Here is a 72,089-nt window from a genome sequence, read left to right on the forward strand (position 1 = left end):
TCAAGCTAAACTTGCAATGAATGGCTACAAACAGAATCTATACATTAACACTAGCTGAAGTACAAGTTGTTGAGTGATGTTCCATTCCACTTTCCCAAGCACAAGACAATGGCAAAGTGTTGATATCCTGATCCTCTACTTCTGCTGGAAAGCCTTGGTTCTTGATTTGTTGCATGCATTGCCATGCTGGCCCAGACATCACATAATAGATAGTGGGTCTCTGGAATCCATTGAAAGTAGAAGCAGCAGCAACAGTATAAGCGCCCATGTTTTCAAACAGCATCCAATCTCCCACATGCATTTCTGGTAAATCACAGCGTTCGACAATTCGATCGAGGCCATCACATGTTGGTCCCCATATGCTAGAAGAGTAATACTTCTCATCTGGTTTGGGCCGCTTCTGTAGAAGAGGTTTAACATGTGCATGATCAAATAGGATACAATTAAATGATCCATATACTCCATCATTTACATAGTACATAAAGGTCTGGTCATTTGCCTCATCTTCATCATCAGAGCCTGTCTGTTCTTTTAATACAAGTTTTTTGGCAATGATGTTAACTGCAAGCATGAAAGCTGATGCAACATAGTATCTGCCAGGTTCAGCTATGATTCGCACTCCAGAGTCAGGAGGAAAATACTTGTCCAATGCTGGATTGATTACACTTGAGATCTCTTCAAATTTAAGCTTTACATCTTCAGAACCAGGAAAGCCACCACCAATATCAAGAAGATACATGTTGAAACCAAACTCTGCCCCCATGTCAAAGACACATCGAGCATCAGAGACTGCTTGGACAAATGTTTCTGGATCAGTACAACCACTTCCCACATGGAAACTGACTCCAATAACATCAATATTCAGTTCCTTTGCCCGCTCAAGGAGTAGCCTACTAGTTTTGAGAGTGGCACCAAATTTAACACTTAGACGACAGACAGCTTTGGAGTCATCAGTGGCAATCCTTAAAACAAGCTTTGCCTTTGGATGAGCTCTGGCAACTTTCATTAACTCTACTTCACTATCAAAAGTCATCATTTGTACTCCATTGTTGGCAGCATACTTAATTTGTGACACTTGTTTGCATGGATTTGCATAGATTATCCTCTCTGGTGGCACCCCAAGACTCTGTACTAATTGTATTTCAGTCTTGCTAGCACAATCAAATCCTGCTCCTACTGCAGCAAGTGTCTTCAATATAGCTCTGCTGTCATTACATTTAACAGCATAAAAAGGAGTTACTCGAGGAAGAGCTTTGTACCATCTCAGATGTTTCTTTAGGATGTCACCGAGGTCAGCAACATAGAAGGCATCTTTATCATCAGAAGAAGAAACTTCATTAATTTTCTGGTCCAAAATATCCTTAGCAGTAAAGCCTTCATCAAGGAAATTGAAGTCAAATTCATCATTGCTAAAGCTGTTCATGGTTTCTTGATGTTCCTCTAAAGTGCAACAAAAGGGAAAATTAAGAGATGGAATTTAAAGGCAAGCTATTTCCAGCTTTACACCGAAGATGGTTTTCCAGAAAGAGAAAATCCTGTTAAATACAAGGCTTTGATTGTGCCTTTGGTGTAGCTGTTGCACTGGAAAGGTTCTTAAAGGACATGGACGGAGTGGGCAGACCCCATGGAGATGCTCAAGATGGACGGAATTCGACCGCTACGACGCCTTTCCCCCCAACCTCCGCCCCCGTTCAGCCGCCTCCTGCCCAGCTGGAGGAGCCGCGCCGAGCCGCTGGCCCGAGGTGGCACAAGAGCTGGTGGCAGAGGAGCTACCGGCGGCGGAGGCTGAAGGGGTCTGACCCTGGTGGCAGTTTCTAAGAAAGTGAATTTACTCTTTTTCCCTTGTTGTTCATCCATCATTTCAAACATGGTGGTGTTTTTTCTCTTACATAAATTGGATTTAAGTAAGACAGAGTATCCCCAAGTTATCAGTTTCCCTCTCTCTTGCAGGTATCAAAATCTAGTGACAAAATAAAAGTCAGGATGATTGGTAATGGTTTAGGATGTGGTAGATGACTTTGGCATCTTCAGTGTCTGACCAAGCTCTTAGCACTACACAGTGCCTGCTTCAGCTGCCCTCATGATAATTAGAATAAATTATTTACATCCACTTTTTACACCAGAAGAAGTCTTCACATGATTGGAGTAAATATTGCCCTAACACATTAATGGGTTTGAGGCCTACCTTCATCTTGGTTTAGTTCATCTGCTGAGATATCTCTTTTCCTCTCTTCAGTACTTTAAAAACCTTTGTCATCATACCTAATTCTTTGCCTTTTTATTCCTATCTCTTTAAAGAGATTGATCCAAGATCAAGTTCAATTTTTTCCCATCCTTCTTCCCTTCTCATTTTCAACAAAAAATTGTTTTGTCCACTATCTCACATCATTTTCTAATCTTCAATCTTTCCTTTTCAACTGATACTTCTCATGGTGCCTACACACTTAAGCATCTATCATCCTTAAGAAATACCTCCTTGACTCTCTTCTTTTGTTGCTGTTTTTTTAGTCACTTGTTTGAATCCTTATGACCCCTTTTGGAGTATTTTTTGTTTGTTTGTTTTGTTTTGTAAAGAGTTTTACCATTTCCTTCTCCAGCTCATTTTATGGATGAGGAAACTGAGGCCAACAGGTTAAGTGTCTTGCCAATAAGTGCCTGAGGCTACATTTGAACTTGGGTCTTCCTGACTCCATCCCTGGCAGTCTATCCACTGTGCCACCTACTTGCCCTAATATTTCTTATTATCTTATATATCCTATTCCTTCATGTTTTTAACTCAGAAAAAGCTCCTAGAAATTTTTGCTTCTACTTCCTTTACTTGCACACCTTTCTTATCTCTTTGCAATCTGGTTTCCAATTTTATCACTTCACTGAATCTCCTCCAAAGTTACAAATCATTTCTTCTTTGCTAAATTTAATGATCTTCAGTGCTTAACCTTCTTGATTTCTCTGTAGCATTTGATCCTGTTAGCTATTTTCTCCAGGATGCTATTTTCCCCATGGACTCTGAGAGTATTATTCTTTCTTGTTTCTCCTCTTAAACTGTCTAGTCACTCTCCAGTGTCCTTTTCTAGATCATCACCTAGATCATTATCATCCCCTAACTATACCTGTTCCTCAAAGTTCTGTACCAGGACATTTTTTCCTCTTCTAAATCCATGCTCCTTTCTCTCAGTGGTCTTATTAACCCCTAGGGGTTCAATTACAATTATTATCTCTCTACTGATGATTCCTAAATCTCTATTCATCCCTAGTCTCTCCTGAAAATGAATTTCATATTACCAATACTGGTTATTTCCAACTGGATATCATATAAGTATCTCAAATTACCATGTCCAAAGAGAAGCAATTTGCTTTATCTCCAACCTCACTCATTTCTCAACTTCCTTCTTTCTGTCAAGGATACCATCATCCTTCCAACCACCCAAGTTCCCGCAGTTTTGCAATACTCCTTCACTCACTCATATATATATATATATAATCACATAGCTAGTGTGACTAGCACATACCAATGCCCCCGAAAATTCTTGTGTATTTACCTTATATATACTCTCTACTTATTTATGCATGTATATGTCTCACCCCACCCTCCTGATAGAATGTAAACTATATGAAGGCAGGACATGTTTCATTCATATCTTGTTATCCTCAGTACATGGGACACTTATACCTATGCTAACACTATAATTAAAAATATATGTGTATATATACATACATTTATGTACATATACAATATATAATGTATATATTTATTTTTCAAAGAGGAAAATGGTCCCCTTAGGTACAAAATTATTTATAGTAACTATATATTTTAAAATGAACACTTTAAGACATTTATAAACTGATAAAGAATGAATTGAATAGAACCAGGAAAATAATTTCTGTAATAATAGTGTAAGGATCACATTGAAAATTACTGAGTGATCAATAAGATCACCATTCATGATTACAAAAGAGATGTAGTGAAACAAATTTATTCATGTACATATATCTATATATGTATATATATAGGTATTTATACATACACCCTCACATATCTATACATATATATAACATTCCTCAATTGCCCTTATATATGCATATATGGCAGTATATATATAATATATGTATACTATATATATATATATATACTCTGTATATTTAGATATATAGATAGATACCATATAGATAAATATAGATAGATGATATAAATAATAAGATAGATCTATGTCTTAGGTAGGTAGAGAAACATAGAAAGGCAGAGAAGCAAATAAGACAGAAATGGAGAGAGGGAGGGAGGTGAAGAGAGTTAAAGGGAGAGAGACATAGATAAAGACAAAAAGAGAAACAAGAGATTTAGGGTTTGGATTAGGGATTAAAGCAAAGGAGACTGTAGAGCAGGGAAAAAATCACAAATATATATAGACCATCTTTATAGAAATAAATAAACATGACAGAAAAGTTAGCTAAGGGATTGAGGAGAGAAAGAGAAATGATGAGCATCTTCCGATAAAAATGTTGCTTTATATATATATATTTTTTTTTCTGTGTTTTTCCTTAGAAGGTAGCATGTCCTAACTAATAATGCTCTGGATTTTGCATCTTCAAGACCTGACTTCAGATTTCACCTATGTCTTTTATTTCAGGTATGACCTTGATCCAGTTACTGAATTTTTCTGTCTCTTAATTTCCTCATTCATTGAAACTGGGTTGTTTCTGAGATCCCTTCCATTTATTTCTTGGATCCTATGTTTTAAAACATGTCCCTTAGTTGCTATCAGTCACTTTCTACATCTATAAAATGAGGATCAAAGATCTAGCTGGAAGGAACACTATAGACCACTTTGTACAACTCTATTATTTTATGTATCAGAATGATGGGATTAGGAGATTTATTTGATTTTTTCCAGGTCACACATAATGATAAAGACTGGATTTGAAATCATGTCTTCTGGATCTCATATACAAGGCATCATCTACTATTCTATGCTATTTTCTAAGGAGGAAAATGAAAGAAAAATGAATTTAAGTCAGGCAAGCTTATGGATAAGAAGATACCCATCATCTTTCTGTCTCCTTTCTATCTGTGAAAGTTATTCATGTCCTTCTGAAAGAAATGCTCTTAACAGTGAGATTCAAACCCAGGTCTTCTCATTTTAGAGGCAGGGCTCTTTATACTGTATCATGTACTTTGCCATCATATTAGACAATGTATCTAGAATTTCCAAACTTTATATTTACCATTAACAATATAAAATCTCACTTTGTTTTCTATAATTGTGAAGTGACAAAAGTACTCAACTATTGTATAACTCAGAACCCTTTTTCCATATTCCTGGGAGCACCTTCACAGTATATTATAGGTAAGCCAAACTAGCTGTAGTCCACTCCACCCTTATGCCAATGCCCCCTGTACTCTGTGGGAATATTAAAAATGATCTGAATTTTTCATTATAAGATAATTTAAACAATTATAAAGAGACATAGCAGAATGAAGTGAAAGTCATATTTTCAGTGCCAAAGGGAAGCTTTGACTCAAAAAGGATCAGGGGTTGACATTACAAGCAAAAAGAGAAGAGAGTTAGAGACAGTGCATCAATCACATATTCTAATGACAACTGAATTTAAAAGGCAGAGGGAGGAAAGCATTTCATTTATTTTTATTTATCCCCCGGTTTCAAGAAAAACCTTGCCAGGAATGCTCTTTGAAAAACAATGGAATCCCGTGTGTCAAGCCTTTTTGTTGGAGCCTAGAAGAAAGCTGGCACATGTAGTTTTTCTATACCACTCCTTGAGTTTAAAAGCTTTCTCCTCCAGGATTCCAGAGAACCTTAATCAATACCTCCAAATTCAGTAAACCATGTATGTACATTGTGAATCACCATTTCTATTGACATGCATAATAACTGTTATTTTAGGGAACATTTTCCTAACTGTTCATGCTGTGAAATTATGGCAAAAATAAATCAACCCCCAAATTGGTTGCATTTACAAAAGACAGTGCTGGGCTGGCATTTGTTCAAAAGTCTACTGAAGTAGATGTCCCTTCAGGCTCCATTGTACTCTTGGGTCTATCTATGAGTGACTTCAAGGAAATATTGGAAGTAAACCAAAGATTAGTTGACATAGTGAATACTTGCTTAGCATACTCAAATCATATGAAGAAAGAATATCCTGAGTTTTCATTCTCTGTTCAACTATTTCATCCTCTCTTCCATTCATCCTGCCTTTACAGGGGGGATAATCTTTTTAGAGAAAAGATGGTTGAACATGACTCTCTGGTTATTGAAATTTGAATCATCATCACTTTGGATTTTAATTTTCTATTCTCATAATAAATTTATATGAAGGTTTTTACATGAAATTTTTAGTCATTCAGCTTAATTTCATTGTCACATCTAATCTGTTTTTATATTTCTAGTACTCTCTAATATTCCCATTCATTTGCTTCCTTAGCTTATTCTAAAACTTTTTTTTTTAGGAAAATAATTATTTTGAAATAATTGCATTTCTGTACTAAGACTGACAACCAGAAAAAATAATAGCCTCCTAGGATCATAAATCCAGAGAGGAAAGGAGACTTAGATATGTCATGTTGCAGATAATGACATTAAGAGTGGCTGAGAGACTTTCCCAAGGTCAAAAAGACAGTAAGTGGAATTTGGATTTGATCCATGTTCTCTTACTACAAATCTAATATTCTTCATGTTCCAATTCTTAGAGCAGACTAGAAAATAGGGCCTCTAACTCTACAAGATATACACATCAATATATGCATATATAAGCAATTAAATGTAAATATATATATATTTTTGTATATATATGTATATATATATATATAAATAAATTAAAATTTATAAAGAAAAATATAAATATACTAATATATATGCAATTAAGATTATCTTAAAAATTAAAAATCAATTTTAAAATAATTTATTGACAGGTCAAGACATCTTAATTGTGGTCAAATGACTCTTTTGTCAATCATAGGACAAACAGAAATTTCTGATCCAGGTACATATATACATTTTTGGGAGTAATTATGCAGTCACTTCTTGAATGTCACAAGACAACTTTAATTTGGTAATAATTAATTAAGAGGTGTTTCACCAGACCTTTAGCCCTTTCCCAAACTGACGGGTGGGGTTTTGCACATCTACAGGAAAAGTATTATTATAGAACTTTTCCTGTCAGCTCAAATCTGTGAAAGAACCACATTCCTCAGGACAAAGATAGTGCAAAAATCTATGGACTGAATGGAGCCAGGTCTGAGATTTGGCTCAGGATTTCTTCCTAATGAAACCATTTTAATCCAGAACCCTGAAATAAAAATCATACAGTAACTTTTTTTGTTTACATGTTTATGTGTATTATATGTATATATGTATGTGCATTATATGTGGGCATATAGATATTCAATGCATGCACATGTGTGCAGATATATTTATAAATATATATGCATACACATGTATATATGCATGTTGTTCTCTAATTATTATGTTTCTACTAGCCATTGGCATGATCCTATTTGAAAGACTTATTTACAATCATTTTAATTTGTGATTTATTGCCCATCCTATAAGCCAATAATTTATGCAGACTTTTTTTTTTTAAATATATTTTATTTGATCATTTCCAAGCATTATTCGTTAAAGACATAGATCATTTTCTTTTCCTCCCCCCCACCCCCCATAGCCGACGCGTAAGTCCACTGGGCATTAGATGTTTTCTTGATTTGAACCCATTGCTTTGTTGATAGTATTTGCATTAGAGTGTTCATTTAAAGTCTATCCTCTGTCATGTCCCCTCAACCTCTGTATTCAGGCAGTTGCTTTTTCTCGGTGTTTCCACTCCCATAGTTTATCCTTTGCTTATGAATGGTGTTTTTTTTCTCCTGGATCCCTGAAAGTTGTTCAGGGACATTACACCGCCCCTAATGGAGAAGTCCATTACGTTCGATTATACCACAGTGTATTAGTCTCTGTGTACAATGTTCTCCTGGTTCTGCTCCTCTCGCTCTGCATCACTTCCTGGAGGTTGTTCCAGTCTCCATGGAACTTCTCCACTTTATTATTCCTTTGAGCACAATAGTATTCCATCACCAACATATACCACAGTTTGTTCAGCCATTCCCCAATTGATGGGCATCCCCTCGTTTTCCAGTTTTGGGCCACCACAAAGAGCGCAGCTATGAATATTTTTGTACAAGTCTTTGTGTCCATTATCTCTTTGGGGTACAGACCCAGCAGTGCTATGGCTGGGTCAAAGGGTAGATATTCTTTTGTCGCCCTTTGGGCATAGTTCCAAATTGCCCTCCAGAATGGTTGGATCAGTTCACAACTCCACCAGCAATGAATTAATGTCCCTACTTTGCCACATCCCCTCCAGCATTCATTACTTTCCTTTGCTGTTATGTTAGCCAATCTGCTAGGTGTGAGGTGATACCTCAGAGTTGTTTTGATTTGCATCTCTCTGATTATAAGAGATGTAGAACACTTCTTCATGTGCTTGTTAATAGTTTTGATTTCTTTATCTGAGAACTGCCTATCCATTTCCCTTGCCCATTTATCAATTGGAGAATGGCTTGATTTTTTGTACAATTGATTTAGCTCATTATAAATATGAGTAATTAAACCTTTGTCAGAGGTTTCTATGAAGATTTTTTCCCAATTTGTTGTTTCCCTTCTGATTTTAGTTATATTGGTTTTGTTTGTACAAAAGCTTTTTAGTTTGATGTAGTCAAAATTATTTATTTTACATTTTGTGATTCTTTCTATATCTTGCTTGGTTTTAAAGCCTTTCCCCTCCCAAAGGTCTGACATGTATACTATTCTGTGTTTACCCAATTTAGTTATGGTTTCCTTCTTTATGTTTAAGTCACTCACCCATTTTGAATTTATCTTGGTGTAGGGTGTGAGGTGTTGATCTATTCCTAGTCTCTCCCACACTGTCTTCCAATTTTCCCAGCAGTTTTTATCGAATAGTGGATTTTTGTCCCAAAAGCTGGGATCTTTGGGTTTATCGTATACTGTCTTGCTGAGGTCGTTTTCCCCCAGTCTATTCCACTGATCTTCCTTTCTGTTTCTTAGCCAGTACCAAATTGTTTTGATGACTGCTGCTTTGTAATATAGTTTTAGGTCAGGGACTGCAAGGCCCCCATCATATGTGTTTTTTTTCATTAATTCCCTGGATATCCTTGATTTTTGTTCTTCCAAATGAACTTTGTTATGGTTTTTTCTAAATCAGTGAAGAAGTATTTTGGTAGTTCAATGGGTATGGCACTAAATAGATAAATAAGTTTGGGTAGGATGGTCATTTTTATTATATTGGCTCGTCCTATCCATGAGCAGTTAATGTTTTTCCAATTGTTCAAGTCTAGTTTTAGTTGTGTGGCGAGTGTTTTGTAGTTGTGTTCATATAGTTCCTGTGTTTGTCTTGGGAGATAGATTCCTAGGTATTTTATTTTGTCTAAGGTGATTTTGAATGGGATTTCTCTTTCTAGTTCTTGCTGCTGAGCTGTGTTGGAGATATATAGAAAAGCTGATGATTTATGTGGGTTTATTTTGTATCCTGCAACTTTGCTAAAGTTGTTGATTATTTCAATTAGCTTTTTGGTTGAATCTCTAGGATTCTTTAAGTAGACCATCATGTCATCCGCAAAGAGTGATAACTTGGTCTCCTCCTTGCCTATTCTGATACCTTCAATTTCTTTATCTTCTCTAATTGCTACTGCTAGTGTTTCTAGTACAATGTCAAATAGTAGAGGTGATAATGGGCATCCTTGTTTCACTCCTGATCTTATTGGGAATGCCTCTAGTTTATCCCCATTGCAGATGATATTAGCTGTTGGTTTTAGATATATACTGTTTATTATTTTTAGGAATGACCCTTCTATTCCTATGCTTTCTAGTGTTTTTAATAGGAATGGGTGTTGTATTTTATCAAAGGCTTTTTCTGCATCTATTGAGATAATCATGTGGTTCTTGCTAGTTTGCTTGTTGATGTGGTCAATTATGTGGATGGTTTTCCTAATGTTGAACCAGCCCTGCATCCCTGGTATGAATCCTACTTGATCATGGTGAATGATCCTTCTGATCACTTGCTGGAGTCTTTTTGCTAGTATCCTATTTAAAATTTTTGCATCTATATTCATTAGGGAGATTGGTCTATAGTTTTCTTTCTCTGTTTTTGACCTGCCTGGTTTTGGAATCAGTACCATGTTTGTGTCGTAAAAGGAGTTTGGTAGAACTCCCTCTTTGCTTATTATGTCAAATAGTTTGTATAGTATTGGGGTCAACTGTTCTCTGAATGTTTGATAGAATTCACAGGTGAATCCATCAGGCCCTGGGGATTTTTTCTTAGGAAGTTCTTTGATGGCTTGATGGATTTCAATTTCTGATATGGGATTATTTAAGAATTCTATTTCCTCTTCTGTTAGTCTAGGCAGTTTGTATTTTTGTATATATTCATCCATTTCTCCTAAATTGGTGTATTTATTGCCATATAATTGGGCAAAGTAATTTCTAATGATTGCCTTAATTTCCTCCTCATTGGAGGTGCTGTCCCCCTTTTCATCTTTAATGCTGTGAATTTGCTTTTCTTCCTTCCTTTTTTTAATTAGATTGACCAGTACTTTGTCTATTTTGTTTGTTTTTTCAAAGTACCAGCTTCTTGTCTTATTTATTAAATCAATAGTTCTATCACTTTCGATTTTATTAATTTCTCCCTTAATTTTTAGGATTTCTAATTTGGTTTTCTGCTGGGGGTTTTTAATTTGATCGCTTTCGAGTTTTTTCAATTGCATTTCCAATTGATTGATCTCTGCTCTCCCTTGTTTGTTAATATGAGCTTTCAGGGATATGAATTTGCCTCTGATTACCGCTTTGGCTGCATCCCAAAAGGTTTGAAAGGATGTTTCGCCATTGTCATTTTCCTTGATGAAATTATTAATTGTTTCTATGATTTCTTCTTTAGCTAAACGGTTTTGGAGTATCATATTGTTTAATTTCCAATTGGTTTTAGATTTGGTTTTCCATGTACCATTACTAATCATTATTTTTATTGCCTTGTGATCTGAGAAGGCTGCATTCATTATTTCTGCTTTTTTGCATTTGTGTGCTATGTTTCTGTGACCTAATGTATGGTCAATTTTTGTGAATGTGCCATGTGGTGCTGAGAAGAAGGTGTATTCCTTTTTATCCCTATTTATTTTTCTCCATATGTCTATTAATTCTAATTTTTCTAAGATTTCATTCACTTCTTTTACCTCTTTCTTATTTATTTTTTGATTTGATTTATCTAAATTTGATAATGGTTGGTTTAAGTCTCCCACTAGTATGGTTTTATTGTCTATTTCTTCCTTCAATTCTCCTAGTTTCTCCATTAGAAATTTGGGTGCTATATTATTTGGTGCATACATGTTGATTAATGATATTTCCTCATTGTCTAGAGTCCCTTTTAACAAAATATAATTACCTTCCCTATCCCTTTTGATCAGGTCTATTTTTGCATTGGCTTTATCAGATATCATGATTACCACTCCTGCCTTCTTTCTATCAGTTGAGGCCCAGAAGGTCTTACTCCATCCTTTAATTCTGACCTTGTGGGTGTCAACCCGCCTCATGTGTGTTTCTTGAAGACAACATATGGTAGGGTTTTGGATTCTAATCCATTCTGCTATTCGTCTACGTTTTATGGGTGAGTTCATCCCATTCACGTTCAAAGTTATGATTGTCATTTGTGGACTCCCTGGCATTTTGATTGCCTTCCCTAATTCTAACCTTTTCTTCTTCGGCTCTACCTTTTAGTCCAGTGATTTACTTTGAATCAGTCCCCCTTGTCCCCTCCCTTGATGTTTCCCTTTTTAGTCCCTCCCTTTTTGTTCCCTCCCCCTCCCCCCTCTCTTTCCCTCCCTTTTTGTTCTCCCTCTCCCCCTCCCCCCCTTGGTTTTCCCTTCTCCTTACCCTTGTTGGGTAAGATAGAATTCAAGATCCCAATGGATCTGGATGTTTTTCCCTCTCAGAGTTGATTTCCCTGAGATTGAGGTTTAAGTAAACCCCCCCCCTCTCTTCCTCTCCTTCTTATAGGAGTTTTCTTCCCCTCCCCTTCCCCTGTGAATCTTTGTGTGAGAACCATTATTCTATTTGGTCTTTCTTTACCCCCTATTTATACATTACATTTTCCCCACATATTAGTATACATAGGTTGATATAAATGTAGTCCTTATAGAAGAGAGTTTGAGTAAAAGAAGATAACATTTTTCCCCTTTCCTTAATATTTACCTTTTCAGGTATTCCTTGCTCTTTGATTTTCGGTATCAAACTTTCCACAGAGCTCTGGTCTTTTCTTTGCAAAAAGTTGGAAGTCTTCTATTTTGTTGAATGCCCATACTTTCCCTTGGAAGTATATAGTCAGTTTTGCTGGGTAGCTGATTCTTGGTTGGAGACCCAGCTCTCTGGCCTTTCTGAAGATCATGTTCCATGCCTTACGATCATTCAGAGTAGAACTTGCAAGGTCTTGTGTGACCCTGATTGGCATTCCTTTATATCTAAATTGTCTTTTTCTGGCTTCCTGTAGGATTTTTTCTTTTGTTTGATAGCTTTGGAATTTGGCAATTACATTCCTGGGAGTTGTCTTTTGGGGGTTTAGTGTAGAAGGTGTTCTGTGAGCTCTGTCAGTGGATGTATTGCCCCCTTGTTCTAGAATCTCTGGGCAATTTTCTTTGATTATATCTTGTATCACCATGTCCAGTTTGGTGTTTATTTCTGGCTTATCTGGGAGTCCAATTATTCTTAAATTATCCCTTCTCCCCCTATTTTCCAGATCTATCACCTTGTCGGTGAGATATTTTATGTTCTCTTCTAATTTCTTGGTATTTTGGCTTTGCTTTATTGATTCTTGCTCTTTTACACGATCATTGTCTTCCAGCTGCCTGATTCTGGCCTTTAAAGCCTGGTTTTCTTTTACAGTTTGGTCAAACTGGTTTTGTAGATGCGTGAATTTCTTTTGCATTATTTCCAACTTTTCCTCCCAGAAGGCTTCCATCTTTTTGGTCATTTCTGATTCAAATTCTTCATAGGTTTGTGGAGAGTTTCCATTTCCTTTGGAAGGTTTTGGAGCATTTTCTTTTATATTATCTTCTGTCTGCTCTGTATTTTGTATTTTGGCTCCATAGAATGTGTCCAAAGTCGCCCCTTTCTTCTTATTTTTCTTGGTATTTTGGGGCTTCTGTGGTTCTGTGGAGTTTGCCATTTCTGAATGTGGAGGATTAGTTTTTCTTGTCTCTTTCTGGTGTTCAGGGGCTTTAGTCCTGGGCAGATAGTTCTATGAGCTTTCCCTGGGTTAAACTGAATATGCCTCACTGGAACTGGAATGGAAGGGTCGGACCACGAGGCCACACTCTCCCCCTGGCTCGATTTCCGGAAGTTGCCTTCAGAATCGCTGGCCGTGAGGCTGTTTCGTCGGCCTGCGGGGGGATGGGCTGCCGCTTCCCCAAGCTCCGAGAGCACAGACTTTCACTGAGACTTGGATAGCAGGATCCAGCCCGTGAGGCTGTCTTGCCCGCCCTGAGGGTTGCTGTTGTTTTGACCAGCTCTTTGCAGCGGAGGCCCCAGGCAGTAACTTTCACCCGGACCAACGGGCTCTCTGCAGGGGAAGCCCCAGGCAGTAACTTTCACCCGGACTGGGACTCGGGTAGAAGACCCTGAGGGTTGTTGTTCCTCAGACCCTGCTCTCTGAGCCCGGCGCGGCTGCCGCTTCCGGGAGCCTTGGACTCTGCGCTCCTACCCCTGAGGTCCGAGGGATCTCGGGTTCTGGCTTTTAAGGGGAGCCGTACCTTTTGAACCGGGTCCAGGTCCAGGAGGAGGGTTCCCAGGGTCTGTGCTGTTGATCGTTTTGAATTTCGGCGCCTTAGGAGCTTCTAGTTTGAGATCGGTCGGGAAGGGTTTTCCGGAGATCTGAACTTCAGCTTTCTCTAAGCCGCCATCTTAACCGGAAGTCAGACTTTTTTTTTAATAAGAAGAATTTTGGTTCAGAACATATATATTTTTTTCCCTTATGGATAGAATCAGCTCTTGTTGCTAAGCTACAGATTGTGATTAAGCAAATAAATGATTATTTGACATATGAACTTTAAGAATATTACATTTGCTTTTTAGATTTATAGAAATCTTTTTTCCCTGGGATAATATTTCAGCCCAAAAGGAAGAGAGGGCAGCTCAGCATTGGGGGAGTGGGGAAGATAGCGAGAGTTGCTAGGACCAGTTTAGTGTATGTGGGAGCCATCTTTTTGTCTAGGTTCCTTTATGGAATATGCTTGGCAATGGGGTCCCTGGGTAAAAGTGTAGAGATATTTTAGTCACTTTCTTACCATAATTCCAAAGGCGTTCCAAAATGGATGAATTAATTTCTTATGTTTTTAATGCTTATTAATGACATTATCACAGAATGTTATCCATTTTGGCTAGATATAGAAATTGCTTTGTGTGTATGGATCCAAGGGGAAGGATTCTGAGATAGTATCAATTGAACTTGAGAATGGTGTAATCAATGACCCTGAATGAGACACAAGTCAAGATTCTGTAGCTTCCTAGCCTTCATTTAATTTTATAATATATCCTAAGTTTATGGCTTGGAAAATTTAGTTAAAATGATGACAAAACTGCTAATATATCTATATCTATATCTATATATGTATATATTTAATATGGATATATAAACTGTAATTGTTTAGTTCAGTTCTGAAAACACTTTCAGTCACTGGAGATATTGAATGCTCTATTATTGCACTAATTAATTAGGTTTTACTTAATACCATCACTTTTTACAAAGGAGCTCACTTTATGGCAGTATCCAATTTAATTCTCATAACATTCCTGCCAGGTATGTTTTAATATCTTAATTTTCACCATGTGAAAAAAGGAGACCTCTATAATGAAAATTCCTGATTGCCTAGCAACATTAAATAATTTTTTGAAATGATATTCATAAATGCTTTAAGGTTTGCAAAGCATTTTGTATACGTGTGACCATAGAGTCATAGACTTAGTGCTAAAAGGACCATAAAGTCCAACCCCCTTGCATTAGAGATAAAAGAACTGAGAGTCAGAGGGGTTTATTGTCCAAGTTCACAAAGATAGTAAATGGCAGAGCAGGGTTCTGAAAACAGGACTGCTGATGCTGAATTCAGTTTTCTGACTACATAGTCTCTTATTTAAGTCTCAAAAGGAAAACCTATGAAGTTGCTTTCATTCATTAATTGATTTAAATATTACAAGTATGTTCATTCCTATTTTATATTTGAGAACATTAAGGATGTAATAGGAAAAATAATTTGCTCAGGATACTCAGTATCTATAGCATTATTTAAATCTACACCTTCTTGAATATAATTCCAGTGCTCTATATTATACAAACATATCTTATATAGCTATCACACTGATAGTGAAAACATGATTTGAATCTTGGACCTTAGAGTCTCAGAGCATAATTGATGCCTTACAGAAAGTCCATTAGAAAAAATAAATGAAAATTTATGACCAAATGCAAACAAGAAGGAATTGGAAGAAGAGTAGGAATAGAACAAAGGGGGGAAAAACATAAAGGATAATGAACAAAGATTAGCAAGGGAAAAGGAAAAGAAAGGGAAAAGCCTTTATAAAGCCCTTACACTATATCAGCCTCTGTAATAAATGCTTATAAATATTTTCTTATTTGTTCTTTATAATGGCCCTTCAAAGTAGGGTCTGTTATTACTCTATTTTACATTTGAGGAAATGGAGACAAGCAGATTTGAAGTGACTTGCCCAGATCTATTAAGTGCATGAGGCAAGATTTGAATGGTGGCTATCTTGACTTCAGATCTAGCACTACATCCAGTGAATCACTTAGCTGCTTCAAGAAAGGATTTTTTTACATACAATTCATATGCATACGTATAATATTATATATACATATCATTCTATATCATCACATTTGCATATACATCATATCATATATCATCATATCATCATAATCAGCTTACTTCTCCACCCTCTTTTTGAATAAATTCCTTCTATCTCCTGTCTACATAAAATCTTATTTAAGTCTCCTTACTAACCCTACTAATAAGAGTCATTTTTTAGAATTACAGAAATCCTCTTTCCATGTTTACATATAAACATTTTAGCTTAACTAGTCCATTAAATTTTCTCTTTCTTATTTACTTTTTTGTACTTCTCTTGTTTCTTGTGTTTGGACTTTAGTTTTTTTGTTTGTTTGTTTAAGTCTGGCTTATTCCTCAGAAATGCTTGGAAATTTTCTATCTTATTGATTGCCCATTTTCCCCACCCTGAAAGAATATACTCAGTTTTGCTGGATATGTGACTCTGAGTTGTAAACCCAAATCTTTTGCCTTCCTGAATATCATATTCCATACCTTTTGATCCTTTAATGTAGAAGCCACTAGGTCTGATATGATCCTGATTGCAGTTCCATGGTATGTGAATGATTTCCTTATGGCTGTTTGGAGTATTTTTTCCTTGGCTTGGTGATTCTTGAATTTAGATATTATATGCCTGGGAGTTGTCATTTGAGGATTTCTTTCTGGAGATGATCTGTGAATCCTTTCAATTTCAATTTTATTTTCTTGTTCAGGGATCTCTGGGCAGTTATCTCTGATAATTCTTTTAATATGATGTCCAAGGGCTTGTTTTTTTTTTTTTTTGATCATGGCTTTTAGGTAGTCTAGTGATTCTCAAATTGTCTTCCCTAGATCTATTTTCTATGTGAGTTATTTTTCAATAAGTTATTTTTTGTCTTCCTCTGTATTTTTCATTTCTTTGATTCTGCTTTATTGTTTCTTGATTTCTCATGAAATCATTAGTTTCCAGATGATCAATTCTAATTTTTAAGCCTGATTTTTCTGTCAGCTTTTGAATCTCTTTTTTCAATTGACCCATTTCTTCTTGCATCACTTTTATTTCTTTTTCCCACTTTTCTTCTGTCTCTCTTAATTGCTTTTTGAAGTCCTTTTTGAGTTCTTCCAGAATCTATGGCCAATCCATATTTTTCTTTTGGAAGTTGCATGTGTTTCCTTTACTTTCATTATCCCCTTCTGTGCCTTTGTCTCCATAAAGATTCTTAAGAATTAGGTGTTTTTCTTGTTGTTTGTTCATTTTCCCTATCTAAATATAGGTAGGCTTGGTGGAATGGTATGAGGGTCTGAGAGCTAAGAGCTCTGAGATCCTACTCCCCCTGCTGATTCAATTGATCATTGAGATGCTGATAGCTTAAAGACTTGCCTCAGGCTTAGGTGTAAGCTTTTGATTTTACTGGAGTCTTAATCAGGTCAGGGGCTGTGCACTTGATCCATTCAGGCACACCCTTGATTGTCCTGTCTTGGAGCTGTCTCCTTGTTTGTTCCTTTTATTCCTGTATTTGTTTTGTGGTGTTATTTTAATCTTGGTAAGGGAGTATTCTCATTGTGGCACAGAGCTACTCTGAATCACTCTATCATCTTGGCTCCAACCCTGGAAGCCAATCTTGAGAAAGGATTAAAGAGAAGTGAACAAAAGTAGATTTATACATTATTAATAACTCAGCCTTTCCCCCTCTTGTTGTTTGGTCATTTTCAGTCATGCCTATTGTCATGATCTCATTTGAGGTTTTCTTTGCAAAAATCTCCTATTTCTTTTCCTAGCTCAATTTTTTTACAGATAAGGAAATTGAGGCAAATATAGTTAAGTGACTTGCCTAGAATTACATAGCTAATAAGTGTCTGAGGCCAGGCTTGAACCAGAATTATTCCTGACTCCAAGTCCACCACTCTATCCATTGTGCTACCTAGCTCCCTCCCTTTCCCTACTACTCACCATTTAATATAGTGTTGCTCACCAAAAAGCTCATATGTGTACCACTCTTAACATTTTGCAAAAAAAAAAATATCCAGTCTCTGTGAGATAGGCATCATATGTATTATTGTCTCCATTTTACAGATGAGGAAACAAAGACTTGAGGAATTCAGTGGCTTAGTGTCATGCTGAGCTTTGAGCTCTAACCAAAGTGCTCAAGCTCTGGGTTACAGGTACTTTTGATTTCATTATAATTTCCTTCTCCTATAGGAAAAATATGGGGATATGATTTGGTATGTAATGTAAAACTGGGATGTATGAATGCTAGCCTCACTGGGAGGATTCTGCTTCATTAGTGCAGATTGTAATGCACACAGTACTTGTTCCTATCATCTTGTATCGATCATGTCAGCATCCTTCTAGACATGCATTCTGGAGGAAAATGCTGGAGGCTTTCCTTGGGGTCTTTTCATAGTTCTTGGAAATGAGTACACCACTCTAGCTATGCATATTTTTATCATTTTCTCAAACTATGTGACCACTAAGTTACAGAAGATTTGCTCATACTGATGGAAAGCACTATAAATGATAGTACAAATCTGCATTATCTCTGAAATTCCCTATCTCTGGGGTTGAAGGAAGAGAAGAACTTAGAACAAAGTATTCTTCTGTTTGTTTCTATTAAGGAATCTGAGTATTGTTGAGGTTAGAGTGAGAAAAGAGTTTAGGGTTATGGAGGCCAACTTCTTAATTTTGTAGATGAGTAAAATGAATTTTAGATATTAGAAATTACTTTCTCAACGTCCCAGAGAGAGAGAGAGAGAGAGAGAGAGAGAGAGAGAGAGAGAGAGAGATAATTGTAGAGGCAATATTTAAATTCAGGTAATTTGATTCCAAATGCATACATTCTACTATGGTAGACATTAGGTTTTCTTTGTGAGAAAATAATTTTTAATTGAGTTAATTAATAATTAATTGATATGACTTTTTTTCTTTTTGACTTCTTGGTAGTACTCAAAGAAATAAACAGAACAGATTTCTATCTTCTCTACACCATTCAGTCAATTATGTAACTTTGAAGATGAAATCTGCCCTTAGAAAATCATCTAATTATCTTGTTGTGGGGTGGCAGAGAGAAGAAGTCAATTTTCTGTCAGAGGACCTAAATTTGAAATTTAATTCTTGTACTAAGTGCTCAGTGACTCTCTAGGTCCCCCTTTCTTCTTCTGTGAAATGAGAGGGTTAAATGATATGCGCTCTAGTATTTTTTATTCTAATCCCTTTTGTTTGTTTTAAAGGAAATCCTTAATATGTGTTAAGCAGTTTGGTATAATTGGTTGTTTATCGGACCTAGTTAGAAAAATTTGATTTAGAATCCCAATTTATACACTGATCTGATATATGACCCTAAATAACTCATGTAACCTCTATGAGTTCCAGTTTGTAGGGATAATAGCATAGATAGATTGATAGATTAGATAGATAGAGAAGTAGATACCACTGAACACATTGTGATGCTTAGATTGGATGATACATGTAAATGCCATACAAAATTTAGTTACTATATCAATGTTGACTATTATTGACATTTTTGCTACTGAAAAAGTCTTTGTTCTTGTTCAGTGGTCTTCAGATAAAACAGTCCTGAGACTAGTATGCTTTTTGCATTTTTTGTTTAATGTTCTTCTGACTACTGCAATGGTGGATAGAATAGGTGCCTTGTGAAATGGAATAAATGGATATTGATATAAACTCATCTCAAACAAGTTCACCAAAAGTTTCTTTGTCCAAAAATAGGAAAGAAGAAAGGCAGGAATGCTATGGAATTCCGTCTATTCCCACATGGTTTTGATATCTCTCCTGTTTTGATGTCTATGTTTCAAAATATTCTTGTTCCATATGGGTTGGACATTATAAGTATTAAGCATGGCAACATCTATGGAAAATGTTGCTAAATTTTCATGGGTTGATGCTATCCAAGGCTGGGTGATTGTAGGTAATAATTTAGTCTCAAATGAAGGCCTGGTTCCAATACAATTTAATGGGTTAGTTATCAAGGATATTTTGAAGTCTTTGTTTTAATATGGACATTTTTCATCTACCAATTCATCAAAATAGTAAATTTTGAATATATAATCCTAGATACAAGTAAAATCTTATTAGAATTTCAGCCCATGCTTATTTTTTGCAGCCTTAAGTGTTTTCTACAGTTTCTAATTTTAGCTATTTTATATATATACATATAGATATTTATACACATATATGCATACACATATGTATACACATATACATATACACATTAAACACATACATGTAAAGTGCATATATAATACATTTATGTCTGCATGTGTATAAACAAATAATAAGGTACATATACCTTATTATTTCAGGCTTTTGGGGGGAAAATGTTTAATTTGATATTTGTTTCATGAAATTTATAAAAAAATACTTTTTTATGTATTCAATAAAAAAGAATGAGATAGTTATAGGCATGATGATATACCCTTGAAGTGCCTATTATTGGGAAAGCTGAAGCCACTCAATCCTTTGAGTTTCAGAGTTCTGGACTTCAGTAAGGATGAAATTCAACCTCCCTCACACCTGTAGCCTTTTCCCCTCCTCAAATATTATATTGTTCCCAATGTAAATATCATCTCCACAGCCATAGTTCTTCCTTACATGTTATCTTCTCATTAAAATTGTATGTCTTTAAAAACCAGAGTTAGTTTGATTGCTTATATTTGCATCACCAATTAAATTACAAATCTGCAGAAAACAACATTAAAAACAACAAAATGCAATAAAAGTACCCACAAATTTAAAAAATTAGGAAGACGTAGATTTCTTTATGGTTGTTCCATTCAGTGATACATATAGTACATAAATGATTAAAGATGGCCTGTTAATCACCCTGAGAATGGAATGACAGTCCCTAACTGAGAATTGTGATATGAATTTGTATCTTTCAGGTAAATAGAAATCATTTCAGTCTTGCAAGTAGATGATGCCAAGGAAGGGTTATTTTCATGATTAAGGAATATTACTAAAGTTGAACAGAGAATATCTAGAAGAATCATGAAGTTGTTCTTCCTTATAGAGCCTCTGTGTTCCCAGATGTTTCCAGATCTCATCATAATACCTTTATAAACCTTCTTATGAAGCCATTAAACTTTATGTAAGCATTTTAAACACCTTTTAATATAATGTTCAAGATGTAAGGCTAGTCATTATTTTTCATATTTTCTCTATCTAAAAATTGCTTACAATAATAATAGGAAAGGATGTTTGTTTAGAATTTTAAATGTAAAAATGTATGTTGTCCTTTTTAATAATAAAGAAGAAAATAAGAACAAAGTTAGCAGTAAATAGAAAAGCTGTAATTTCTGTATACTGTTCAATATGCAATTGACTAAAACTCAGTTTCAAAACTTCTGTTTACATAAAATTATTGTATTTTGGTAAATTATTTCCTATCTTCCAAAATCATATGTCCCATGTGTCTGGAATTATGTAATACTACTATGTGAATTAGACACATTAAATCTTGATAAATGGTTACATTTCATAGCAAAAATGTTTAAATTTAGATGCATGCATGCTTCTTGAGTTAATTGTTTGAATTTCACTGTCGTGACAGAGATGATATCAGAAACTAGATTAAAACTAAATTTGTGGATAAGCTCCTATTGTAATTGATTTTCTATTTGCCCATTTGGATGTCTTAGAAGTGTGGAGATGATAGGTTATCTTTGATCTTCTTAAAGAGCTTAAATCCATTGCTCTCACTCAGTTATTCACTGTTCTACCAATATCAGGAATACTGATTTCAGTGTCTCTTGGCCATGGAAGAGGTGATGCAGTAGCCTAGACTGTTGTCATCAATGACACTGCTTTTCTACTCTTCCTCCCATATCTCTCTTATTCTTGTTTATACCTGGTTTATTCTTTGATTTAATTTAATGCATAGTTCAGGTAAGCTTCACTCATGCATAAATGAGAAAACTGAGGCCAGAAAAAAGAAGGCTTTTTTTTTACCCCCAAAGGACACATAGTAGCACTTTAGCCTAGGGTTTAGGTCTTTTGATTCTCATTCAGTATTCTGTATAGTATGCTATGAGGTTAGGCCACCCAACAAAAATTTTCCTGGCCCAGGAAAAGATGGATAGTTAGATATTGATGTTAATGACAATGATATTGATCATAATCATGTTGTTGTTGATGTTGATGGTATTGATGTTGTTGTGGGTGATGATGGTGTCGATGTTGATGTTGTTGTTGATGGCTATGATGTTGATGTTGATGATCTGATGATGTTATTGATGATATTGATAATGACGATTAAATTTGGAGTTCAAGTTGTTTTTTTTTTCCCCATTTGAACCTTTCTGACCCTCCTCACTGTAATGATTAAAATTTTCATGGAGACTATCTCCAACCTCTTTCACCCCTCCATTGTATTAGTCTTCCCCCCACCCCTCTCCATGCACTCACATATGCAATATATATTTACCCCATTTTAATTCTTTTTCCATTTCTCTTAGTATTATCCACTTTTTTACCCCTAGATTTTTAAATATTTTTGACATATCATCCTATACAGTTTGTCACTGTACCCTCTAAATATACTTCTAGCTATCCTGATGATAATTACAATTTTTAAGAATTTTCAATATCATCTTTTCTTATAGGTATACAAATCATTTGAACTTATTAGGTTTCCTACCTCCACCCCCCTTTTCTAATTACCTTTTGGTGATTCTCTAGAGTTCTGTGTTTGGGTCTCAAATTTTCTGGTTAAGTCAGGCCTTTAGGGATACTTGGAGGTCTTCAATTTTATTAAATTACCATGCTTTCCCCTGAAACAATATAGTCAATTCTTGGTTGTAAACCCAGTTTCCTTGTTTTCCAGAATATCATATTCCATGACTTCTGATCTTTCAGGGTAGATGCAGCCAGGTCCTATGTTAACTGAATTGTGGTTCCAGGATATCTGAACAGTTTCTTCTTAGCAGATTTTAGTATCTTTTCCTTGGTATGGTAGTTCTTGAATTTGGTTATAACATTCCTGGGTGCTGTCAATTGGGGATTAAATGCAGGTGATGATCTATGGATTCGTTCAATCTCCACTTTTCCCTCTTGTTCATGAGTATTGGGGCAGTTTTCTTGAATAATTTCCTAAAGAATTATGTCAAGGAGTTTTCTTTTCTCATAATTTTTCAGTAGTTCAATAATTCCTAAATTGTCTCTTCTCGATCTATTTTCCAGGTCTGTAGTTTTACCAATGAGGTGTTTCATATTTTCCTCAATTTTTTCATTCTTTTGATTTTGTTTTATAGACTCTTGCTGTTTTGTGAAGTCATTTGTTTCTAGTTGCTGGATTCTAATTTTTAAAGACTGAATTTCATTCCTGGATTTTTGGTTATCCTTCTCCTTCTGGTCTGCTTTTCTTTGTAGGTCATCTTTTACTTTCTTTGCCTCATCTTTAAGCTGGTCAATTCTGGCTTTCAAGACACTATTTTTTGGTTTTAGTTAATGTGCCTCTGTTTCCAGATGACTTATTTTGCTTTTTAAATTCTTTTCCAAGTTATCTTCAGCCTCTCTTAATTGGTTTTTTTTTTTAATTATGTTTTGAGTTCTTCCAAAGCCTGAGTCCAATTTGCTGAAGTTTCTGTGTTTTTGGCTGGTATTCCTTGGTTCTCCTCTGTTCCATTTGCTCTTTATTCATTACTTGGATAGAAGGTATCTATTGTAATTTCTTTTTTCTTTTTATTTTGTTTAATCATAATTTTTCCTTCTTTCTCCCTCTTAATTGGCTGTATTCTTGCTTCTCTGTTTATTTGCTGGATCTGTGAGTTTGGTCTATTCTGTCCTGAAGGGGTATCTTCTTTGCTCTGCTGATTGACTAGATTGGGCTAATGGAGTTTTAATTAGCCCTGAGGTCAGATCTTCCCCAGCTGGAAGCAGAAGCTAAAGGTGTAGGTTAAGATGTGGAGACTGAAGGGAGCTGTGCTTCCAGCCCTTTTATTAAGATATTCTATTGCAGTTGCAGCCTTCATCCAGTATCTGAGTCAGCAGGATTTTTATGGAGGCTCTCAGTGCAGTTGGTGGAGGAAGAGTATTTGGAGATTGAGATTCCCTGTCCTCTAAAGGCTTCTTATCTGTCCTATTTATAGACTGGATTAAGCCAGGCTGGAGTAGATCTGCAGAGCTGGATGTGCCCTGAGGCCAAAACCTCAAGAAACAGAAGCCCAAGATGGAGAGTGGTGGCCAAGACTAGGCTGCCTTCTACTCCTTGCCTATCTTCCAGCTGCATCCCTTCTGACTGTGGTTAGAGCCAGCCCTGAGCCTGGCACAGCTGTGGCAGCAAGGCATTCTCTCTGGGCTGGAATCTGGCCCTGAGAGTCCAGAGACTGCTAGAGATGCAGCACAGTAGGTGAGTCTTGGGACCTTTCTTCTTCCTTTTCCTTAAACCCAAGAATTCAGCCTTCTGTGAGTACCTTTTAAGTTGAATAGAGCAAGACAGTCCTCTGGCTCTGTCCTGTTGTTAGATTTGGTTTTCTGTCCCCTTGAAGCACTTTGTTTTTGGTTTGTGTGGAAGGGTTTTCACAGAGGTCTGGACTTTTGCTGCTTCTAAGCAGCCATCTTGACTCTACCCCCCTATCTCAGGCTTTTTAAAGAAAACCTTTCTCTATATTTTTTATGATGATGAACTTGTGTTGAATTGCCATCAGAATTGCAATCAGAAACATCACTACTTTCAAAAACATATTCACAAAACTCTAGGTATGTGCATATCATGTAGATATGAATTATGAATGTCATTGATTCCATCCTTGGGCCTTTGACATTTGATAGCCTCTAACCTGATACAATATGGATATACTTTCATTTGTACTCAGAAAATACAATTGTGTGTTCCTGCTATCAGCTGAGATGACTCAGAGGATAGAACACTGGACCTGGAGCTAGGAAGATCTGAATTCAAATAAAACGTCAGACACTTCCTAGATGTATGACTCTGGAAAAACTACATAACCTCTCATAGCTTGACAAAACAATCCACTTGATCCACTGGAGAAGAAAATGGCAAGCCATTCTAGTAACCTAGTCAAGAAAACCCCATGTAAATGGAGTCATGAAGAGTCACATAATTGAACAACAAAGCTATCATCCTTGACTATCACTTATCACAATATAATATCTGTGGTATTTTCACCTGTTTATCACATAATATAAAATCTATAAATCATCATTTTCTTTCTTGACAAAGACAAATTAATTTTTTGTAGCTTCTTTAGAGCAATATGCTCTCTCATTAATATTGTATGACTTTCCAAATCTATTAGGGCATAAAGTATGTGTTATGGTTGCCAAAAATTTATTCATTTCATTTTGGTTCATGATGTTATTTTCATCATCATTATTATAAATTAAATATTGTTACATTTAATATATACAAAAAAGATTTCATTGAGATGAGAAAAATGATTTCCATGGATGAGATGGAATAATAATTACATGGTTTAATTAAATATTTAATATAAATGAAAAAGTAGACATTAGTTTGTAGTTGTGATTATGTTTTGCTCATCTTTTTTGTTATTAATAATGTTCATGATCTTTTCCATTCTTTTGGAATCATTCTGTCTCTGAGATACTTCTCAAACAGATTCCTGAATGCTTTTTAAAATTTTGTCACCTCCACCACATTTATTCACTAAGTATTTAGACAGGTCCAGGTGTTCTTTCTGACATAATCTTCTTAAATGTCATTTCTTGTTCCTTGTCCTGTAGAGTTGCTACTCAGCTATTATGCTTTCTACTGTGGAGATTCCACTGTCATCAATGATGTGAATAGATGACTATAGAAACTCTGGCAAACCTTTTCCCTATCTCATCAATTTATCATCTTCCTTCCAGTTTCATTTATAAATGGCCCCAGAAAAACCTGAATTTCCATACAAGATTCTTATGCCAAAGATTTGACAAGCTAATTTTTCTACTCCACTGCTTTTGGCAATTTTATTAGGTCACTGTTTTACATCATTTAAACTTCTCAGGGTTTCTTTTTTTTTTTGGACATTTCATATTAGGCTTTTTAATTTGATTGAATTCTCCTTTCTTCAGAGTCAGAAACTAGTTTAAATAACTCATTTGAAGCTATTTGAATTGCATATGGTTCCTTCTCATCTTTACTCATTTCTCTAATAACTTACAGGGCATTGTTAAACTTTCAAGTGTTTATAAAAACTAAAATTACTATTGAGAACAACTCTGGATCATAACATTTTGGTTATTTGACCTCATCCATGTTTCCCCTAGAAATTCTCAAAATATAGTTACTTTCCAATTCTCCATAGATCCATGTGAAAGGGTCTCTAGTTCCTGTGTAAGCATGGCAGGTAAGAATATTCCTGGGGATAGGACAACCAATGTTTTAATATATTAGAAAGCAACTGTACCCTAAGGACAGTAAAACTCATCAAGACTAATCATGGTAGGGGGGGCAGCTGGGTAACTCAGGGGATTGAGAACCAGGGCTAGAGATGGGAGGTCCTAGGTTCAAATCTAGCCTCAGACACTTCCCAGCTGTGTGACCCTGGGCAAGTCACCTAATCCCTATTGCCTAGCCCTTACCACTCTTCTGCCCTGGAGCCAATACACAGTATTAACTCCAAGACAGAAGGTAAGTGTTTAAAAAAAAGACTAATCATGGAAAAGACCTACCTGAACTTATAAAGAGCAAAATGAGCAGACCAAGTGAACATTATATATCACAACAGAAATATTGTTTGATGAAAAACTGTGAATGTCCCCCTCCAATGAAAGAACTGATGAACATGAATAAGAATAACATACAGTAAGACCTTAGTTTTTGCAACCAACATGTTCCAAGATCTTCCTTATAAGTTGAAAATCACAATAATAGACAACCCTATTACTTAATAAATATTTCCAATTCTAAAAGCCTAGGCACTTACTAATTTTCTTAGGCTTATCAGAGCTACTTAGCATCATTACTCTTGCAATTGGGACCAGTTTTTTTTCCCCCAAAGACATCTCTCTCTCTCTCTCTCTCTCTCTCTCTCTCTCTCTCTCTCCTCTCTCTCTCTCTCTCTCTCTCTCTCTCTCTTTCTTATCTTTCTCTCTCTCTTTCTTTCTCTCTCCCTCCCTCCCTCCCTCCCTCCCTCTCTCTCTCTCTCTCTCTCTCTCTCTCTCTCTCTCTCTCTCTCTCTCTCTCTCTCTCTCTCTCTCTCTCTGTCTCTCTCTGTCTCTCTCTCTCTCTCTCTCGCCCCCCCCCTCTGTAACTCTGTCCCTGTCTCTGCCTTTATCTCTAGATAGATAGATAGATAGACCTACTTTCTTAGAATTAATACTACATACTGCTTCCAAGGCTTAAGGTCACATGTAAGGAAGTATCTTAGAACACATTTGAAACTCAGGATTTCCTATCTCATATGCCCATTTTGCCAATTGACTACAGAAATAATTCTTAACATTTATTTTTTGTCATTTTGTGAACTAAACTATTTTCCTTTCTCCCTTCCCTCTCCTCTCCCCAAAGTGGCAAGCAGTATGATATAACTTTTACATGTGATATTGTACATTATATATTTCCATATTCAGCATGTTGTTTGTGGCCATTATTAATAACTCAGTAGCATTAATGAAGCAAAGAGAAGCACTACCCTGACCTGGACCCAGTTTGTTGCAAGCCAGGACTCCAGACAAGCCTGATTTAGGAATTGATATTTGGCTCAAAACAATGTAATGACTCACACTAAAGCATCTCAGAGCAAGAATGAATCTGAATTGGGCAAATGTCTGGGAGGCTACATTGATTTGGGAAATGGTGCAGATTTAGTGTGTAACTAAAAATGTTATTTCATGTAATTTTTTGCCTTTAGTTTTTATTACCAATTGTACACAATTGAATTTTCTTGTGCTGACTTCACACACACACACATATTTATCTATGCCAACTGATGCCTTGTAAAGTGCAGGGAAGGAGGGGAAAAAGGAGAAATCTTGGAATTTTATTGTAACAAACAAATACATTTAAACTAGAAAAAAAGCTAAACTTTTTCCTTCTTTTACAAGGTAACTAGAGATAGATCAGGGCTTACAGCATCGAAAATATAGTAGATTTTGGATTTAACAAATCATGTAACAAATTTCCCTTGCTCTCTTCAAGGAAAAGCTGTAAAGATGTGGGATACATGACAGTATCTTTATGAGGATTTGGGACTGCTAATAATTAATAGGCCATCATCGTCTTAAAGGAAGCCCTCTAGTAAAGTATGCCATAAATAGGTCTTTGGATCTATGTTGTTCAATATCTTTGGTAATGAGAAGGAAAATTTTATATTTCTTCATATGTTTTCCCTGACTTTTTAAGTAAGTAAATATACATTTTAACCATTTTTTTTTCTGACTTAGAATCGATCCTAAGTATTGGCTTTAAGGCAGAAGAATGGTAAGGAATAGACAACTGGGCTTAAGTGACTTTCCCATCTTCACCCAGCTAAGAAGTTTCTGAGGTCAAATTTAAAATGTAGGATCCCCCACCTCTCTGTCCCTCATAAATATAATACTAGACTTCCCTGTTGGGGAGGTCATACCTTTTATAAACTTAAGACATGTCTAAGTATATAGAAAATGTACAAATAAATATGAATAATTCTAGCATAAGCTAGCATTTCCTGGGCTTCTGCCTATGGTCAGAAAACTATTGGAATAATTTATTAGAACATCATTAGCTGGTTTGTACAGGTCATTTGACCTCCACAAATTACCATATAATTGAGTTGTAAAGAGAAGAGGAACATTATTCATTACCTAGTTGTAAATCACTCTTTCCCAACTGATGGGCTACACAGAATGTTTCTATGTCACTCTGTTGATTTTGCAAATTGCTTAAATTAGCTTGCTTTGTTCAGTGCAAGTGGCATGCTTTTTTTTTCCTCTTTCTTTTTTCTCATATCCAGTACATATTTGATAGCAATTCTTGAAGGAAAAAATGCTCAGTTAGTCTCACTGAATGGATGTGAAAAGTATATAAAAATTCTGGAGATTTAGGTTTTAAGAAATTAAGAAACCATATCATCTGATATATAGACATACACAAACACATATATACATCTGTGATATCACAGATCTCTCAGATTGGCTAAAGTGAAAAAAAAGGGCAAAATGACAAATGTTGGAAGGGATGTAGAAAAATGAAAACACTTGTACATTGTTGGTGGAACAGTGAAATGATCCAACCATTCTGGAGAACATTGTACAATTATACTCAAAGAGCTATAAAAGTATGCATACCTTTTGAAAAAATTTACCTTCTCTTTTAGAATCAATTTTATGTATTATTCTAAGGCAGAAGAGCAGTAAGGACTAGGCAATGGGGATTAAGTGATTTGCTCAAGATCACCCAACTAGGAAATATCTAGATTTGAACTCAGAACTTCCCATTTCCAGGTATTGCTCTCAATTCACTGAGCAACTTATCTGTCCTCACTGTGTATACCTTTGGATCCAGCAATACCACTACTAGGTTTGCTTCATAAGATGATAAAGAAAAAAGGAAAAGAAACTGTATGTTCTAAAATATTTAAAGTAGCTCATTTTGTGGTAGCAAAAAACTAGAAACTGAATGGATATCCATCAATTGGGAAATGGCTGAACAAGTTGTAGTAAATTATTGTAATGGAATACTGTTGTGCCACAAGAAGTGCTCAATAAGATGATGATTAGAAAAAAAATTAAAACATGAAAAAATTTATTTGAAGTATATAAAGAGAGGTAAGCGGAACCAAAAGAACAGTGCACACTGTAACAACAGTAATATATGATGAACTATGAATGACAACTACTATCAACAAGGCAAGGATCTAGGACTCCAATGGATTCATAATGAAAAAGAATATTCGACATAGAAGAAGCAGATGAAGTCCAAATGCAGATTGAAATATACCATCTTTATTTTCTCCATTAATTTTTCTCTCATGTAAGTAATATATGTCTTCATTCATAGAGTGAATAGAGACATATGTATCTTATACTGTGTACATCTGTGTACATCCTACATAATATCAACTGTCTTCTTGTTTGGGAGGCAGTAGGGAGGGAGGGAAAGAACATGAATTGCACAGCATACAAAACAAATATTAAAATTTTTAATGTAGTTAATTGATATGTAAATTGGAAAAATCTTTTTAAAATTAAGAAAACTGTGGAGGGTATGTGCATACTGGAACAAGTGAGTTGAATTCTGAAGGTTCACAAGCAGACCCAGGTGAAATTAAATACTTAAAAACTGCATCTCACATACAGATATAACAATTCCTTTTAAGACTAAGCTCAGGTGCCATTTCCTTATATCAAAGATTTTATTTATTCACTTTCAGTTCAGATCTTTGGCTCCTCCCATTGTATAGATTGTGTAATCAATAATCAACTTGCACACTATATGTTGAAATATGTTCTAAAAGCATACATGACCTTAATATTAATGATCAGATTATTAAAAATATTAAATGAGAAATACATTGTAAAACTCTCACACTTATGAGTACAAGTCATATTCTTAACCAAAGAAAAAAATGCAAAAGATAAAATATAACTGATTATATGAAAATGCAAAGGTTCTGTACTGACAAAATTAAGGTACTCAGGATAAGAAAGAGATATGTGAATGTCATGGAATTGTTCAGTGCTATAAGAGAAAAAGTGATGAATTTAGAGATGTGTGAAAAGATTTACATAAACTGATTCAAAGTGAAGTTAGTAGAGCCAAGAAAAAAAAAAATATGCACGATTATAAACAAATGAATGGAAAGAATAACCACACACAAAAATTCAAAAGTGAACCTAAGAAAACTAAAGATCAAGCATTACTCAAATGAAGAGATATGAGAAGACACCCCAGTTCATAGTTTTGTGGAGGTAGGAGATCCACAATTGTTATGCATCACACAGATTTTCAGAATTGCTCCGTGTCTATCAGTTGTGCTGATTATTTTCTCCTTTAAGAAAATTTGTCATTGTTCATTCATTCAGTCATGTTCAACTTTTTGTGACCCTATAAACTATAATGCACCAGGCCCTCCTATTGTAAGCTTGTCCATGCTTATGTTCATTGCTTCAAGGCATTATCTATACATCTCATCCCCTTCCATTTTCTTTTCTTTTTGCCTTCAAACTTTCCTGATGTCAGTGTCTCTTTTTCAATGAATCCTTTCCTCTCATTATGTGGCCACAATGTTTAAGCTGTGGCTTCAGTATTTGACTTTCCAGTGAATAAACTGAATTAATTTCTTTAATATTAACTGATTCGATGTCATTGCTGTCCAAGGGATTCTCAAAAGTCTTCTTCAGCACTACAATTCAAAAGTGTTAATTCTGTGGTTCTCTCCTGTCCTTTTAGTCCAACTCTCACAGCCATACATTGCTACTGAAAAAAACACTTTTAACTAACCTTGCTTAGTAAGGAAATATTTCTGCTTTTTAGTGTACTGTACATATTTACCATAGCTTTCCTTCCAAGGAGCAAACATTTTTTTTTTTAATTTCATGACTGCATTCGCCATCTGCAGTGATCTTTGAGCCCAAGAATATAAAATCTGGCACTGCTTGCATTTCTTTCCCCTCTATTTGCCAGGAAGTGATGGGAACAGTTGCCAGATCTTAGTTTTTGTATGTTGTTTCAGGCCAGTTTTGACAGTTTCCTCTTTCATTCTCATCAAGAAGCTTCTTAATTCTAGTTCACTTTCTGCAGTATTTATTATTTGAGATAACTCTCACGAAAGAGAAGGGAGAAGAACGTTAGGAATAACTATGATGATTGGAGAAACATGACATCAATAAAACTTGTTTTTGTTTTGTTTTGTTTTTAAAAAATCAACCTGCATAGTGTTAGATAGCCTGTCCTAGAGTCAGAAAGACTTTGCTGGAGTACTGGCAAGGTGCTGCTGCTGCAATTGTAAAATAAATTAAAAAATGTAAATTCACACACACACAAAAGAAAGTAAAGGGGGAAAGGAAGATATGGGTTGTAGTCCTGCCATTTTTACATATGTGCTCTGTGACTCTGAGCATATCACATAACCATTCAGTGCCACAGATAACTCTAAATGACTAGAAATTGTTGAGCAGTTAATAATCTCCTGCTGGCAGAAAGTTTTTAGGTATCTCAGAGCTCCCTGCAAAGAAAAATTTGCAGCTATATATATATATATATATATATATATATATATATATATATATATATATATATATATATATATATACATATATATTTTTTAAACCCTTACCTTCCGTCTTGGAGTCAATACTGTGTATTGGCCTCAAGGCAGAAGAGTGGTAAGGGCTAGGCAATGGGGGTCAAGTGACTTGCCCAGGGTCACACAGCTGGGAAGTGTTTGAGGTCAGATTTGAACCTAGGACCTCCCATCTCTAGGGCTAGCTCTCAATCCACTGAGCTACCCAGCTGCCCCCTCACTGCTATATTTTTTAAAGATATTTTATTTTCCCAATTACATGTAATAACAATTTTTGATATACCTTTTTAGGAATTATAAGAGCCAAATTGTCTCTCTCCCTTTTTTGCTCTCCTCTTCCAGAAGATGGTAAGGGATTTGAGCTGGGTTATACATGTATTATAATATAAAACCTATTTCCATATTGGTCACTGTTGTAAGAGAATACTTATATAAAACCAAAACTCCAAAATACAAATACAAATAAACTAAAGTGAAAAATAGTATGCTTTGTTTGACATCCATTCCAACTTTAACAGTTATTTTTATGGAGGTGGATAGTATTCTTTGTCATAAGTCCTTCAGAATTGTCCTGAATCATTGTATTTCTAAGTAGCTAAAACTTTCTCAGTTAATCATTGTACAATATTGTTACTGTATACAATGTTCTCCTGGGTCTGCTTATTTCACTCTGCATCAGTTCATGTAAATCTTTCCAGTTTTTTTTTTTCTGAAATCATTCTGCTCATCATTTCTTATAGCACAAGAGTGTTCCTTCGCCGTTATATACCACAATTTGTTCAGCCATTCCCCAGTGGATAGCTATTTCCTCAGTTTCTAAATCTTAGCCACCAGAAAAAGAGCTGCTATAAATATTTTTGTACAAGTTTATTCTATCTTCTTTTTTATGATCTCTTTAGGATACAGACCTAGTAGCAGAATCATAGGGTCAAAGAATATGTACAGTTTTATCGCCTTTTGTGTAGTTCCAAATTGCCCTGAAGAATGGTTGGAGTAGTTCACAATTCTACCAACCATCCTTTAGTGTCCCCATTTTGCCACATTCCCTCCAACATTTATAATTTTCCTTGACTGTCATATTGTCCAATCTGAGAGGTAAGAGGTAGTAACTCAGAATTGGGTTCATTTGCAATTCTCTAATCAAGAGTGATTAAGAACAATTTTTTTCTTTTGATTATTGATAGTTTTTATTCTTTTTTCTAAAATATGGTTGTTCCTATCCTTTAACCATTTGTCAACTGGGCAATGACTTGTATTCTTATGAATTTGATTTAATTCTCTATATGTCTGAGAAATTAGACCTTTATTTAAGTTGCTATAAAATTTTTTTGAAGTTGATTGTTTCCCTTCTAATCTTGGTTAGAGTGGTTTTGTTTTTATGAAACTTTTTAAATTTAATAAAATCAAAATTATCCATTTTACATCTTGTAATGTTTTCTGTCTCCTGTTTGGTCATAAATTCTTCCCCTCTTCATAGATCTGGCAGGTAAACTATTCTATGTTCCTCTCATTTACTTATGGTACTATCGTTTATCTCTTAATCATATACCCATTTTAACTTTACCTTGGTATAGGAAGTGAGATATTGATATATACCTAGTTTTTGCCATATTGTTTTTCAGTTTTTCAAGCAATTTTTCTCAAATAGTGAGTTCTTATCCCAAAGCTGGGATATATAATTGTTGGGTTTTTTTTTTTTTTTAACTACAGGACTTCCAGGTCAAGATGGCTACTGAGTAGGAGCAGAGCTCTTTTTGTCCTCTCCACCAATCGAGACAGAGTGCCTCAAATAGACAAAACCAAGATCAAAAGAGCAAAGGAGTTCCACAGTAGGACACAGCACAGAAGCTAGGCAAAGTTAGAGCATTTCCATGCTAAAAGGGGGCAAAATTTCCCCCACTGAGGGGTGAGCGCACCACCCCTCCCACACTTTATTTACCTTTCCAGAGTCCAAGCGAGCACAGGACAAACTTCTAAGTTATAGAAGGGAGTCTAGCTGAGTTCAACACAGACTTACAGCTAAGAGAAACAACTCAGAACACTGGGAGGCTGAGGAAATGTGGAAATCGGGGGTTGTGGAGCTTGGGGAAAGAGGGCAGCTCACAGCAAAAAATACCACAGAGAACCGTAAAAAAACTCCTCGGGCTAAAACCACTCCAATGCTCAAAACAGAGTCCTCCCTACTCCTTACAGCCAGATCTCTTCCAGGCAACCTCTAAGCTCTCAGGGGCCAGACCTGCATGTAAGAAAAGCATGACCATGTATTAGGGCATATAAACATTGCAAACAAGTGCAAAAGAGCAGAAATAATAAATGCAAACTTTTCAGACCACAATACAATAAAAATAATAAGCATATAGGGAGAGGCAAATAAAAAATTAATTGGAAATTAAATAATATGATTCTCCAAAATTGGTTAGTTAAAGAACAAATCATAGAACCAATAATTTCATTGAAGAAAATGACAATGAAGTGACATCCTTTCAAAATCTATGGGATGCAGCTAAAGCAATACATAGTGGAAATTTATATCCTTGAGTTCATATATTAATAAATTAGAGAGGGCAGAGGTCAAAGAATTAGGCCTGCAAAGTAAAACATTAGAAAGTGAACAAATTAAAAATCCCCAGCTAAAATCTAAATTAGAGATCCTAAAATTAAAGGAGAAATTAATAAATTTGAAAGTACAAGAACTATTGAATTAATAAACAAGACTAGAAACTGGTACTTTGAAAAAACAAATAAAATTAGACAAAGTACTGGTCAGTCTAATAAAAAGGGGAAAGAAGAAAACCAAATAGACAGTATCCAAAATGAAATGGGAGATCTCACCTCTAATGAAGAGGAAATTAAGGCAATCATTAAAAACTATTTTGCCCAATTATATGGCAAGAAATATGGCAATCTAGGTTATATGGATGAATATTTACAAAAACATGAATTGCTTAGATTAGCAGAAGAAGAAATAGAGTATGTAAATAACCCTATATCAGAAAAAGAAATTGAACAAGCCATCAAAGAACTCCCTAAGAAAAAATCCCCAGGGCCTGATGGATTCACAAGTGAATTCTATCAAACATTCAAAGAACAACTAATCGCAATATTATACAAACTATTTGACAGAATAAGCAAAGAAGGAGTTCTACCAAATTCCTTTTATGACACACATATGATACTGATTCCAAAGCCAGAAAGATCAAAAACAGAGAAAGAAAACTGTAGACCAATCATCTTAAAGAACATAGATGCAAAAATCTTAAAAAGAATACTAGCCAAAAGACTCCAGCAAGTGATCACGAGGGTTATTCATTATGATCAGGTAGGATTTATACCAGGAATGCAAGGTTCAATATCAGGGAAACCAACCATATAATTGACCATAACAACAAGCAAACCAACAAAATCACATGATTATCTCAATAGATGCAGAAAAAGACTTCGACAAAATACAACACCCATTCCTATAGAAAACACTAGAAAACATAGGGATAGGTGGGCCTTTTCTAAAAATAATAAACAGTATATATTTAAAACCATCAGCAAACATCATCTGCAATGGGGATAAATTAGAAGCCTTCCCAATGAGATCAGGAGTGAAACAAGGATGCCCCTTATCACCTTTATTATTTAACAGTGTACTAGAAACACTAGCAGTAGCAATTAGAGAAGAAAAAGAAATTGAAGGTATTAAAATAGGCAATGAGTAGACCAAGCTATCACTCTTTGCAGATGACATGATGGTCTACTTAAGGAATCCTAGAGAATCAACTAAAAAACTAGTGGAAATGATCAACAACTTTAGCAAAGTTGCAGGATACAAAATAAACCCACATAAATCATCAGCATTTCTATATACTTCCAACTCATCCCAGCAGCAAGAGTTAAAAAAAGAAATTCCCTTTAAAATCACCACAGACAGTATAAAATACTTAGGAATCTATCTGCCAAGACAAATGCAGGAACAATATGAACACAACTACAAAAAACTCTCCATGCAATTAAAACTAGTTCTAAATAAATGGAAAAACAAATTGCTCATGGGTAGGAGGAGCTAACATAATAAAAATTACAATCCTATCCAAACTAATTTACTTATTTGGGGCCATGCCCATCAAACTACTAAAAATCTTTTTTGTAGAATTAGAAAAAACAATAACAAAGTTTATTTGGAAGAACAAAAACTCAAGAATATCAAGGGAAATAATGAAAAACATGCGAAGGAAGGTGACCTAGCAGTACCAGATCTTACACTGCACTATAACGCAGTGATCATCAAAACCATATGGCTAAGAGACAGAAGGAAAGATCAGTGGAATAGACTTGGGGCAAGTGACCTCAGCAAGACTGTTTATGATAAACTCAAAGACCCATGCTTTGGGGACAAAAATCCTCTATTTGATAAAAACTGCTGGGAAAATTGGATAACAGTATGGGAGAGATTAGGTTTAGATCAACATCTCACACCTTACACCAAGATAAACTCAGAATGGGTGAATGACTTGAACATAAAGAAGGAAACAATAAGCAAATTATGTGAACACAGAATAGTAACTTGTCAGATCTTTGGGAAAAGAAAGATTTTAAGACTAAGCAAGAGTTAGAAAAAGTTATAAAATGCAAAATAGATAATTTTGATTTCATTCAATTAAAAAAGTTTTTATACATAGAAAACAAATGTAGTCAAAATTAGAAGGGAAGCAACAAATTGGGAAGCAATCTTTAAAATAAAATCCTCTGACAAAGGTCTAATCACTCAAATTTATAAGGAACTAAATCAATTGTACAAAAAATCAAGTCATTCCCCAGTTGATAAATGGGCAAGAGACATGAATAGGCAATTTCCAGATAAAGAAATCAAAACTATTAATAAACAATGAAAAAATGTTCTAAATCTCTTATAATCAGAGAAATTTAAACCAAAACAACTCTGAGGTATCACCTCACACCTAGATGGGCCAACATGGCAACAAAGGAAAGTAATGAATGTTGGAGGGGATGTGGCAAAGTTGGGTCATTAATTCATTTCTGTTGGAACTGTGAACTGATCCAACCATCCTTGAAGGCAATTTGGAACTATGCCAAAAGTGCACTAAAAGACTATTTGCCCTTTGATCCAGCCATAGAACTGCTGGGTTTATACTCCAAAGCAATAATAAGGAAAAAGACTTGTACAAGAATATTCGTAGCTGCACTCTTTGTGGTGGCAAAAAATTGGAAAACGAGGTGATGCCCTTCAATTGGGGAATGGCTGAACAAATTGTGGTATATGTTGGTGATGGAATACTATTGTGCTGAAAGGAATAATAAAGTGGAGGAATTCCATGGGGACTGGAATGACCTCTAGGAATTGATGCAGAGTGAGAAGAGCAGAACCAGGAGAACATAGTATGCAGAGACTGATACACTGTGCTAAATTCAAATGTAATGGACTTCTATACTAGTGGCAATGCAATGATCCAGAACTATTTGGAGGGACATATAAGAAAGAATGCTATCCACATCCAGAGGAAGAACTGTGGGAAAAGAAACACAGAAGAAAAACCACCACTTGATCACATGGGTTGGTGGAGCTATGACTGGGAAAGTGGACTTTAAAAGATCACCCTAGTGCAAATACTAGTAAGAAGGAAATGAGTCTTGATCGATGGCACATATTAAACCCTGTGGAGTTGTGCGTTATATATGGGAGGGGAAGGGAGGAGGGGAAGAAAGGAACATGAGTCTTGTAACAATGGAAAATTATTCCAAATCATCTAATTAAATATAATTTAAAAAAATTAAATTAAATTAAAAAATTAAAAACTACAAAACATAACTTTGATATGAGATATGACATTATGTACAGAGAACTGGCTCTAGCACCAGGTAAATCCAGTTTCAAGCCTCACCTGTGACAAACATAGTTGTGTGACTCTGGGTGGTTGAAGCAGGTGCTGTGCAGTACTTAGAGCTTGGTCAGACATCAAAGGCCCTAGGGTCATCCACTACATTCTGGGTCAATAACAGTCAATCTGACTTTTATCTTGCCATTGGACTTTCATGTCTCTGGAAGAGATAATGAGGCTGATGACCGTGTAGCTCTGCCTAATTTAATCTTATTCACTCACAAGTCAAGATATCAGTATGTGATATCATTGAACCTCTGAAAACAATGGAGAAACAATTCTTTCTCTCTTTTTCTGTCTTTCTATTTTTCTGTCTCTGTCTTTTTCAAAGGGAGGTGAGTCATATATATGATATTACCTATACGGACTTGGTGGGTGGTTTGAAAATCATAAACTTTGTTGTTGTTTTTTTATTTTCTGGCATTTTCTAAATTTTTCCATTTTTTTCTGTTATTAACTATCGGTAACTGCATCAGTGGACACAGGGGCCCTATTGTACTGTATCTTAAAGGAAAGCTCATTGAAGTTAGTTAGAGGGACATTTTAGAATAAATACAATATAAACCCATAAGGCAGCATTAAGCTAAATTACATTTTAAAATACTCTAGAACAGTGATAGCAAATCTTTTCGAATCGGAGTGCCCAAATTGTATCCTCATGCTGCCCTCTTATTACAGATAGGGGAGGGAGGAAGTATTCCCATTGGGCTGCTAGGCAGAGGAGCAGGTGATATAAAAAATGTCCCCAGACGTGTGTGGGGGAGGGCGCTGCCCCTTCTGGCATGCATGCCATAAGTTCACCAACATGGCCTTAGGACATCCTTTTTTAAAAGAATGTTGGTGGAAAGTAAGTGGAGTTACAATTACAGATTTTATAAGAACATCAGTGGTCAGTAAGTGGAATAAGCAATGTACAAATTGAAGAGAACAGAACCAGGAGAATGCTGTGCATGGGAACAGTAATAATGAATGATGACCAACTGTAAATAACTAAACTTTTATCAGCAATGCAAGGATGCAGGACAACTCCAAGGGACTCATAATGGTAAAGGCTATCCACACAGAAGGAACAAAGGAAGTCTGAATTCAAATTGAAGGATGCCATTCTTTACTTTTTTTCCCTCCATGAATTTTTTCCTAGTGGAAGCTATATATATATATATATAGCTATATATATATATATATATATATATATATATATATTTTTTCTTTCACAGCATGATGAACATTGAAATAATTGTTGAAAAATAAAACACATACAACCTATGTCATGTTACCTCCCATCTTAGGGGAGGCAAATAACATAGATTAAAATGTTAGAAAATTATTATTAAAATTTTGCCAAAATGTAATTTGGAAAAAAAAATATAAAACAAAAATAAACTAATGTAGAGGAAGAGAACTTGGGGAAAGAGTTTGAACAGTGCTTCACAGGAAATAGTTGAGGTGAGGTGGGGATGCTTCTTTGTCTTAGCATTCAGTTTTTTAACCTTGAATAATTTTTGTAGTGGTGGATTGTTATTTCCAGGGTTATACATTGATCTGGCTTATACCACATGTGTCCATACATACAGACTATATCAGCCATGATGAAGAGGAGAAAGGCAATCTAGGTCTGTTTTACTGAATTGTCTTGCTGAGCTTGTTCTTAGTTCTATCCCCATACTGTGACAAAGTGAGTGGGGGTGGCAGAGAGTGGATTTCAATTATCTTAGAGTTTTCAAGGGTAACTTTGATCTCAGGAATTATTTCTTTTGGACTTAAATAGCATACTCATTCTGAATGTTTATTGTACTTTGGACTTCTAAACTCATTACTGTATGCAAACAACTATACTATGGACAAAGCTTGGCATAGATTTATCACTCTGGGTGATAAATCCTCCCTTGAAGTAGTGACTTCTAAAAAATCATGTTTTGGCATTTTTCATAATCATGAGGTTTTAAAATTCCCCAAATCACATTAAGATACTCAAGTAATTCTCATAAAGTGTCTTATGGGTTATTATCCTTTTTTTAGAGTCTACTTTAAAATAAAGTACTTAAATTTTTTCTAAGATTCATTGATTTTTATCAGTGCAAATAGTCCTTCCACATGGCTGATCACAATCTTTCTATTTATTCTCAACCTGTGAAACTTTTTTTCCGTATTTTCCCACCAACACACCATTTAGTTTCCACTAAATGCTCTAGAGTTTTTTTTTTTTTAACCAGCTCATAAATCCTACTCATCTTGTTAAACTTATAACTGAAAAAGAATCCCTCTACAATTCAACCAGGAAGGACTTACCCAGACTTGGCTTGAAAAGGTCAAGAAAGAGAGAACCTACCACATTCCATTGAAGATCACATCCTTTTTAACAGAAAGTGCTGCAGTTACTGTTTTAACTCCCTTTCCTTCAGTCTTAATTTATATCTTTGAGCCTTTCACTTATTAACTTTACTTCTCACTTTTGGAGTCTAACAGTAAGTCTGATTAATTCCTTTTCCACATCAAAACCTTTCAATTACTCAAAGAGTGCCATCATGTTTTCCAAGTCCTTTTCAACTTAAATATTCCTAATTCCTTTAGTGTATTCACACATACTATGACTCAAGGCTGAGGTTCTTTATCATTCTGTTGGTCATTCTTTGGAACCCTTTCAGATGGTTAATATCCTAACATATGGAGTCTAAAACTAAACAAAATAGTCCAGAATTTTTGAGACCAGTGCATTGTTCAGAAGAACTATATTGCCTTTTCTCTGGATATTCTGTCTTTTAGTACAATTTATATTGGCTTTCTCAGTTTCTATACCACATTGTTGATTTACATTAAAATCATATTCCACTAAACTTCCAGATACCTCCCCCACCAAAAAAAAATAGTGTGTTTGGGCTTTGGGTAGGTAGAGGGATGGGTCTTTCTTGTGGCTCCTGCTCCCCAATGGGCTCAGGTGGCCATCCATCCAGGGGATAGCTGCCAAGGTGATCACATGAGAAGGTGGTGGTATAAGATGACCATGGCGGGAGGAATGAAAGTGGCACCAGTGTCGGCTGCTTCCTAGTTTCCAGGTGGAGGCAGGGGCAGAGCCTAGTTGCTCTTGCTTCTTAGCAGCTGCCTCAGCAGCAGCACAGCTGAAATTGAAGTCCAAGTGGTAATGCTTCAGGAATCCCAGTTTTATTATGAGACTAGTAATCTGCAGTTCTGTTATAAAAACATCCTTGTCCCAAGGTGGCATGAATTATGGACCCGAGTGATGATCCAGGTGAACAGTACCAGGGTAGTACAAGTCACCCAAGTGGAAAATGAAAAAAAAAAAAAACTGAAAGAGCTTGAGCAGTTCAGCCTCTGGAACTTGTTCTCTTCCTTCCTGAAGGAGAAGCTGAATGACACCTAAGTCAAAGTGGGCCTCTACAGAACTCAAGGTGGAGGTCCTAGAAAAAGACACCCAGAACAGCATCTGTTTGAACTGAAGATTTGACCCCCAAACTCTTCCTAGTTTTCCTCCTTGGATTTTTGCTTTTCTTTTGTTGGGATTTATTAAGAAGAAGTCAGATTTTCTACTACTCCATTGAGATGAGCCTGGGGATTTTGGCCTTTCTGCTAATTGCAATTTTCCTGATGTCCAGGTTCATGCCCAAGAAAAGTACCATCTGGGGTGCTATTTGTATTACAAGGGGAGGTTAATTTGTAACTGGGGGTTCAGTCTTTCAGTATAGAGAGGGGGAAAGAGTGGAGAACCCCCCTCTTCTCAAAGCAGGGTTCAGGGGAGTCAGTTGATGTTTAGGGTTGGCTCAGAGAGAAAAGAGGGGGTTTGTAGACGTTCCCCCTTCTGCCTTCCCTCCTTAGCTAAGGTTGCTCTCCAAGATTTGCTCTTTCCCCCCTTCCCCTCTCCTCTACTTAAGACCAAAGGGTCTCCCCTTGATCTGTTCACTCACACTTGTTCATACCTTGGGGAACAGATAAATTTTAATGTCAACTCAATCAAGTAATGCAAAAAATAACTAGCATGGAAAGAATAGGAAAGGGAAGTGGGGGAAAAGGGGTCCCTGTCTCTATCTAAAACCCTTTTTCCTCCCTCCTTGGGTTTGAAGGGAACTCAGGCCTTGGAAGCCTAAGCCCCCTGAGAGAAAGTCAGCTTGACTCACCATTGGGCAACAGGAGCTGTGGTAAAGTCTGCTCAGGTTTCTCTTCAGAAAGTCCCTTCAATTGGGAAGTTTTTTTTTGGGGGGGGGGAATTCCAGTCACCAGCAGGAAAAGTGGGTAACTCTCAGGAGAAAGTCTTTTCCTACCTTCTGTCTTTGGCTTCTTAAGACAGAGACCAACTCCTCTCCCAGCCAGAATCTTCTCCTCCTCAAGATTCCAATCTCTAGGGTCCCCTCCCCTGTTGAAGTGATCAGTTTCACACACTCTTCAGCCTGGCACTTTTTCTTTAGTGCCAGCCTCTGTCACAATAGCCATGTCTCTCCTATCTTACACTTGAAGGATCAGTGTCTTAAAACACATGGATTGAATTTTACATTTCATCCTCATTAAAATTCATCTCATTCAAATCATCACAATCTAGCTTTTCAGAATCTCTTTTGATCCTAACTCTGTCATCTAGTATTGTCTATCCAGTTTTTGTATCATCTAAATATTTGATGAGCAAGCAATCTCTGCCTTTGTATTTTGGATGAAAATGTTAAAGCACAGAACCAAGTAGATCCCTGAACAGTGCATAAGTTGCCATCAAACTTAAGGATTACTCTTTGATTCTCATTTTTCAAATTGTCGTCAATATATTTATTTTTTTTAAACCTTACCTTCTGTCTTGGAATCAATACTGTGTATTAGTTCCATGGCAGAAGAGTGGTAAGGGCTAGGCAATGGAAGTCAAGTGACTTGCCCAGGGTCACACAGCTGGGACATGTCTGAAGCCAAATTTGAACATAGGACCTCCTGTCTCTAGGCCTGACTCTCAATTCACTGAGCCACCCAGCTGCCCCCAATCATCAATATATTTAACTATACTCTCACCTCACCTGTTTTTCTCCACCTGTTCCACAAGAACAGATAAAATATTGATCAACACCTTTCTTAAAATATAGGACCATATTTATACTATTTTCCTGAAAAAGAAGCTTCTTTAAAAATATCCAAAAAATGAAGTTATTTTGACATGATTTATTCTTGTTGTATCTTTCCTATCTTTTTTGTTAATTCATTTAGCATATGTCTATTAAGCATCTAGTATGTGTCAGACACTTTGCTAGACCCTGAATACTCTAAGTCAAAAAAGGAAAATAGTCTTTGTTCTATGTTATTGGGGAGGAGGGTTAATATGCATCAAGTTAATTTATGAAAAGAGAGAGCTATAGCAGCTGTGGGTAGGGAAGATATTGAATTGAGGATTAAAGGAATTTAGGAATTCTAAGAAGCAAAGGATGTTGAATTTCAGACATGATGGACAACTTGTACAAAGGCATGAAGACAAAAAATATAAAATGACATGTATGGGGGACAGCAATTATCTGAGCTGGGTTAGAGCATAAAATATGTAAAAGAAAGAAATGTTTTATTATTTTGGAAACATAGGTGTGTGCCTGACTGTAAAAAGGCTTTAAATGCCAAAGAAAAAGAGTCTAAATTTTTTCTAAGAGACAATTGGGAGTCATACAATTCATGACATATAGTTTTAAATGTTTGTTGATTGATTGGTTGATAAATGGATGGATTGATGGATGAATTGGGTCAAATAATATTTGCATTTTTATAAAAGTGATGTCAAGGTAATTTGAACATCAAGATAAGCCTTAAAGGGGAAACTAAGTTAAAATGGAAATATATATTCTAAAAGTCATGTTTGGAAATATGAGTTAAATTAATGTCCAATACTTCAAGTATTATTTTTATAAAGTTTATTATCTGACAAAATAGAATCATGTGACTAAGTTAATCTACCTGCTCAAAAATCCCTGCTCCACCAAAACAGCCAACAGGAAGGAAAGAGAGCTAGACTTGGAACTCCACTCAATTTATCCTGTCTATATCTGCACACAACAACAGGAAGTGAGTGGGATTATGGGAATTGTAGTTTTTGCTGGGGGTTGTAGTTTTTTTTTTAGGGTAACAGATTCTAATTTCACAGAGAATAGGAGACAACTTGTCAGGCATTAATTCAAGAATCCTGGAGATATTAGGTGTGGTTTGTTGAGCTTTCTTTCAGTAACTAGGTTTCAGGAATCAATGTTGTAGGTGAGACTTCTGAGAATTAAGACCTGCAACCAAACTTGAGAATTGAATAGCAAAAACCAGTCTGCATCAGAAGGCCCTGATAGAGGAAAAAGTGACCTTCCCCTTTCACAGAGACACAGTGACCAAGAGATTTATAGAAGTCCATACACCCAAAGAGATAAGGATTTATGGGTAAAGGACTACAAATTTACTTAAAACATAATAAGGCTTCCCCTTTTGGAGCTCATTTGCCACAGTAGCCACAAAGGAAAACTGAAGAGAGTGGTTACTGCAAATGTAGCCAATGATTTGTTATCAATTGAACAACCATGATGCTTACAGGAAGGTTAAAGCCTGGCTTAATTATTTACAGCTTCCATGGGGAGATATATGGATATTGAAAGCCATGTGTCTTCCATCACTAGACAAATACTCCTTTAGCCCTGACAGACACAGAAATCAGATATTGTCCATAAAGTTTAAAAGTTGTTTATATATGTGTAGATGGTGGAATCGTCAGCAGAAATAGAGAAGTTCGAAACAAGGGAGGATATGGTGTGACTAAAGCGTTTAGTGTTTGATACATTGAGTTTAAGATGAGCTCAGATATACAATGTGAAATGTCTGATAAGATATTGGGTGGGACAGAAGCTCAGGGATAAAAACTGAGCTGGATATCTACCTATTTGGTCATTTGCATAGCAATGATAGTTACACCAAAGGGAGAAGAGTGGAGGGGGAGAGGGAGGAAGGGAAGGAGAAAGGGCACAACCTGCTCTACAACTATATACTACATACATATATTTACCCATACATATGTCTATTCACATATACACACATAAGTGCATATTTGCAATGTGTAGACATTTTGTACTCAAGAAATCATCATGTATAGTGATATATGTATCTTGAAAATGAATTATTAAATCCACCAAACAGTTAAGGGTCCCCAGTAGTAAAGATGCTTTGCTAAGATCTGGGGAAAAACTAGAAAGAGAAGACTGTGCATAACAAAGAAAGGAAGAATTGGGAATTCAGTAAGAAGAATTCAGTTGGTTAGGTCTCATGTATCAGGCAAGGAAAATGAGCCAAAGCAGAGAGAAGTTATACTGGTCGGGGGAAGTCAGAATCTTGGAGGTCAGGTTAGAACAGTGGGGATTCACTAATTGCCTGGTCTTCCATTTTAATCCTTAGTACTAAAGGCATCCTACTTCAATTTAGGGTAGAAATCCCATCTATCATCCTTCATTTCATCACACTAAGAGAGAAGCTAATAACCAGTATGATGTTTTAATATAGTTCTCTAGAGAGATAGATAAATAGAAGACAGAGAAAGAGAACATTTATTAAATGATCACTATATATAAAATATTTTTCTACATCCTTGGTATATAAAAACAAGCAAACAATAGTCTATGCCCTCAGGGAAGTTACATGCTAATAAGATACTGTTGGTTGGTTGGCTTTTGTCCTACTTTCTCAAAGAGCACCAAAATGACATTAATGGTGATGTCTTTTGACTGACACTTAAATTGAGGAAGAGTTGCACAAAGTTGTTGGTCTCATTCTCTCTTCAAGTCATTGAAGTCTAGCTGCAAGACAAAAGTCAGGATGACTGGCAATAACTTGAAACTTAATGGATGATCTTGGCATCTTTCCTGTCTGCCCAGGTTCTAAGTGTCCCACACCACCAGCTTTAGCTACCTTCATGGTCACTCAAACAAACTGTTCTCATCTGCTCCTTCTGTCAGTGGTACAGTGGAAAGAGCACTCATCAAGCTAGGTGGCATAATGGATAGAGCACAAGGCATGGAATCAGGAAGACTTACCTTCATGAGTTAAATTTAGTCACAGATAGGAGCTGTGTTTTGCTGGATAAGTAATTTAACAGTGTTTCTGTTCTTCATCTATAAAATGAACTGGGTAAGGAAATGGAAAACTGCCCCTATATCTTTGGCACAAAACCCTCAAAATGGTGTCATGAAGAGTCAGCCACCACTGTATAGCAATGAGATAAAGCAGCATATTAAGGGAACCTAGAAAGGATAGAGGGCTCCCTAAGCAAAAACTCACCCATCAGAGATGAGTGTAGTTCTGGGGGCAGTGAAAGTTACTGGTAGAATGACATTAGTAAGATCCAGAATGGAACTGGCATGGTTTAGAGATGACAATTCTCCCCCAAAACACACACACACACACACACACACACACACATACACACACACACAGTGTGGACTCAGAGTGGGCTTTAGGAGAGGACACATAGGGTGAGAAAAATCATGAAATTAAAGATAATAAGAATGTTATATCATCTAGTTTAATATGTAATTTGACAGAAAGGAGAAACTGAGGCCCAGAGAAGTTACTTGTCTAATTTCACAATGACAGAAAAAAAGGTTTTAATTATTTTTCTCTGACTCCCTAATCAATACTCATTTCAATGGACCATGCTACTTATCTTATGGTAAGGATGGATTGAAATTTAAACTGTGAAATCACAAATCCATTATCCTATTGAAGGAAGGTATCTTGTTAATGAGAGACTGATGGATAAAAGGTTGGTACCATAGTTTGAAGAAAAGGCTGCCTTGCCTGTCTCATCAGTGTTTATTTTACTCAACTGTTGGTGGTTCTCTCTTCTGCCTTCCCTATAACCCAATCTCCTAGCTAATCTTCACAGAGGAGGAAAAAGAGAGAGAAAGGAAGGACTTTAACAACAGAAGTAAAACAGACAGTTGTACCGTCTCTAAACTGCCCTGTCTGGTATTTATTAGCTGTTTTTGTTTTGCATTTAGTTAGTAGCTTCTTACACTAAACTATATATTATAGCAATTATACAAAACCTTATTGAAAATCAATGGTGCATGCATCTCATCAATATTAGTTGAGCACTGCTAATTAGCAAATAATGCTGATGTGGGCTAATGATTTGCATCTGGGTTGACCACACTAAATAATAATGTAGAGTACCAGCTTATAACAGTGCCAAAGGCATTAAGGAATCATGAAGAAATAGACTTCTGAAATGCACTCCATTGCAAGGCCTAATCCTCAACTTGCATCACAAAAGCAAGAGGATTTATTTATGGACTTTTGTATCTAACAAATAAATAACTTATTTTGGAATTACTTGAATTTTTGGGGGGTTGTTGTTCAATTCAAATTTACTTCAGGATGTCTAAGTTATGTTTTTAATTATACAAATACAATATCCACTGTTTCCAAATGTGTAAAAGAATGATTTTATGTTTTGAAATGATTTGCACTTGAAAAATAGGTGTTGAATAAATGACTTCTGATGCTGGTAATGAGGAGAGAGACACTGAATTAAAAAAAGAAGTAGACTCTCAGAAATCAAAACAGCCTCCAAACTGGCTTGAGTCATCTCTCTGTCTATGCATTTCAACTAAAGTATATATCCATTACATAGAATCATTGATCTGTTTGTTTCTAGGCTTTGGGTTCCTTCTTTCCTTTTATCCCCCAAAAATGTCTAGTAAAAATGTAGTATTAAAGTGGGTCACTTCATAAAGTGAGTCCAAACACCCAAAAATCCAGTTATTGGAACCATTATTTATTGATTAATAAAGAATCTACCAGCTGGGACAGACTTCCCTAGTGGAAACTGCATCAGACTGATATTACAGCATAGCTTATATAGGTTATAAGATACAAAGTTATTTCCTTTCACACACAGGTTCTTATTTGACAATCAAACAAACCATATCACAAACACAGCTATGTGAGGTCAGTGATGAGTGGACAATCCTCAGGTTATTCGGGGGTTGTTTACTTTCACATGTACTTAATCACTTATCCCTATTTAGCTACATGTTATCTTGCATTCCATCCTGACCTCTTTGATATTCCTGAAGTTCCTTTTGATTCCTGACCTTCCTAATTCTCATCCTTAGCCTGATTGGAGTCTAGACTGCAGCCTGCATGAGCTGCTTGACCTCCTGGGGGACGGGGGGGGGGGGTCCGTTTCCTAAAAAATGTAGGAAGGGATTGATCTACTTTATCTACTTCAATTTTATTATCTTCCCTCATTGGGAGTACTTCATTCCCTCCTCTTCTTGTTCATAAGTCAAACCCTTGACTCATCAGATAAAGGAGAGTAGTGTGATCCCAGGACCAAAAGCTTAATAGCTTGAAGATGCTGCCTGATATAGGTCATGAGACAGTTGGTCAGCAAGGTCCTATTAAATGGCCCACTATTACTAATATGAGTGATCCTGCCAGGGCTGTGATTGGGGTGGTCAGCCATGGAGACCAAGAGAAAAGACTAGAATACCAGTTGGTGGGCTGAATATTGGTTCATTTCCTCTTTTATATCCTTCACAACCCCAGAATGGGTTGGCATAAAACCATCAGGATTCTCCCAATGCCACACAAAGTCCTCTCTGTTTAAAGAAAAGGAGGTCCAATCTTCACCTATTTTGGAGAATCATTTCTGCCAGAGAGGACAGTGATTTTTCCAAGAAATTAACAGAGGTTGCTAATTCACTGAGGTCCAAATTAATCTGGTGAGAGGACTAGAGATTTTGGCTTCCCTGAACCAGGGTTGTGGTGCTTAAAGCCTCAGTTTCTCCTATACCCAGTCCTACCAGAATTGGAATGAGAATTGGCACTCTACAATGCCGGACAAGACCCATCAGGTATTCACCAGTCTACATCCCTTCAAAATTTTCTCTACCACCTTTTCCTGAATAATAATAAATCTGGGGAATAATAATTATGGTGTTACCTACAGCATCCTTTGTTCTTATGGTATGAGGGGATAGACAAGGCATGAGGCCCATATTACAGGCCAATCATATACCAGGAGGGGCTTTCCAGTACCAAATCTCATAGGGGTCAGAGGTAGGTGCAGTGACAATGCTGAACAGAGTCAAACCTTTGCCTCTGTGTCAGGTAAGGGTATATAGTAGGAGCAAAGGAATTTATCTGCCTATAGTTTGCCTGAAAATCTTCTATACTATGGGGGGTACAATCCCTCATGCCATTCCATTCCCCCCTCCAAATATATAAGGGAAAAGGGGAGATGGTCTCAGTCTTCTGTAGCTTCTTCAGAGCTGAGAATGGTTGTAGAACTGCCCCTGCATATTGTCAGGAGAGGTAGGTATTGGCTGTAGGCAATGTCCAGGGCTTCAGGATGGAATAGTTGCTGAGACTACACTGGCATCTGGGTGACTCTCATGAGTGCTTCTATCCTAGAAGCAACTAGAGAAGTGACAAGGTTACAAATTCAAGGTCCACATATCTCACAGTAGCCAAAACTTGAACAGGGAGGGAAAGGCTATAGGCACAGGGTCTTTAGGGACCTGTCCTCAGCGAATGCCTGGGTTCTAGGTAGGTGGGGACCTGCTTAGAGATCTGAAGGATGTCCAGCAACTGCTCTTGCCGATTGGCAGACAGGTTAAAAGGGGGAGAGTCAGCCCCTAAGTTAGAAGTGTAGAAACCAAGACTGGAGCAAAAACCAGAACACCAGATAGGAACAGAGAAAATTAGTACAAGAGTAATTGATATTACACATTTGCATTTGTGTATCTTAGCCAACAGAGTTCATCTTTAGAAATCATCTTGTGACAGGAATAGATCCCTTTAGGAAATTGGATTCCTGAGTTGTTTGCAGAGTTGGTATGTGATGTTTCTGTTAAAGAATATCCTTTTGCAAAGTACACATTAACTATAAACATCTATAAACACTTGAGTAATAATATTTTAAAGATGAATTTCTTTACCCCAGATGCTGGAGGAAATTCAAGAAAGCTTTGAGCTATATTTCCAAGCTCAAGTTCCAAACTTACAACTGTGGTAAATTAAGGCTACAAATACAATCCATCTATTAATAAACCTCCCCTACTTTTCAAAGTATGTTCCCTAACAATTTAAGAATTTTCAATTATCAACCTAATAGGTTGTTTGGGGAAATGGAAACTTTAATTTTACAACTTGCATTATGTGCTGATTATGGGAATTTTTCACAAAAGAAAGGACAAGCAGGGAAAATATTTCCTCATGTCCCAAAGGACACAGTGAGTAGCTTCATGTATAAGCCAAGTCTGTCACTGGCTCATGCCATTATTGTTTCACTCAAGGATTAGAAGCCTAAATGGTCAGGAAAGTCCAGTCCAAGGTGAGCCTTGGCTTGCCTTCTCCAACCATTCTAGGACTTTCCCTCTCCTTAGAATACTTCATTGCCATTAGATCCCAGAAGCCTTCTTTTTTCCTTAAAAATCAAGTCTTCCCATTACAGCTCAAAGAAATTCTGCTTATCAGCAGTCCAGAAACAAATTTCCTTACTCTCAAACAAGCCTTTCACATCCCTACAAGGCTGATCACTCAGTTATTCTTATGTATTTTAGCAATATTTTACATATCACATTATAGTCATAAAACTAGAAATAAAGAACATGAGTGCTGAATTGAGTACCTATATAGTAATATAAATCAGGGCTGTATCATTTCCTGGCCTTAGGACATCTGAAGGAACTAATCCAAGATCTGTCAGGAATCTCTCTTGGGAATTTTCAAAGAAATTCCAGAATTATTTGTGATTTTCCAAAACCACATACATTAATTTTAGAAATTATCCTGAGGTCAGGGATCCAATTATAAAAGTGGAACATCTATCTGTTCTCTTTCATTTCCCTATGTGTCTCCTTCTCCCTCTCTTTTCCCCTCAAAACCCTCTGCTTAAAAAGCAGAACATAACTTCTATTCACCCATCACAAATCTGCATACTCAAGCTTTATGGACATTAGATTAAAGTCTCTCTTTCTTCTGTACTCAAAATACCTCTTGGCTTTCTTTTAACATCATAAAAATAAACATAACATTTGGTATCCCTGCAAGTGCTATTCAATAACTCTCAAGAATTAAGACACTGTACCTTTAGCATAGTGCTCATCAATTGTAAGTTTTGGATCATCTTAGCAGCAAATCACATAAGAGTCATAAAATTCTGAGCAAACATTTTTCATATATATGCCATTTTTAATGCCCTAACCCATTCCTGGGCTACTGTTTGCAACATATATCTTTATACAGATAAAAATGAAATCAAAATATCAATCAACATATTCCCAAAGTTCATGTCAGGTAACTTGTTAATTACATGTTACTCAACTCATTTTATCATTCTGGACATGGAATGTTTGCACTAAGATTCCACAACTTCAAACAAGCCACTTGGTCAGACAGGGCTGGCAACGTTTGTTTGCTTGACACCTTTAAACCTCTGAAGTATACAATTAAAATATATTCATATTTAAGTTCTATCACACAGTAGTTGTCAACTCTTTGAGATTCCTATTTCAGTCCCTAAGTATCAGTGTGGAACAATTATAAGCACTTTTTTTTCTCCTTCCTGTGTTCAAGGAAGGGGTTTACAGTTTATGAGCAATTTATCATAAGGTTTCTTGGCTTGATTTAGGTTTTATTACTTAACAACCTTGTCCCATCCTCCCTTAACAAGTGAGCGTACTACAATTTAAAATTTTGAATGCATCAAGCTCTTCATAATAGTTATTCTCAGTGGATTTTAGTTTGAACTCCACAACTCCCAAATAACACTAATTAAGTCCTTTAGCAATCTTTCAGTGTGTAACCAAACTGAAGGTCAAAGCATTTCCCTGTACTCCTCTCAAACCTCTGTCTAAAGTAGAATAGAACCTCTAGTTCAGTTTCCTTTTAGTTCAAAACATTGCTGCATACCTGATTAAATCCCATCAACATTCCTCCAATTTATAATTTGTTGTATCTATTTCACACTAGAATTCATAGTATCAAAGAGTATCTCTATCCATTACTCTTATTTCTTCTGTCTTCTCCTCTTGACCATTATTATAAGTAGAGGAAAGGTACTGCACTGAATTGCATTTAATCCTCATGACAAGCCCTTCTTAATTTCAGGGTTGTTCAAATTGTCTTGTTAAGGACATACAGTTTGCATATCATATACCCTTAACCTATATAGGTGAAAAACTTAATTCTCTTCATAGTACACATGCATACATATTTTGTATTAACTCATTACTTTCCAGCAATTTGTATCTGAATACATGGTCATCTCTAGATCACAAATTCCTTCCTATACATTGTGCACATTTTTAAACACAATTCATATAACCTTAGTCAAAGACAACACTGTTTAGAAATTCCCTCTTTTGCAAAATACCAAATTCTTAGTACTTGTATTATTAAATCCCATGCACAGATTAACTACTTTAAAAACTTCTTCTGTGTCACATGATTTCTTGTTGCTAGTTCTGACAGCACATACATTAAAATAACATTTTATTTGAAAAAATCCCAAGTTTAAATTCTAGAATAAGTTCTTCTCAAGAACATAACAATTTTTCTGGATGACTCTTACATCTATAAAGTAGCCAGAATAATTTCTGTCCTTATAGAATAAACATTCCCTCTCTGTGTCAGGCTGGCTATTAATCACATTTAGACAATTCTCAAATTCACTAAAACCATTATGCATTGCAAGATCTAAGAAAACAAACTTCTTACCATGAGTTTTTGTGCTCAATAAAATCTGGCTAACGTTTCTCATTTAACTGACAAACAGTTACCACAGCACATGAAATTGAATTTGTAACATATCAAAATCATTAGCAATCCTCCAAAGTTGCATGCATCAGTCCTTAGAATTAATCTTAAGTGAAAAGTGCCTCTAACCGTGGAATAAAAATCTCCCTTTTCTGCTCTGAATTTTTCTGTTTTTCACTCCTTCGGGGGCCCATCCAAAGGAAGAGGAAAAATCATAGAATAGATATTTGCTTTTGTCCTCTGTTGAGGATTTTTGACTGTGGTAAATTCAATCTTGCAACTCCCCCATTTTTCTTTTTGTGAGTGTCTAATTTAAGAATACATAGAGACGAGACTGTGACAAAGACAACGATAAATAGAAACATACAACTTTGTGACAAGCATGCTTTGAAAGGAAAAAAATCAGTATTTTAGGATCCATTCTTAAAAAGAAACATCTGCAGAGAGAAAATTCATTAAAACAGTTTCAGTGTACTGCCCTTTTAACTGAGGAAACTGTGCTGAGCTAAGCTACTGTGATTAGCCATCTGATTGGTTGAGCTCACTTTATTGTTCCCTAACTTTCCCTCCACTATACATGCATATCTATTTAAAAATGCTCTTGTAGTATCTGGACAATAACTACTATCTTCTCCCAATTGCGGTTGGAGGTGAGCTGTTCATGAGGCTGACTGGGTTTCTCAAGGAAAGAACTTTTAAATCCCCTCCTATTCAGATTCTCTCTCCTGCTTGGAAGCTTGCTGCTGGAGCAGACACAGTCTCTCCTGTATAGCCTGCCTGGTTGGGATGTAGATGGAGGGAGCAGGGAACAGCCAACACAAAGGAAATTTCCCTTTGTGAGACTGCATCTTAAACTCTTTTTGCCTCCTTCTTTGTTTTATCTAGCTGCAACAAAGACTCAACAGAAACCTATAATAGTACACACTCTCACACATTCATGCACCTTTGAACCCAAAGGTTCCCCCAGAAGTCACTGAAAGACATCTCTTTATCGACCTGGCTGTGGGACTAAAGCTGCATCCAGCAACCCAACAGACTCTACTGAATCTGGATTTACAGAACAGAACAAAAGTCCATGGCCAAACAGTACACCAGGCCAAAACAGGACTCTAGAGCCCAAACAAAACTTCAAGACAGAAGTTCAAGCAAACAGACTCCTAGAGTAAAACAGGCACTGGGGCAAAACAAAACAGGACTCTAGAGAAACAGAACTAACTTACAGAATGGAGTAGATAGTTCCAAAACCAGCTTAAATTTTGTCTGAGATGTCCAACAACAGAACCAGTGCAGGATTTAGAGAAGGTATCATTTGCTTCCTTGGATTTCTGATCCAATCCCTTGCAGGAGTGAGAAACTGCATACTCTCCAAGTCCACACTCAGAAACACCCCTGAAGGGATGAGGATTCTAGACTCTTTCATAGGCTCCAGCTTAGCAAAAGCTGCCCATGTATAATGCGGGTTATAACCCCAGCCATTTAGCTGTATGCTGCAAGTCTAGAGATCTCTCCTCCACTCAAACACACACACAAATACACATTCACAGCATCCCTCTCTGAAGTCCTTACCTCCTGGTCCTAGGGCTTCAGATCTCACTGGGGGCCTCCATCTGAAGTGAGGTACTTCATAAAGTGAGTCCGGACACCCAAAATTCAATTATTGGAACCATTATTTATTGATTAATAAAGAATCGACCAGCTGGGACAGACTTCCCTAGTGGAAACTGCATCAGACTGACATTACAGCATAGCTTATATAGGTTATAAGATACAAAGTTATTTCCTTTCACACACAGGTTCTTATTTGACAAACAAACCATATCACAAACACAGCTATGTGAGGTCAGTGATGAGTGGACAATCCTCAGGTTATTCAGGGGTTGTTTACTTTCACATGTACTTAATCACTTATCCCTAGTTAACAATATGTTACCTTGCATTCCATCCTGACCTCTTTGATATTCCTGAAGTTCCTTTTGTTTCCTGACCTTCCTAATTCTCATCCTTAGGCTAATTAGAGTCTAGTCTGCGGTCTGCATAAACTGTTTGACCTCCTGGGGAGTCTGTTTCCTAAAAAATGTAGGAAGGGATTGGTCTGCTTTATCTATTTCAATTTCATTATCTTCCCTTATTGGGACTACTTCAGTATGTGTTGGCTCTTCTGTGTCAGTGGGAACCTTGGGTTAGCATCAGCTTTATCTGAGAAAAACACATACATTATATGAAAAGAAAAGAGATAAGAAGAGATGTGACAGGCAGGGAAGGGAAGGGCAGAAGAAATAGGGGGAGAGGAAAGCAGAAGGTATGAGGAAGAAGAGGGAGATAGGAAGCCTTCAGAGGTGCCAACTAAATAACTAAATTAAAATATGAATGAGAAAGGCCTAATAAAAATGAAAAATATAATATAACATATATAATGTTAATTTTGATTTTTTAAGTCAATATGCCACATCCAGGAATCTGTTACTATTTGAGTTTGACATCATTCGATAGAAGACATATGACTGGTTTCAAAGCCAGGAAGACCAGAGTTCAAATAAAGGAAGACTTATGGTGGCTATATGACAGTGGGCAAGTCATTTAACTTCCCACTTTTATTAACAACTCTCTAATACTATAATTTGCAGAGAAGGTGCCAACTTGTATTATTAAAGGGCATTCTTTGAACATTTTTTTTAAAATATCAGTGAATTTACAGATCTAGTCTCTATTCCTCTATCTATACACATATAGACTGTATACTCACTTTCTCTCAGAATGTATGTGTGTGTGTATGCATGCATATGTAAAATTGACAGAAGATGTCACATTGCAGCTCTACCATTAATGACCTCCCAGTAATTCAGTGCCTAATGAAACCAATTCCTATCCCTTTGGTTTCCGGTAAACCTGATCTATTTTCTCAACATAGAGACTTATTTGCCAAATTTCATCAGCTATTATATAAGCAAACTGAGCATAGATTATTCCTTTGTTATCTACCCAGAAGTAAACAAAAGTAAATGAGAGTGTTAAGTCCAAAGAATACAAATATTAAGTGGCAGGCACTTTCCATCAGACTCTAAGAAAACAGAGGCATAGTTATATGCCTGAAAACAATATTCAAAGCAACATAATCAAAAAGCCCCTTAAAATGCTTTCTTTAACGCAAAGCACTTAAGAAGACTCCCTATTTAGGTACATCAGTGCTTTCAATTCTCTTTTGCATAATGCTAGGAAGGTAATTTAGTTACATATCAAAGTCAAGCTAAAAACTTTACCTTCATGCTGAGCTTTTTCTCTCTGGCAGGAAACAGTTTATTTGAGTTCTCTTTTCTCATCAATTTAACTTAATTTAATGACACTAATTAATGAAAATGGATGTTCTCTTTGTGAAGCACAAGAACAACCAATGTATTTGGTAAGGAATCAGAATTTAAATGTGATCAATTGGAAAAAATGACTTTGGCCATATTTTCTCTAAACTAAATTAATATTTGATGGAAGGAGAGTGGGCAGCACTTAATTTAGAAGTTATTTATTTTTGTCAAATAATAAAATAAATGGTCTTGCTGTCACAAAGAAGTCATGATTCTGCCCTTCCTTAATATATATTTCCTCTTAACTGTTATTTTTATCTAGGACTCTACCATTATTCTAGTCAGTCACATAGATTAAAAAACTCATAGATTCACCCCTTCATCAATATATCCAATCAACTGCCAAGACTTCTCAATTCTGTATCTGGACTTATCCCTGCCCTGCCATATCCAATCTGTTGTCAAATCTTCTTAATTCTGTTTCCACAACATCTTTCCCATCTGGTCCTTTGTCTTGTCTTACATAACTACCATGCTAGGGCAGAAGTACATCAGCTCTCCTTTCACTTATTGTAATAGCATCCTCTTGGGTCTCCTTGTTTGCAGATTCAAATCCAGCTTCCATGTTGCTGCCAATATATTTTTCTGGTGCAGGTATCTGACCAGGTCACTCAAAGACTCATGAATCTCCAGTGACCCATTATCCCTCTAGCATAAGTTGCAAAATCCTCTACTTGACATTTAAATGCTTTCACAAATTGATTGCCCAAAGCAGTTGCCTTATCTTCTGATTCCCAAGCAGCACCACTAGTCTCCATAATCAGCTTCTCTCTTCAACTACCTACTATTCTTCTGGTTTCTGTCTTCTCATCTCCATGACTTTTAATATCTTTTTAATATCTTCTAGGATGACCTCCTTGTGAGTATAATTCATCTCTCACTCAGATTGAAAACAAAGTCCACAGTTCAGTGGAATAGAATACAAACAAACAGTAAGCAAATTTTTCCATAGTCCCTACACAGTCTTTCGATTTGTTTCCTCAGCTTATCCTTCAAGAAGCTACCAAAAAGCCACATGAAAATGAACAGGTCAATAATGACTTACAGCCATTTACACCTTCAGTCAGTTCTTGGGCTTAGAAAATGCTTTCAGACAATACTCCAGTACATTTATCAGTAAGTCAGTTTTCTCTCCATTTCTCAGAATGGTCTCACTCTGCTTTCCCCAAACAAATGCCCTTTTATTTTATGCCTTCTTGAACAAGTAAGGTATTCACATATGAAAGAGATAGTACCTTATACCTATATATGATATTCTGCCTATAATCTCCTTGCCTTTATAAAGACTGTCTTCCATGTCTGGAATGCATTCTATTCTCTTAGTTTTCTCACATACTCTCCAGCTTCCAAAAGTTAACTTGAGACCATCTCATAAAGGAATCTATCTGTAACCCAACATTTGGAATGCCTCACTCCCACAATTCTCTTCTCTTCATGTGTATATACAAATATATGTATGTATTTAAGTTTGTATATAAATGGGTATAGAAAGAATGTCAACATAATTCATGGAATCCATTAGTTCTCCATCATCAGTCCTCCTTTTTTTCAGTCAAATTTATCTTTGATGGCATCTCGTAAACCACATTTCTATTAGTATCCTATTTAAATCCAATATTTCATTTCCCTTTGGGTCACTTGAATGTGTAATTCTCCTGAGATTTCAGTGTTCTATGATTTTTAATTACTTTGGCACTCATGAAGCTATTTTTAATGGCTGCCTTTTTTTAATCCTGCAGTGGCTTTGTTTTACTATTCAATAAGATACATTTATTCATTGTGCATTTTGGAATGTCTCTAAATCTGGGGAGACTACATCAAGAAAATTGGGGTAGAGAATCCTGGGAGATGTAGTCTCCCAGGGTTTAGAGCCAGTCCAGAATGCACAGCATCTTACTTAGATATAATGCTAAAAAGTAAAAATAAACCACACAATCCTGAATATATCCAGGAGGTGGCATGTCTTGGGTTGACCACAAAATTAATTACTACCTTAACAATTAAAATGTTTCCATACTGAATCATGTCTGATCCAATTTCCTTTGACAGCTGTCAGTACTCTGACATTCCATTCCCATCAATACTCCCTTCACTTGTCTCACAGGAGGTTAGTGAGTATCCAGTCTATGTTTTCAGGAACATTGATTCTATCACAGAAATATTTTTGTCAATTAACTAATTGACTCTGAATCCTATGGAAATTTGCCATTCTCCTCTTTCTCTTGTTGTTTTAGTTTACACTGTCCATGAAACAATACGGCTCAGAGGAAATAAATAAGAAAAAATATGAACTTCGGAGTCAGAAGACCTGAAATCATATCTTGACTATGCCACTTACAATCTGTGATGCCTTGTTCACCTCCTCACTTCCCTGGGTCTCAGTAACTCCAAATTTAAGAAAAAGAAGGTTGGGTTAGATGGTCTTTAAGAGTCTCTTCAACCTGTGAAACTATCAACTATAAATCTATGAAGTCAATCAGTCAAGTAACATTTATGAAGCATCTTCTTTCTATGTGTTAAGTATTAGAACTCTAAGATTTCTCCTACCTCTGAGATCATATGTGAAGTGGAAGATAGATTATGATGGTATTCAATATTCAGTTTTATACTTTCATGTGGAGATTGTATAAGTTAATAAAGATGTTTTCAAAGGAATTCTTATCCTCTAAGCTATAGAGAAAGCTATAGGTAACCATGAAGATAAATGTTATACCTCAGGAACTGAAGGAACTAGGGATGCTTTACATGGAGATAAGACTTAAGAGGAACATCATCACTATCTTTAACTAGTTGAAGAGTTGTCATAGAGGAAGAGAGTTTAAATTAATTTTTTTAAGGAAGAGAAGGACTTCCTAAACAAGAAATAGAACTATTGGGTCGAAATTAGAGCAAAACTCAATATCGTGAAGTGGGGTTGATAACAAGAGTACCAAATGACTTAATGCAAAAGTGTCAGTGACAAAATCTCTTATAACCCCTTCTCCCATGTTATAGGTGTTTGGAATTCCTATAGGTTGTAACCTATAGGAATTATATAAATAATATTCTCCTTACATAAGCTGAGGATAGGTCTATAAGTAATATACTAAAAACTCAATGTGTTGTTGTTGAATCTAGGATCTAGGTGTTGGGATCTAGGTGAAATGTTTCCTAAAATATCAGTTTGCATCATTTCCCCTCTACCTGAATATGAAGAATGATGACGTCCAACAGAAAATATTCAACATATTTTTTCTCAGTACTGTATTTTTGTCAATGAATGAATTTCCCTGAGATAGGGATCTGCTCTGAGACTTAGAGTTCCCAGGGGACTCGTGATGGTAAATGACTTGCCGAGTCATAACATTAACAGAGTTGAAGACAGAACTTGACTCTTCTTCACTCCCAGGTCAGTTTTCTATCTGCTCTTTCAAACTTCAATTCCATTAAAAACATAAAGAACTTTACAAACAACTATTAAAAGGGATAATCTAACACCTATACTTTAATATCTATAACAAATAATTTTACCATAAATTGATAGATCCAAGTATAATGATGATCTTGGTCATGCTCTCTCCCTTTATCTTTATCCCACCCTCTTCCCACCTCTCTTTTTAATCTGTAACTCACATATCCACTTTCGCTAGAAAACTAAATATTCATTTACCATCACTCAAGAAAGGAGAGGAGGTGGGAATGAGTGGGTTTCCCTGACTTTCTTCTTTGCTAAATGATTCCAGGAATACATATAGCAGGGACTATATCTAGTTGGTGAACTAACTTCCTACATGCCCATTTCCACACATCAGTTTTTGATAAAGGTGTGATTGTAACTTTCACAAGAAAAATTTGAGTTGCTTGAGAAAAGCAGAGTCACGCATATCTGGTTTGAAGGAGAGGTTCCATGAGGAGGGCAGTACTATAAAGCAGATTTTGGCTGATATAGAAGGGTCACTAAGGGTATTAGAAACTTTTCTTCCCATGAATGTGGTGCTAATGAGATAATATTTGAAAAACAAAACATGAGCTTCTGACACATCGTAAGCCCTTAATAAATGCTCATTTATTTCCCTTTTTCTTCTTATATTGTAAAAACTAGGCCAATTTGGACCCATTAAAGACAGGGGTTGCATGCAAATAATTTAACTTCCCAAAGGATTAGAGTGGTGGGTTTTGGAAGCCCTCTGCATGGGGTAATTAGTCCAGGCTAGAAGAAGTGGAACAAACAGAATATAAAACTCTTTCTATTGCTCTCCTTGTATAACATGTTCTTGAGATAAAGAACTATCCTCACTTTTCTTATGGTAGATTCAATTCTGAACATAGTGGCTGGCACATAATAGGCATTTAATAAATATTTACTAAATTGAATTCATGGCTATAAAAATATTCAGATCTACTTTTTATGTCTTCAAGTCCAAAAATGGAAAATCTTTATTTGTAATAGTGGACTGTTAAGCAGGTACAACAGGCAATCCTCATGGAAAAGAGGTTGGAAATTCTGGTTCTGGAAAGCATCAAGGATTATGAAAGGAGGCTGGTTCCCAATTAGGAGCTTCTCTCTGTATCTAGGTTTCCTTACTTGTAAAGCATTAAGAGGCAATGCTGCAATCATGGGGGGGAAAAAAGCAACCCTTTGAGTTGGAATAACTGGATTCAAGTCCTCCCTTTGACAACATTTGGTTATGTGTCTCTAGGCAAGTCCTTTTACTTCAAAGTGCCCCAGGCAAGTCTTTAGGAAATTAAATTGCAGAATAGCTACCTATAGTAAAGGGTGTTTCTTTATGGGAAGATTCTTAGGTCTATTAATTAATAAGTTTAGTAAAAAATCAAATGTGAACTATATTATTTTCAGTATATAACTCATAGGGTCCTTGTTAGTCAAAAAATATATATATATATATTACATATATATGTACATATGAACATTTCTATAAATCATACAGAAACTACAAAAATCAATGTTTACTATCTTCTCTTTTTATAACTAAGCAAACTGAGTCTTAGAACGAACAATATCTTGTTAAAGCTGGAAAGGGGTGGGGAAATTATGGGGCTCAGTTGATAGAGTGCCATGCCTGGGGTTGGGGGAACCTGGGTTCAAATCAGGCCTCAAATACTTCCTACCTATGTGACCCTGGGTAAGTCACTTAACTCCAGTTGCCTAGACCTTAGCACTCTTTTTCTGTAGAACAAATACTTATTATTAATTCTTAGAAAGTAAGGGTTTAAAAAATTAAGCTGGCATAGGGAGAAAAATTTACATAAGTTGTAACTCAAATCTAATGCCTGCTTCTTCAGGTCATGGTGCTGTTTCAAAAGACAGTGTTATTCATAATAAAAATACTAATAATTGATGATATAATAATTGAGTTTCCTAGTGTACCTGGAAAGTATAATGTAGGGACACAGCTTCAGTCAATAGCAAGGCAACATGCTAGAGAAACATATAGAGAAAGTCACTGAACTTGAATCAGAAAGAGTTGGGTTTAAATCCTGCCTCAACCACTTACTAATTAGTCATCCTAGGCATGTCAGTAAACCTTTATTAATCAAGGTTGGACTCACTGGTCTCTAAGATCTCTTTCAGCTTGAAATTTTTGATCTTCATCATTTGAACCATTAAAAATCACAAGGTGTTTCCTTTTCTAGACTTCTCATAAGGCTAGACGGTGATATACCACAACTAAAGTGCCTATAGTGTAGAATGTATCAGACTCATGATAGATACAAACTCATTGATAAATAGAAAGATATATAGAGAGACAGACATATAGACAGATAGACAGAGATAGATAGATAGATAGATAGATAGATAGATAGATAGATAGATAGATAGATAGATGGATGAATGGATTGTGGAGGGATGGGGGAATGGAGTAGAGGAGGATGATAAGGAAAGAGACAGAAACAGAAAGACACACACAGATACATGCACACACAGATAGACAGAGACAGAGACAGACAGACAGACAGAGAGAAAGAGAGAATCTATTGGGTGCTTACTATTTGCTAGACACTATGATAAGCAGTGGAAATGCAAATACAAGCAAGCAAGACAATCCATGCTTTCAAGGAATTTACCTGCTAATTCTCAGGTGGGGTGTTAATTAATTAAAAGAAGTGAGGAGGGAGCAGTCCTTGCATATGAAAAAGGTGATTACCAAGGAAGAGGAAGAAAGGGAAATCCAAATAATTAGGTCATTAATGCAATAAAAAGGGTCCTAGCCCTTCCTGAAACAGTGGTCCACAAAGGGAGATACCACTTGGGAGAGCAATGCATCAGTACTGAGGTTTGACCACATCCAGAGCCCTCTATCAACATAGTCATGGATGGTGAATGAAAAAAATATATATACATATATATACATATATATATGTATATATATATATCACTTTCCCCAAGTTATTTTCTTAGAAATTCTTTCATTCTGACATGCATTTTCATGCATATTTATTGACTTTTTCATTTGTAGTATACCTCTTCCAATGTAATTCAGTTCAGAATTAAATTAATCCTCTCATAAAACTTCTCATATTTGTCTGTCTATTTGGATGTCTGTCTATAAAGATAACAAATTAGCCTTTCTAAATATCCTTGTCTAGAAAATAAAGTTTAAAATTAATTTGAAAAGCTGAGCAATGTTCAAAATAAAGAATACAGAGAGAACTATTTCTTATGAAACCCATATTTTTCCAAAAATTAATAAGCAGTTTCAACATTTTGCACATATATTTTCTTCTTGCTTTCATGATAGTAGTGTCTTGAATATATGGTAAACAATATATCCCTTTGCATTAAATAAGTGTTAGTAAAATCTGGTCAATCACTTATCTATCTCCACTGGCTAAGAGTCTCTTGATAGGTCTTCTTGCTTTCAGTCTCTCTTCTTTTCATCCCATCCTGCATATAGGTATCAAAATCATCTTCCTTGAAATAGATCTGCCCATGTCACTTCCAGGCTCAAAAATCTCCACTACTTCCCTCTTTCCTTTAATAAAGGTGATTTTTTTCTATGTATATCAGGGCTCTCTTTGACAGTCTTGTGAATTCTATGATTCCATTTTCAGTATATATTTTAATGGATAAAATGAAATATGACTGAAACATACAGCAATTGTATTAAAATATTTAAATATATTTTGTTGCTCACTGATTTTTCAGTTATATCCTACTCTTCATGACCTCATTGGAATTTTCTTGGCAAAGACACTGGAGCAGTTTGCCATTTCTTTCTCCAACTCATTTTACAGTTGAGGAAACTGAAATGAATAGGGTTAAGTGACATGCCCAGGGTCACAAACATCTAGTAAAAGTCTGAGGCCAGATTTAAATTTGTGAAGGTAAGTCTTCTTGAATCTATTCACTGTGCCACCAAGGTGACCCTAGTTATATGCATATACATATATGTACATATTTACATATATACATATATTATTTACCATATATTCAAGACACTAATATCAGGAAAGCAAGAAGAAAATACATGTGCACAATGTTGGAACAATTAATGAAATTTGAGGAAAAATATGATTTTCACGAGAAATAAATCTATTTTTTATTTTGAACATTGCTCAGCTTTACAAATTATATATATATATACATATATATATACACATATGTGTATATATAGAAAGAGATTTTGAGTTTATAGAACCCAAGTTAAGAACTCCTTCATCTAAGATAAAATATTTGTTCTTGGCTTGACAGTTATATACCTTCATGGTCTGAGAAACCTACCTTTCTAGATTTATTGCCTATCTTCTTCTTAATGCATTCTGAATTCCAGCCAAAAATGGACTACTTACATTTTCTACAAATTCACCTTTTCAATTCCATCGTCTTTGCTTTGGCACAGACTGTCCCCCATGCCTAGAATGCATTTCCTCTTCACCTCTGTTGCTAAGATTCTTTCAAGGTTCAGTTTAAATGTGACTATCTATGTGAGAAAACTTTGATGACACCCCTGACTCATTTGCAAATGTCTCCCTACAGAAATGATCTACATTTTCTTGTTCTTATACATAAGATCATAGAGTTACCATAGAAATAAGGCCAGGAGGAAACATTGAGGTGATAGAGTCCAATAATTTCATCTGAGGAATAAAGAAATTGGGGATCCATGATCTCAAAGTTAAGGGTTATTGCCAAGGTTATGACTTAAATTTCTGGGTTTTAAAGTCCAAAATTCTTTACATTTTATCATGATCATTCAGATTATATTTCACCAGTAGAATATAAGCTCTTTGAGGTCAGGGAATACTTTGAATATTAATACTCATATTAATTAGTTAAATAATGACAATTAATTATTTGAATATTAATAATGTAGATATGTATTTATAGATATATAGCAATTTCTTCCTCAGAGTGTCTAGAACACTATCTAGGGTGGCATTAGCTGCTCATTGAATATATATTTTTTAAAAAAAACTCTTTATCTCCTGTTTTAAAATCAATATTGTATATCGGTTTCAAAGCAGAAGAGTGGTAAGTGGCAAAGGGGATTAAGTGACTTGTCCGGACTCACATAGATAGGAAGTGTCTGAGGTCAGGTTTGAGTCCAGGACCTACTGTCCCTAAGCAGGGCTCTCCATCCACTGAGCCATCTACTTGCCCCCTTTAAATATAGTGAGTGAATACTGGTTTTCTTGTTTCAAAAGTGACCTGGAGTTTGCTAATGAGAATCAACTGTTTAAAATTTTAGTGTGGCCATTTGTATATTGGAAATTAGCAAATGATACAAATCAGGGTTTGATTTACATCGTCTAGACCTTTAAAATGATGAAGAAATGTTAATAATAGATTAACCTTAAAAGTGTATTGTGTTCTTCTTTCCCCCCTGAAAATCAGTTGATAAATATTTAATAGCAAACCCTTATTTGTTGCTACTATTTCTTTCTTCCAATTGGACCACCAAACATGCTGCCTAAAGTGACTAAGCCACTTAGTTTTAGTACTCATGACCTGAGCCTGTACTAATTGATCAGTGCCAGCTAAGTGACTCATTGTCTCCCAGTAGCAAGCTTCTCACTCATCCCTACCCACCCTCCTTGATCCTAGCTGTATTCCTACCAGTTTCACTCCTTCCTATTCCCACCAATGTCTATATCTTACTCTGGGAGCATTCTACAGATCAAGGTGAACATTACTCCTTTGAAGAATATGAATTTAATTCGTTATAGCTCCTTTCCTAATCCCTATGACTTCCCACATCAAAATGCTCCTCTGTACATATATGTATTGTCTCCCTGTTTAGAATATAAGCTCATTGTATACAGAGACTATCTTGTTTTTGTACTTCAGGCTCTTAACACAATGCCTAACTCATAGATAAACACTTAATGAATGCATTTTAAATTCATTCATTCATATAGTGAATGGGACTTTATCCACATAATTAGAAAGACCTGGTTTCCAATCCTATCATAGACATTTACCATATGTGTGACTCTGGGACAGTCACTAAACCTGTCCCTACTTTAGTCTTCTCACTTAAAAAATGAAGGATTCGACTCAATGACCTCTAAGATCTCTTCTATCTCTTATGATAACATAAAAAAAATAAGATCATGTCTACTCTCAAATAGTCTTCTCTTTGGTCTCTTATAGCTATAATTTTTGTTTGAAATTCATTTTATATTATTATTTAGTCATTTTAATCATGTTCAATTCTTTGTGACCCCCTTTGGGGTTTTCTTGGTAGATACTGGAGTTGTATGCCATTTCCTTCTCCATCGTATTTTACAGATGAGGAAACTGAGGCAAACAGGGGTAAGTCACTTGCCCAGGGTCACACAGATAGTAAGTGGCTGAGGCTGGATTTAAACTCAGTAAGATGTCTTCCTGATTCCACACCCAGTTGTCTATACACTGCACCACCAGCTGTAGCTGTAGCTATCCTGTGCTATAGTTAGAGTAAAAGAACATGCAAAAAGAAGAAAGAAATGCTAGTTTCTAATGGAGACCCAGAGAGAAGATGATCCAACTGAATGTTAAATCACTAAGAGGACATATCTGTGAGAGAACAAATTTCAATCAGTTCTCCCACCTCAACAAACACATAACTCCTGTTGACGTCAATGTAAATTACTGGCAGAACAATTGAGCAAACTATACCCCGCAAAAAGCATGAACCCCCTTCCCACTCCAATATTAAGCTGTCAATTGTTAATTGTACCTTGAAAAGAGTAATAGACTGAAGTCTAATTTATAGAACAAATTACTCTGGCATTCACGCTCTAAGGATGAAAAACAGTATATTAATAAGTGCATGCATGGATTTTTTCATTGGTTTTTCTTTCCCTTTAAATTTTCTTTCCTATCCAGGTCCCAAATTCTTTCTCTAGGCATAGGATGACCCAGTTAATGGAGTTCAAGTATGCATTACTCATCAGCATTACAGCTCTCCATTTTACTGCATTCACATTACAGTTATCTATAGCTACCTTCATTTTCTAATTGAACCTCCTAAGGAATCAGAGTAAAATGTTCTTCTGCAATATTCCTTACCCACATAAAGGGCACATTGGCATTAATTTGGATTCTAGGAATTGCCTCCATTAAGTTTCCACTAATTTTTCTCATCATCTGCTTTCCTTTTTCATAAATTATTCCTTTACTACTTCTCTTTCATTCACCTAATCTTGTTTGCTTCAGTTTCCTCATCTGTATAGAGAGCCAGAGAAAGAAATGACAAACCACTTCAGTATCTTTGCCAAGAAAACCCCAAAAAGGTCCCAGAGTCATACAACACTCAAGAACAAAATCATCTTTCTCCTAGATTATTACAATAGCTTTCCTAAGGGATCTCCCTCCCTCAAATGCTTCTGCTTTCACTTTGGCCTGCAGATAGCTGCCAAACTAATTTTTTCCTAAAGAGAAGGTCCAACCATCTTAGTGACCTGCTCAAAAAACTTCTTTGGCTCCCAATTACCTTGAAGATGCGATATGGATGCCTTTTTTGGCATTTAAATTCCATCATTGTGTTTCATATCTTTTTTTGTTGCCTATCATTATTATCTTTTCATCCTGATTTAATATTACTATTAGTGACATAATCTCAGTTAAATCCAAACTATCCTTCTTGCTGCTTGTTGCACATAGTACAGTGATTCCATTTTCCATGTCTCTGACTCTCTATTAGAATATTATCTATCCTTAGCTTTTGCAATCATGCTTTAGGCACAGCTCAAGGGCAGCTTTTGACATGGGCCATATAACCCCCTTGTTCTACCTACACGCTTCTTTCAGTGTCTTTCCTTCTACCTTTTCTAGAATGCTAAAAAGGATTTTTAAATATTTAATATTAATTAAATTAACTAAATATTTCACATTGAAAAGGATTGTGGCAATTTGAATAGAGAGCTACTTAAGAAAACATTGATGCTATTCTTCCCTCTAACACATGTTGACTGAGAGACTCTGGGTCAATTTACTTCTCAGTGATCTGAGTAATTCTCTAAGTCGAAACCTGCTAGAGGAGGTGCTTACCTGCATAGGTAGACAGAGTGTCCTCACCTGGGAGTTTCCCCAAACAAATGGAACAATTCTTATCCATCTATTTTATCTTTACGTCCCCATGCCCTCGTTTCACTTGGTTTTCCTCTGTGGGAACCAAGCTCTGAGAGTAAAGAGGCAATTTTATGTTGTTTTTTTTCCCCCCTTTTTTTTTGTCTCCAGTGCCTAGAACAGTGCTTGGCTCATGGTTAGGCACTTCACTGGTACTTGATAGGTTGTTGCTGAAGAGAAGAGAAAAGACTCATGGTTTTGAACTGCCTGATATGGTGTTCCAAAATGCCTCTGTTATTGAAAGAACAGAAGCAATCAGTGGTAGCAAACTTGTTTCACAATCAGCAACTCAAAGTAACCTTGAAACCTTAAGGACTGCTAAGAGAACAGAGTGGTAGTGGTTAATAGCTCTTGTCTTAAAAGAAATTTCAGAAATTCACCATTTTCTGACTGCCAGATATTTTTAGTTTGACAATAGAGGAAAAAACAACAGCAATAAAACCTGCTTAAAAAGGAACAAAGAATAGCCAGTATAGTTTCTTCTATTAAGAAAAAAATTCCCCTCCTGTTTGACTTGCCAAATGAGTTTCTGCTTTTTGCTTTCTCTTATCTTCTGGATCTCAGCAAGGTATGGTCATGGGGAGGGTGGGGGATGAACTAAAAAGCCCAGTTTCAGCATCTATTTGATGTACAGCTTTAAATTTTTTAGGGATGGGGTAGGGAGAAGAGAGGTGGAGAAAAGGATTTCTAAAAATGAAGAAAGAACACGCCTTACTTTTATGTTTGTTCTTTTGTGGGTGCCCCAGCTCGACAGTTTAAAAGTAACATCAGAGTTCCTCACACTGGGTGATTCATCCCACAAAAATATAACAGAACAAAAGGACCTGAGGAAGCTGAATGTTTCTGGTGATCACTAAGATATCCAGGCTTTGTGTCTGTGTGGCTAACACATGTATCTAAGAAGGAATAAAAGGTAAGACCTTCAATCATTCCCAATAGGCAGTGCCTGATATAATTTAAAACTGGTTCAAGGGAGATGATAACTACACTCCAAGTCCAACTAGATACTTCAGAATTATTAACCATTTTCATTTGGTGCATGATTGGGGGTAGAGGAAAGTCATGATCCTATAGCTATGTTGCTAGAGCTGGGGGATGCCCATGGGCACCCCAAGGGATCCATTAGTATCAACATAAATTTGTGACATTCAAAGGCTCCAGCACGTTGGGTAAAACTCTTCTACCCACCTTGAGGGATTTATAGGAGGATGTGTAGAAAAAAGTGAAATATCGTGGGTGGGTATGGATAAGTGGGTTACAGTCTGCTTTATTGGAAGCAACTTTGAATTGAGGAGATTGCAGGTTTATCGGAGTTGTATGAATATGTATATGTGCATGTGTTTTCTTCAGTCAGCAAGACCTGTGTGGTACAATGAAATAGCAATAACTTGTTTTTGTCAAATGATCTTCACTCCAAACCTGCCTTGGACATGTTACCAATGAGACCTTAGACAAGTCATTTAACCTCCTCCAATTACAGATTTCTCTTTTCTAAAATGAAGTGGTTGAATTTTATGGCCTATTTGGTTCCTAATGTTTATAATCTATGATCCCATGAACATAATCTTTGTGTGATTCTGGACAAGTCACTTGGATGCTCAGTGCTCTAATAAATTCTCAAAGACTATAAATGCAGAGCAGGTGTCAATGTTTATTATGTGCCTGGAATGATGCTAGGCATTGGGATGCAAATGCAAGCAAGTAACAGAACCCTATGCTTCAGGGAGCTTGGATTCTAATGGGACTTTCCCATAAAAAACATCTTGAAAGAGGACAAGAGAAAAAAAAAGAGGTATGCAATAGAGGTAGAGCAAGGAAATGGTCTGAAAGGCATGAATCCTATCAAGATAAAAAGAAAGCAAGACTGAGACCAAGGTGTTCCTGGCACCATAGTCTAAGACAGAAGTGTCAAACATGTAGCCCATGCTCTACATGTGCCTTCAAACTCCTAAGTGTTGCTGAACTGGAATAAATTATAATTAGGAAATCTATGACAAAATAAATTAAAAATACATTAAAATTGGTGATATTACCTTGTATTTTTCTGAATCCCATATTCAGCCCTCAGAATTACTTATGTACAATTTGTTTCTGTTGGTTTATTATCATTGCTCTAAGATGCTCAGGGAAAGAGGAGGAACAACAGGGAAATGAAGATCCAAGTGCAAATTTCCAGGAATGGAGATGGCCAGGATATAGAAGCTCAGCCACTGATTCACATATCCTTGCTTGGATCCACTATTGTCCCTGCCCTATTTTCTCATGTTAGAGAGGTTTTTGACAGGTTTAGAGATTGCCATAATCACCTAATATGTCATTACTGCTCATTGAAAGGTACATAATAAGACTGAAACATTTATTTCTATGTTTTTTTTCAATGAACTATTTGTCTCCTTGATATAGGTTCTTCTGCATATATCAGATAGATTATTTGTGGTATGAGACTTTGGAACAGTAGTATATTTGGAGCTGGAGGAAAGACCTAGAGTTTAATTCTATCCCCAATATTTAGGCCACTTACTTAATTTCCTAAGAACTCATTTTCTGAATATGCAAAATGAGAGGGTTGAATGAAAAAGTCTACGGGATGCCTTCTAGTCCTAATTCTAAGCTCCTTTGATCCCTACAATAGCACAGGTTGAAAATCATTCAGGTCTTCTCATCCTTTGTGCCTTTGATTCATGTCCTCCCATAAGTCTCTCCAAAACAATTCATCTCTTGCATTTGGGGATTAATGAAGTCCCTATTCTACTAGTTGACTATATCTCACTCTCCTTCATTCATTCCTCTGACAATATATTAATTTTATTCTGCTTCTTCTATGTTTTCATTGTTAATCTATTTCAACCTACTCAATTCATGGTGGGCCCACTAGATCAATAAAATCACAGGTACCAGCTCAAATTTTTTGTTGAAATTTAAAATTGGTATTCTCTTTGCCTCTCGAACATAAGTCCTGTGAAATAAACCATATACATCCTTGAAATGTCAATAGAGCTCACCATGGTATATTATATACAGTAGACAGTAAATCAAGATTTGTTAAATGAATCAACAAATACTGCAATGCTTCGAGGAGCAATTATTCATTATTGTGATCACCCCTTCCACCAAGAGGTTTTGTGGTGACTAAAAAAGCCATCTCATAAAAAAGAGGAGGAGAATACTAATGGCTTCTCAAGAACATGTATACTTTTACATCTTTATGAGATCTTCCCTTGATTTCTCTTCACAGAGGGCTTCTAGCATGTTAGGTGGGGCCACTGGTCTTATCAAAGAGTCAACCAGGATATCTGGTAGTATGGATGAGAAACCATCTGCATCAGTGGAGGTGGCTCCTGAAATAATGAAATCACAGAACCATATTGAAGACATCTTTGATGTAGGTATGAAGAAAGAATTCAAGACTACATCTTTTAAAGTTCCACAATTATTTGGAAGGCATAAAACATACAAGATTCCTCTCTGCTTATTGTTTATAAACTCCAAGAAGTTTTTTTTTAATTCAGCAGATCAAAGTGCTTCCTTAAAGGATTTCCTGCAAGTTGTCTCACATGCATACAAAATTCCTTGAAAGATATAACAAAGGATAGAAAATTATTCATTGGCTTTCCTAGTGACTGTTAGGTCAAAAATATAGGGAGATATATGGAGGCTCCAGGTGTCTACTAGTATTATGGAAAATGTTCTCCAAATTGAAATAGGATTCTCTTTAGATCTTGTTCTTAAATTGGACAATCAGGAACATGAACATTTTTTAATATGTTGAACATTGTATTTCAGCATAACATCTACTAGATGTTATTGTATCTTCTTGTTTTGGGGTGAATTTGGGGTCCTCCCACCCCTTTATCTCTCTGGTAAATAATGTCCTTTTTATGTGTTTAAAAACTATCGTTGTTAGAAAAGATCCATGGTCATTACCAGACAAACAATTTACTAGAACCCCTTTCACAGATGGTGAGGTCCTCCAGATGCTTTTGCTGATTACATCAGGTCCTGGACATTTCAGAACCTCCTAAACAATACTCATAATTATACAAGAGAGTGTAGCTAACTATTTATATAGGAAAAACTGAAATTGCATTGTCTAAAGTGCAATAGGCATCCAAGCATACATAGATCATGGGTTTTATATGATTGTGTGGGCCAGCACACTCTGGAAGGAGCATCCCTGGGGTCCTTCATCTTCTCAGAAAAACATCACTAGCTGTAAGAGGCAGCTGGTGGTGCAATGGACAGAGAGCTCTGAGGCTGGTGTCCGAGACACCTAAATTCAGGTCTGGTCTCAGACACTCACTAACTATATGACCCTAGGAAAGTCACAACCTTTGTTTGCTTCAGTTTCCTCAATTATATAATGGGGAGGATAATAACAGCATCTACCTCACAAAGTTATTCTTATGACTTAATGAGATATTTAAAAAATTCTTAGCACACTGTCT

General features: G+C 36.0%; 1 protein-coding gene and 1 pseudogene across 1 annotated transcript in view; one reads left to right on the forward strand and one right to left on the reverse strand.

Moving 5' to 3' along the window:
* The window catches only part of LOC130454505 (ornithine decarboxylase-like), a 2,105-nt gene extending 310 nt beyond the window's left edge, over positions 1-1,795 (reverse strand). Inside the window, exon 1 of the mRNA XM_056798636.1 lies at positions 1-1,795. This exon is cut by the window's left edge and continues 310 nt beyond it. Coding sequence (XP_056654614.1) covers positions 38-1,423 — 1,386 coding nt within the window. The 5' untranslated portion in view covers positions 1,424-1,795 and the 3' untranslated portion in view covers positions 1-37.
* A 17,938-nt stretch (positions 1,796-19,733) lies between these two features.
* Positions 19,734-47,057, forward strand: LOC100617192 (nuclear envelope integral membrane protein 1-like; annotated as a pseudogene).
* Positions 47,058-72,089: the final 25,032 nt, after the last annotated feature.

The sequence above is a fragment of the Monodelphis domestica genome, chromosome 5 (genome assembly GCF_027887165.1).
Source record: "Monodelphis domestica isolate mMonDom1 chromosome 5, mMonDom1.pri, whole genome shotgun sequence".
Lineage (NCBI taxonomy): Eukaryota > Metazoa > Chordata > Mammalia > Didelphimorphia > Didelphidae > Monodelphis > Monodelphis domestica.